At 41.2% G+C, this 72,089-nt stretch overlaps 4 protein-coding genes across 8 annotated transcripts; 2 read left to right on the top strand and 2 right to left on the bottom strand.

Moving 5' to 3' along the window:
- Positions 1–21,940: 21,940 nt before the first annotated feature.
- Positions 21,941–25,049, bottom strand: fzd2 (frizzled class receptor 2). The gene has a single exon (XM_061231508.1). It carries the CDS (start codon positions 24,808–24,810, stop codon positions 23,140–23,142), a length of 1,671 nt encoding a protein of 556 aa, XP_061087492.1. The 5' UTR covers positions 24,811–25,049; the 3' UTR covers positions 21,941–23,139.
- A 1,000-nt stretch (positions 25,050–26,049) lies between these two features.
- Positions 26,050–31,263, top strand: pus3 (pseudouridylate synthase 3). 2 transcript variants are annotated; one of them, XM_061231510.1, is made up of 7 exons: positions 26,050–26,229; positions 27,267–27,677; positions 28,656–28,927; positions 29,209–29,392; positions 29,525–29,634; positions 29,955–30,127; positions 30,747–31,263. In XM_061231510.1, the coding sequence occupies exons 2-7, from the start codon at positions 27,276–27,278 to the stop codon at positions 31,013–31,015; spliced, it is 1,410 nt and encodes a 469-aa protein (XP_061087494.1). In that variant the 5' UTR covers positions 26,050–26,229; positions 27,267–27,275; the 3' UTR covers positions 31,016–31,263. The 2 variants fall into 2 exon arrangements, with proteins under 2 accessions (XP_061087494.1, XP_061087493.1); XM_061231509.1 differs by having other exon boundaries at positions 27,249–27,677.
- Positions 31,264–36,121: 4,858 nt separating this feature from the next.
- ccdc43 (coiled-coil domain containing 43) lies at positions 36,122–40,015 on the bottom strand. The gene is made up of 5 exons (XM_061230661.1): positions 39,790–40,015; positions 39,178–39,268; positions 38,641–38,773; positions 37,944–37,999; positions 36,122–37,532 (listed from the first exon to the last, which is right to left on the bottom strand). Exons 1-5 carry the CDS (start codon positions 39,961–39,963, stop codon positions 37,345–37,347), a joined length of 642 nt encoding a protein of 213 aa, XP_061086645.1. The 5' UTR covers positions 39,964–40,015; the 3' UTR covers positions 36,122–37,344.
- On the top strand, positions 39,751–46,551 carry dcakd (dephospho-CoA kinase domain containing). Of its 4 annotated transcripts, none has more exons than XM_061230658.1 (5): positions 39,751–40,063; positions 41,342–41,454; positions 41,877–42,080; positions 42,170–42,257; positions 45,461–46,551. In XM_061230658.1, the coding sequence occupies exons 2-5, from the start codon at positions 41,343–41,345 to the stop codon at positions 45,744–45,746; spliced, it is 690 nt and encodes a 229-aa protein (XP_061086642.1). In that variant the 5' UTR covers positions 39,751–40,063; position 41,342; the 3' UTR covers positions 45,747–46,551. The 4 variants fall into 4 exon arrangements, with proteins under 4 accessions (XP_061086642.1, XP_061086641.1, XP_061086643.1 ...); XM_061230657.1 differs by having other exon boundaries at positions 41,339–41,454; XM_061230659.1 differs by lacking the exon at positions 39,751–40,063 and adding an exon at positions 40,195–40,220 and having other exon boundaries at positions 41,339–41,454.
- Positions 46,552–72,089: the final 25,538 nt, after the last annotated feature.

The following is a 72,089-nucleotide window of genomic DNA, read 5'->3' as shown; positions in this document are numbered from 1 at the left end:
AATTCAACAAACACTTCTAACTTCAAGAAAATGATCCTAAACGAACATGTACATTATAATATATAGTAATATATAAGGTAGTGTAGGCAGGTTCTGTTGGCCAGTGGGATTAACAAGAACAAGTCGCGTAGTCTACCACGTAGACTGCGGTTCATCTGTTCTCGCAAAACATAACAATATGGCAGCCGATTTGTGATAAACATTTTCTTATTCACTCTACAGTCCACTAAAATATTTGAGGCAAGAAATAAGCAATGCAGTTTCCTGGACTTCCTGGAGATACAGCTCCACGCTGGAGTGTCGCCAGGTCAGGCCGCAGCAGGGGGATCTCCTGGCGCCCGGAGGCTGACACGGAAGCGTGGTAGGCGGGGAGGAGCAGAACGCAGACTCCGCCGACTGGTTAGCCGAGGACGGCTAACTCTACCGGTCATACTTTTCGCCAACGTCCAGTCTCTGGCTAACAAGATGGATGATTTCATCAGTCAGTTGGCAACACAGCGGTACATCCAGGATTGCTCCATTCTATGTTTCTGTGAAACGTGGCTCGGACAAAGGACCCCCGACGAGGCCATAACACCGGCAGGCTACAGTGTGTACAGAGCCGACCGTAGCGCGGAGGAATGCGGTAAAACATGCGGGGGAGGAACAGCAATCTTCGTCAAACAGTCCTGGAGCACCGACAACACGGTAATATCACAGTCATGTTCTGAGGATGTGGAGTATATTACCATGAAGTGCAGGCCTTTTTACCTGCCCAGAGAACTGCAGTGTATCATTCTGAGCACAGTGTACATCCCCCCCTCGGCTAACGAGGACACAGCACTCAGAGAGCTGCACAACATGATCAGCAGACATGAGAACTCATATCCTGATGCTGCTTTAGTTATTCTGGGAGATTTCAACCACTGTGATCTCTGGAAAAGCATCCCCAAATTCCATCAGCTTGTTAATTTCCCCACTAGGGGAGACAACACCTTGGACAAATGCTACTGCAATATTAAAGGTGCTTATGCTGCTGTCTCCAAGCCGCATTTTGGTAAATGCGACCACCTTGCTATTCTGCTAAAGCCCACCTACATCAAGAAGCTCAAAGCAGGCCCAGTCACAGTGAGAACTGTGAAGATGTGGACTGAAGATGCACTAGCAGAACTGCAGGGGTGTTTGGAAGCCACAGATATGGACACTTTTAAGGTAGCCACAGACAACATACATGAGTACACAGATACTGTTAGCAGCTATATTGACCAGTGCACTTCAATCTGCATTCCCCTGACTATTTGTGTGTTTCCCAATCAGAAGCCCTGGTTCAATGCGGATGTACGCAGCAAGATCAGGAACCGGTGTGCAGCTTTCAAGTCAGGGGACATTATGGAGTACAGGCATTCCCGCTATGAGCTCCAAAAATCCATTCAGGCTGCCAAGAGGACATATACCCAAGGACTGGAGAGCTGCTATAGGGAAAACAACACAAGGAGCATGTGGCAGGGGATCCAGTCAATTACTAACTACAGAACAGATGCAAACAGAACTGTGATCTGGGATGCTGCTCTACCTGACAACCTCAACTGTTTCTACACCAGATTTTACCAACAAAACAGAGACATTCCCTTAAAGGCCACCTGTGATCCAGAGGAGAAAGCACTTCAGCTGACACACACACAGGTCCTCGGGGCTCTGAGGCGGGTGAACCCCCGCAAGGCAGTGGGACCCGACCGAGTGGCACCGAGAGTACTGAGGGCCTGTGCAGAGCAGCTGGCAGGGGTGTACACCGACATCTTTAACTCCTCTCTCTCACAGGAAACAGTCCCACGCACCTTTAAGTCCTCTGTCATTGTGCCGGTCCCTAAAAAACCAAACACAACCACAATGAATGACTTCAGACCTGTGGCACTCACTTCAGTTGCCATGAAGTGTCTGGAGAAGCTTGTGCTAGAACAAATAAAGTCTGTGGTTCCAGACACTGTTGACCCACTTCAGTTTGCCTACCGCTCGAACAGATCAGTGGACGACGCGGTGGCACTAGCACTTCACTCCATATTGCAACACCTGGACTCTCATGACACTTATGCTCGGCTTCTGTTCCTGGATTACAGCTCAGCCTTCAACACAATCAGGCCGCTGAAGCTGACCACAAAGCTGGCAGACCTGGGAGTACCCACACCCACCCGCAACTGTATCCTGGACTTTCTCACAGACAGGCCACAGGTGGTGAGGATGGGAAAGAAGGTCTCTGCTGAGCACACAGTGAGTACAGGAACCCCGCAGGGCTGCTGCCTCAGTCCTAAGCTATTTTCACTCTACACATAAGACTGTGCCTCCAATCAGGACAATAACACCATCATCAATTACGCGGATGACACGACGATCCTCGGCCTGATTAAAAGGGAGGACGAGTCATCATATAGAGACCTGGTCCACAGGATCATTGCCTATGGGGAGGACAATGATCTGGTTCTAAACCTGGACAAAACAAAATAACTCATTCTGGATTTCAGGAAAAAAGCCCCCTCTCTGCAGCCTCTCGTCATCAAGGGGACAGTGGTTGAGCAGACTGAGAGCTACAGGTTCCTGGGCCTTCAGATCAGTGAGAGCCTCAGCTGGGCACAACACACTGCAGCTACAATGAAAAAAGCTCAGCAGAGGTTATATTTCATCAGGCTGCTGAAGAAGGCCAGACTCGGACTCCAGCCCCTCACCCAAGTCTACAGAGGACTTGTGGAAAGTATCCTCACCAGTGGTATCACAGTGTGGTACGGAAACACCACTATGGCTGGGGGTGTAAAAACTGCAACGGGTCATAAAGACAGCAGAGAGAATCATCGGCTCTGGTCTCCCCTCCATGGACACTATATACACCCAGCGCTGCAGGAGGAGAGCACAGTGTATCCTCAAGGACAAACAGCACCCAGCACACACCCTGTTCAAATGGGTGGACTCAGGCTACAACCTGAGGCATCGCAGGCCTGTGAGCATCAAAACTCACAGGGCCCGCTTTCACAACAGCTTCTTCCCAGCCACTGTCAGGCTAGTGGCACAGGACATTAAGGAGGGATGGAAAAACCCTCACTCCCCACTGACATTATCTGCCCCCACTCATACAGAATGTGCAATATATCCATTCCTCAACATGTGCAATACACTGTAAATCGAGCAAAATATAACAATGTGCAATAAGAAATGTCTCCTTTTTATTTATTTATTTATTATTTTTTATTTTACTTACTCTTGTCTTATATAGGATTGTATTGTATTGTATTGTTTTGTATGTACATCTGCACTGTTTTTACTTGCACTAGCCTCACCTTTATTATTTATTATTTATGTGTATTTTTTACTTGCCTGACTGGAAGAGAACGCACAAGAATTCCAATGTACCTGTACTGTATTGTACCTGTGCAAATGGCAATAAAACTCTATTGTATTCTGAATCTTCATTCATATTTGATCTGCAACATCTAGTTTGAAAGTTTAATCCAAGCTCCATGAGATTCATACGACAGGCCGTAAATTTTGTTCATACCTAAGAAGAAATTGTAAATACAAGATAATTTGTGAATGCGGCGAATTCGTTCTCTTAAATCACTTGGACAAGCGATTTAAGGACAAATCTGTTGTATGAGTGCATGCTTCTTGCATGAGGCCCATTGTCAAAAGCCAAATGGTAGATTTAAGCAATAACTGATGACAGGCAGTGGTATATTGTAAATGTATCACAGCTAAAGGGCGTTGCTCGGCCAGAAGCCAGCAGAGGGTCGCAACCCCAGTTGTTCTTACATAAGAAAGTTGTTCTTGTTCAATGCTTGGGAGGTTTTTGATGGAATTGTCTTCCATGGCTGCAGAAAGAATCTCAAATCATTCAGAAATACACAATGGCCTCTAATTTAACACATTGTTCAAAAACTGTTTACAGGAAGCAAGTCACACTAAATACACTTGACCCCCTGGTTTATATAGCTTGCTGTTTCTAGTCTTTGATTATTTAAAATGTCTCATTTTCAGTTTAATTGGCTTCAGCTTTGGGCAAATATATTTGGGTACATGATATTGTCTAAATGTAGAGATAATGTAGTCACAAAGGAAGCTTGCAAAACCTTCCCATTCACTGTCCACACCATACTCTGGAGGCCTGAAGTGAAAGAAATGTACAATGTGAGCAGTATTACTCTTTTACAACAGAAATAGCAGTGGAAACAAATAGAAAACTATCCCTCTGGTTGAACAACATGATAAAATGTTTAAAAAATTTTATTACATTTATAAAATAATTCCTTTACAGAAGGAAACAGGTTTACAAATAAATAATTAAAGATACCACTTTCCACTATCATGTAAAAATTAAGTAATTAATGTAACAGTGATAGAACAGTGCTAAAAAGCCCTGGTGTGAGATACAAGTGCTTCTTGTTGCCTTGCACAGAGAGGCAAAGAGATGGTTTTGGGAGGCAAAAAGAAAAATCCATGGGTCAGTATTGGCAATTAATCAACTTAGCTGCATTTGGGGACACAGTGGGTCTCATTCATGAAACGTGAGCTGAACGGATTTCTGTGTAAAATGCGAGTAGAGGGAAATTTACGGGTTTTTGGCATTCATCAATATTTTAGTAGCTCCGATCTTTTCGTAGCTACTAACAAAATCTACACCTGCTGCTGACCACGCGTAGTGCTTGTGTAAATTCAAGAATGCACGTAAATAATGCTTGTCACTATTGGAAATTTACATTTTAATTCATATTGCGCTGTGTTATGTAAACAATACGCAGATGCCTTTGAAACACGTGATATGAACATGACAATTAAAAATATAATACATTTAGTTAAATTAGTTGGCAATTAGCAGGTTTAAGATCCAGATTAGGTTCATGATTGTGAATTATCTATGAAAATCAACTCAATAGATTACACATTCTTTGTGATGCATTTGCTTACATAAACCGGAAAAACTTTCATTTCGTTAATGTGCAACTGATCTGTGAAGCACATGCTGCTACTCAGGCCGTTGTGGAGCGCACAAACGGGGTCTTGAAGGCAAGATGGATCTGCCTGGACAATAAAGGTGGTACCCTTCTTTATGCACCCGTGAAGGTGTGCAAAATAATATTAGCCTGCTGTGTCCTGCACAATGTGGCCATTAAACAGGGCCTTCCCCTGCCTGAAGTCCCCAATGCAGAGGAACGACTGCCTCCGGAACCAGCTCTTGGGCCTCGAAATGCGGCTGCTATACAGACACGCCAGCGACTTGTAGAGCAATTTTAAGGTAAGTGTTGCTAAGACTGAATAAGCTGTGCACATTTTAGGCCGACAAGCTTTGCAAAAAGTTAGTTTCATTTGTATTTAGTTTTATATGTATATACAACATCCTGTTTCAGTAGGCTACCTCAGTTCATTTTCATGTCATGCTCTTTAAAATGCATACAAATAGGCTATATTTAATTATCAGAGTAAAAGAGAGTAGCTTGATTATCTTTTAGTAAAAACACAGACATCACACAATACTGACAACATAACACTTTATTTTTGAGGACGCAAAAGTGCCTTGCAGATTTCCTTCAAGCTGGTGTTAATTTCTTGGAGGGACGTGTTGATTTGGTTGACTGCTGTAAGTAGACTTTCTTGATTCCTCAGGACCTCATCCGTAAGGACAGCCGGATCACCTCTTCGGCCTCGGTACCTGGGTGCAGCAGGAGCAGCGGCGGCGGCAGCAGGTGGTGGAGCCACATCATGGGAGGAGCACTCGCCAGCTAGAAATATGACACGTTTGTTTTTTTTTCGTTTTATGTGTGGCTCTTTTTTCATTTGAAAGAAACATTAAATAAATCTTATTTGAAAAATGTTTAATTTACGTTGGCTGCAGACTGACTTATTTTTACATTACATTACGTTACATTACGTGGAATTTGCAGACGCTCTTATCCAGAGCGACGTACAACAAAGTGCAAATCAAACACAAGAACACGTGCAAAAGTGGACCTGAGAGGACAGTACAGTTCCGAGTCCTAGTGTAAACATACAGAAATTCAGAACCCTTGAAGAGTTGTTTGGAGCTGTACAGTATAAAACAGAGCTTTAGGCTATTAAGATTCAAATAATTTGAAGACGATGCATACAAAACTGAAGTGGGCTATACGCTATCCGTATCCTTTCTTGAAATGAATGTTAAATAGCTCTACATTCCGACACTGATATCCATTACGCACCATATCGCACAATATAACATTACTGGTTTCCCGTTTCCACTTCCATTCAATCCGAAGAGAAACCCCCACAAATGTTCTGTTTGTTTGGTGGGACTGTACGACCTAGGTCAAACTATACTAACCACTAAGCTATCAGTGATGGTTTTCAGAATGTATTATGATACAACAATTATCGCCTTACCATCTGGGTTTGATGTTGTCTCCAGTGGAGGCATGTCTGTGTCTCCGTCAGGTATAATTCCTGACAGAGAGGTCTCCCCAATAATGCCAGCGATGCGCTCGTCAGCAGGTGATATTTGTGCCTGTGAGCCTCCTCCTCCTGTGGCTGATGCATGTTTTTTTTGTGCGCTTATGCGTTTCTTTGCCTCCAGTTTCATGTCAAACCATTTACGTTTAACCTTGGATATGGTTCTATTGTCTACAGAGGCAACATTAACAGCATCTGTCACCTCCTTCCAGGCCTTCGCTTTGCCTGTCCCTGTCACAACACCACTACTGATAGAAGAAAATAAAATATTTTTTACCCAATAAAATATATTTCACCCAAGATGATTTCGATATCCGCTTCGGAAATTTTTTTTCTTTTTTTTCTCTCTCTGTCCTTGTTTGCGCCATGATGACTGACAGGTCGACTGGATGCGTCTACACCTCCTTATATGGCAATCATTGTCTATTCATGGGCGGGGATTTATGCTAATTGCTGATTACCGGGAGCGCGCTTTCACTTTACGATGGATTGGCATTCATGATCATACACATGTGTTTACGATCAGATCTGGCTTTCCCGCGGCGTTCATGAATCCGGAGTAGGTTTTTAGTAGCGTGGACGTTTATGTGCAAATCTGCACATAGACTTACTAACGTTTCATGAATGAGACCCAGTGTCTCTAAATCTATCACGTACTGTGAGCTCTCTGACAATGTACTTTTTGGAAAGATTCACAGAAAAAACCTCTGACAACAAAAACAAAACAAACAAAAATAAACACCTGAAATTTGCTAAATGGCATTGGAGTGTTGCCTTCATCTTCAGTGCCCTCTATGGGTGAATGTGACCTTCTTGTGTATCTACAGAATCACAAAAAGGTCTTACTCTTTTTCTCACTGAAAAGATTGACAATTACAGCAGTAGTGCTCTCCAAACTGAGCAACAGAAGCAAATTATGTTCAATCAAAACAATGATCAGGTGGTAATATGCCTCCATACTAATTTTTCAATAATAAATGTATCATTTGAAGAATTCAATTGTTCAATTGAATTATTTGAATCATTAATAAATACAATATTTTAATTCTGGTAAAAAAATGTATAATGTGAGTAGTGAGGTGTTCTTGACCATATCTTTATCGAGGATGCCAATACATCTGCGTGTAAAGACATACAAACTATTCAAATTATCAGTGTGAGTCATTCCACATCTTCTGTATGAACCTTAGATCTCACTTGACCTGAGGTGCTTTGAAAAGGGACTTCAATGTATAGCCCTACACTGAGTTTTTGTGCATGTTGTGAGCTACTTCCACCGATGCCACATGGAGTAGATCTACATTGAGAGCTGCCCAATATTAAACTACTGTGGTGGACACTGCCCACAATCCCCTGGGGCTGGGGTGTCAGTGACTACCAGCTGCTGACTCCCCCCTATTAAAGTTAGCCAGGGCAAGGCATACCCATCAAGGGTGATTAAGCTGTCTTCAAAAAACAGAAAGGAAAGTTAAATTAGGACAATTATGGCATCAATTAGGCTGAACTAGGAATTTACAACCACAATTGGCGGGAGAATTTTCCAAATCGATGGTCTCTCTAACACCCTCTCACGTTCGCACAAGGGCTAATTTGCCTGGACTGTGATGTTGTGTAAAATGGCGTATTAGGTAACATTTCTGATGATGCAGTATGCTTAATAATGTTTGGTTGTGCTCACTACCATAACTACCTCCATGCTGATGGTACAGTTCAGTATGGTTTCCTAAAAATACAAAACTAAATTAACCCCGGTTTATGCACTTATCTTCTCGTTGTAATTTTCTCTGGATAAGAGCATTTGCCAAATGCCTGTCGTGGGATGTAATGTAAAATCATAGCCAACTTTCATTTGCAAGTTATAGAAAAGAAAAATAGCCAGGGTTAGACTGTAATTTGATCAGTCCAATGCTGGTGAATGTCTTTCCATTGTTCCTTGGGTCCTGGGAGTGTTAATGGTACTTGACTACCCCACCATTTATGACAAAGAAGTAGTATTACTCAATAAAATGAAGTGTTGTTCATAGGCTATAAATAAGAAACACTGCAATTGCATAAGAATATTAATGAAATACCATGAATACTTATGTTTTTATCAAACAAAGATATCTCTGATGATTATATTTTTATTACATTAATAAATAACATTTTATTGATTACCTATTTCTATGTAAGTGCATTCTTTTATTTATTTTCCTAACTATATCTACAATACTGGGCAAACATCTTGCAAAGCAAAGATGCTTTCAAAAACAAAGAAATTTAAATATCAAACAATTAACTATAAAGAGCAGTTAAAACTTTAATAAGAAAGTCAGCTAGTAGATTTTAATAGAGAACTTGCCACGGTTGTTCTGCAGACTTTGGTTGTCTCACTTGCTTCTGGCTTCTTGAGATTACCCTTTTTAATTTTGCTTTATCAGATCTCCATTTGTCCCTCCCGAAGGTGAGGCCAGCACATTATTTACCCAGCTGTGTCCTCCCCACCAGGAGTTTTGCCAGTTGCTAATTGGCCATGGGATAGTTCCTGGTGTGGATCTCTGCAGCCATTTGCTCCTTATCAGCGGAAGGGGGATGTGGATCTCTGACAGCTGGGAGCAGCAGAGGGCCACTGACCCCCACCAACAACCCCTTCCAGTTCCATCTCTAAACAGCAGATTAAAAGACAAATGTGTTTATGAGTCAGTGCCCCTCCAGCCTGCCGAGGTGCCGGGAAAAATGTAGCACTTGGGCTGGACGATGACCCCTGACCTTGCCTGTAGGGGTGGCTCCTTTTCTCAGTATGCCTGTGGATAAACTATCAGACAAGATATCCCACAGGGGCTTGCTGTGAGCTCTGAGCTGGGATGCCACATGCATACTTAAGGAAGGGGAGCGGTCAAATAAGCTACCTACTATAAATCATTACACCACCCAGTGCTGGAAACCGGCTCCGTACTGTTTCCCGACAGATCCTCCCTCAATTTGCTTTCTAATAAATATCAAGAAATGGGAGGGGAAAGCTTGTGTCAAGCCAAACCAAAGATCCAGTGAATTCACTCTATATTCTATCTGCAGCATATGCAAAGTGTGTCCTGTCTTGCAGACGATAGGAAAAAGTCTCAGGAACAGGGCAGATCCGCTGCAAACTAGAGCAGTGGTCTCCAACCCTGGTCCTGGGGAGCTACAGGGTTTGCTGGTTTTCATTGTTACTCTGCGCTTAATTAAACAATTAGAGCAGTTGATTACACAGTTAACTCACCACACCTGGTTACCTGGGTCTCAACAGGATGGTGATTTTAAGGTGAAAACAAAACAAGGTTCTCTCCAGGACCAGGGTTGGAGACCACTGGGCTAGAGGAACCAAGTTTGGGGAATTCACCAGCAGGTGGCAGTGCATTTAGGAAGCTGGGTTTACATTCATGCAGTGTAGCCGAGAAAGCATTCACAGATTTATATCTATTACGCCTGTCACGTTTGTCTCCCCCGTTGGATAATCACTTCCCCTCCCTAAACCTCTGTTGGATGTTGACCGTCGCCACATCGTAAGTGACCTCGTCACCATAGTCAGCTCTCCTACTGAGGCGCATTTGCTCACACCATTCCTTCCTCTTTTAGATCAGGCTCCCCTTCACAACTTCCCTCCTTCCCCCCTTTCCCCAGCCTCCCCTCCCCCCACATCCCTTGCCACCTTCTCATTTCTTCTGTGCTGACGGTGTCATTCGGCCCACCTCCTCTCCCACGTTGGCCCACCAGACTCACACTTCCAGCCAAGACACACACAACCACACCATGGGACGGCCAACTACAGGCACCACAGCCACAATGCCAAAGAACCAGACTGGCATAGTGTCTGTAAAAATATTATTTGATTATGTGACAAGGAGATTAGAATTTTTTCTTCCAGTAGTCTGGGCATTCAGCATTTCAGATTTTGGATGTGTACAACTAGCCAGAAATAATAATGAAGTTGGGTCTGAATAGAACTAGGTGGGCCAAAACTACCTAGGTGGGCACTCACAATTGGCTGTTTCAGCCAAGGTAAATGGGTGGGACAGGATACTATTTAGGTGGAAGTGGCCCACTCAGGCCCACCTGTGCTTACATGGTTGGCGTACACTAAGAACAGCAATGACTTGGCTGAGATTAGTAGGAAACTGGTGAACTCAATATTTTGTAATAAGAAAACAATTGTATCTTTCTTAAAAATCTTTATTTTATTTAGTTTTCATTGTAGCTTCATTTGAATGTGGAGCTAAATGGGTAAAAAGGTAATCAAAATGTCTATGCTCTAAATGTCCCAAAAATAATTATAGCATTTCTGAAATAATAACTGGTAAAAATGTAATACTTAAGAGACATTCATTCAATAATTCAAGACAGACTGAAGTGTAATATTAACAATTTACTTACAGTGCCATGGATAATATCATTTTGTTCACAATTAACCCCTTAAGTATTGCTTGAAAACGACATACCCAAAATAAAAAAGTAACTTATTCCTGAACCCTTTTGACTACGGGCATAATTCTGGTCTCTTCTGAAGCTTTTTTCTCACTGAAAATATTCTCTGTTTTTGACTGGATATAAATTATTGTAGCTGTGGCTGGTGTGCTTAGAAACACAATGAAGCAAAGTCACAACACTGTGCAAACCCCCTTTCAAATTTGATATCACCAAAAAAATGAGCATTCTGCATTGTTTTTTCTAATCTATGTCTAGGCAGTTTTCCAAACCTATGCACTTTTGTAGAAGTATACAGTGGCAAAACAGACAAAAATACAAAACAGTGTGCCATTGTAGCATTATAAGCTATGCGGCTTAAAAACATGCAGAAAAATTGTATATTGCACCAACAGTTTTTAATGGCAGAAACTCTGGCTAAGTCATAGACAGATCATTAAGAAGAATTTCTCCATCTGGATATGATAAAGATATCTTGGATGAAGCAGATTTAACTTGGTTCCAAAAATAAAACACGCCATTTGGAAATGTCCAAAACGTGTATAAATGCACCTGGAATGGCCCAAGAACAGAAACGACATACAGATTTGCAAGAAAGACCAAGGGGTTTCATAAGTTGTGTAGCACATTTTGAAATTTATTAACTGTGGGTCAGGAGCACAACAGCACCAAATATCAATGCATTTGTAAGTGGCTCTTCCACTTTGGTGCATCTCCTCTAAATAATACAATACTAATTGCCTATTCGCTAGTGTTAATTAGTGTTAACTTTCTGTTTTATGAAGTGTATAAACATACACACATGCTGAAACAAAGTGCTGGGCTGAGATAAAAATAATCAAAAGCCTGCACACTTTTGTACTCCAATACACCTTTAATTGGTGATACACAGACATGAAAAATAAACAACGTTTCGGTCCTGTCTGGATCTTCCTCAGGTCTGAATGACAGACCCATATACAGTACATTTCATCTCCACCAGACCAGAAAGGGGTAAAACAGGTGGGGATACCATTGCATACCATTGAGTCCATTCCGTGGAAGGGTAAGTGTGTAAATAATCACAATCAGATCATAGTAAGATCTGTGTCTGCACAATTAATACAAATGGCAGGGATCATGCAAATAATGAAATGTATGAATACAAATTAAATCTGCAAGAATGGCCAATAATTACAATTCACAGGTAGTTATCATTCAACTTTCTGTTCTTATAACATATTTACACTACAGAGAAACTAGCCATAGAGCAGAAAATTAGACAGGGTTAACAAAGAAATCAGCTGAAGTCATAATGAAATGGGATGAAAATTATTTGTCAATTGCCAGCTATCTTTCTTGAGAGGTACATTTCTTGATGGCTGATTTCTAATTTAAAATAAAAAGTTCCTCTATAAAATACGTGCTCATTGCATTATTGTAGCTTTATTGTAGAGTTTATCATGTTTCAGTAACCATTCATCACACATTTTACCAAACTAAATATGTAGTAACTAAAATCATTCATGCCTATTAAATAACCTGATGTGAGTAGTTGTAAATGTGAAAATCAGAATATTTTCAGCTACAGTCCCCATACAAAATATGGTCGCTACAGCCCAAACCCCATCAAAAATATAGTAGCGTTTAAAGCCGGGCTGAGTAGCCAGTCTTCGCTTAATTAAACACAGCCTGGGTAGAGAAGAAAATCTACAATACTACCTACTTCTGATGCCCCTTGACATTTATCTAGCATTATCCAGCTTGTCTCTCTTGCACATACACACACGTGCACACATCTGCACGCACGCACACACACACACATGCAGATACACGTACATACACATACACACAAACACAGCTAGTGCGTTCTGAAGGCTGTGTGTGCGTGCGTGTGTGTGTGCATGTGTGTACGTGCGCGCGTGTGTGTGTGAGTGTGTACGTGCGTGTCTGCGCGTGACACACCTCCACTCTGAGGAGCTCCGGCAGCATTCTCAGGCAGAGCACAGATGGAAGCCATTACGCTGCACTGGGAAGGAGAAACTGCCTAGCAAATGTTGCATCGCACAACCCACCCCCTCTCAGTGCCCTGATTTCCCCAACCCCCCCCCTTTCCTCTCCAACACTACTGCCATCACCCTGCCTCCAAAAGTACATTTCCACTCCAGGTTCTGACCAAACAATGCACCAGTGTGCTCCCCCAAATCTCCCCCTCCACCCCACCCTCCCGTGAGCCATTCTCTGACAGCGGTGCCGGGGCCGGAGCTGTAAATTCCTCCAGAGGAGCCGTCGGGGAGCTTTCCGCCGAAATCCGGAGCCGAGGTGAAGCGGTGCAGGCGGGGGGTAGCCCGAGGTGTTCCCAACGCGCAGCCTCCAGTCACATTGAGAAACGTCAGCTCCCCGCCACCCAGCGCAGTCCGGTGGGCTGGAGAGCCGCTGCAGGGCGCGGCTCGTTCAGAATGCCTGGAAGCCCAACTGCTATCACAGCAGACCAGAGCCACTTCTGTTCCTGAGAGGCTGAGAAGTGGCCGCGACCCCAGAATTTGATTGCCCTGACCGCTGTTGTTTGTTTAGGAATGGGGAAGGGGAAGGGGGGGGGGGTGTTTTCACCTGGTGAGAGAGAATGCACTACGGCAAACAACCGGTCGCCTGGGGAAAGACGTGGCCAGTGAGAGCGGGGCCTTTGATGACAGATTGCGGATTGTGGGTCTGAGCTGCCTGGGTGGGTCATTAAAAGGGTGCGCCTGCTGGGGCCATGGTGAGGTTGGCGAGGACACTGAAGGAAGTGTGGAAATGACTAGGCCCAGGCCACAGGTTGAAAGCAGTAATCTGGGCTCTTTCCCTCCACCACCTCCACAACCCCCGGATCTGGAGAGCCTGAGCACTTCAATGAAGAGGTGCGGCCGGGGGCCTCTAAGACTCTGAATTTGACTGACGGCCCTTTGTCGCTCGTGTCTGAATGAAATGCAAAATGCATATGCATGGAATATGCAGTCATCGAGGTGCAAAGACATGTACTTGAAGTCTCGTGCATTCGGACGCGCAGTCTTGCAGAGAAGCAGTTACGCGCTTATACACTCGGATCCCCTAAGCACACTGCAAAAAACGATCTCTCGAGCTGCGTATTTACAGAAGAACCCCAAACACAAACACATCCAACCAAAGCTCTAAACAAGCTAACACCCTCAGCCTGAACAAAATCAATTCTGTCTAAACGCCTACTGCCGTACAGTTCCAAGAATCCACTTACTTAAATAAACTGCTAAGGCATTCGGTAAACTCACACTTTAATTGACATTGCTGATATTTTTCAAGTATATAAGAAGCCCTCTTTGTGCTACAGGATGTAGACATGCCTTGGATGTGGGGAAAGCCATTTACTGACACGTAAAGACAAAATAAATCTGAGAAACGCTTAGTTTGTGAGCTAGGGCCAATGGTGCCATGGCAGCATTTCGAAAAGGAAGAAAGCGGCCACGCGCAAAGTTGGCAACAGCACACCGAGCGCACCTCGTTGCTGGGCTACCCGCGCACCGCGGGGTTTTTCCACCGCACGCACATTAGCGTGCCCGTGCCAGGTTGCGGCCTTACAGTGCCCTTGTTTGTACTGGGCGGTAAGCTTGTGTGCACAACGCGAGCAAGTGCCAACACTCCAGCACCCCCCGTACTGAATCAAGCCCGTCATTATCCTGACTGGGAGCTTCGGGGTCTGAAAATATTTACCCAGCAGCTGTCGGAGACTCTCCAGGCAACAGCTGGAGTGGCTCAGGGGCTCCTGTTTCAGCCACGGTCAGGGACGGGTTTCACACAGGGCTTCTGTGGAGAGGCGAAAAGACAAGCTGCCTCATTCACTCACCCACAAAATGGAGTGTGTACCCTCAGACAGTGACCTCAACATGGTCAGTATAAGGCTGATGAGATCCAGTATCTTGACCAAACAAAACAAAGGCCTTAACTCAATGAATGAATGATTACAGCTATACCTCTCATTATGTTATAGTGTCCAAGAACGTGTAACTTAGATCAATAGGCCTGTGGGTAGGGTTATCTGGCACCATTTTATTCACAATCTCATTGAATTGTTTTTCTATAATTCATAAATCATCACCATCAAACAACCATAGCATCTATACAATATTAAAAGTAACTCCTGAATAGAAAAAAATACTAAAAATGTTACTTCATATGCAGGTATCACAGTGGCAATTTGCCTCACAGCAAGAAGAGTTCAAATGCTGGCTGGGGGAATTTCTGTAGGGGCTTTCCATGTTTTCCATGTTGCCGTGTTTACATGGTTTTCCTCTGGGTAGCCAGGTTTAATGCCTCAGTCTAAAGAAATACAGGTTATTTATAATGTCTCAATTGTCCTTGGAGGATGAATGTGTGAGTGAATGGTTTGTGGGCCCTGTGATGGATCGGTGACATGTTCACGGCCTTGTTTTTTCTTTGTCACTGTAAATCTTTGAATAACTTTGTTCAACTTTATATGACTGGGTTGTAGCTAGGAAACAAAATATACTATACTATATCATAAGTGATGCAGTCATGACAGCAATATCTAGCTAATGACGCTGCCTTTTACTAGGCAACACAAACAGTTATGGCAGCGGAGAGGAGGGTAGATGGACACAAAGTAAATGACACAGCAGTGTTATCAGCTCAGCATTAGAGGTCAGGTAGGGGTAGAGCACACCTTAATACAGACACTGTGCACCAATGATGAGCAGAGTAAACTTCGGTATAGATACTGAACAGGCACTGTATAGGCATGGACACCACACCTTTCGGCACTGCCAAACAACGCACGCAGTGTTAATATTAATATTACCCAGACAACAGTTTAATACCTGCAAATGGATTAGCTCTTGTTAGATAAGTGTTAGCTATGTTCCTGCCTTCCCCACCCAAATGAAATAGTCCTCCCCACAAGTATATATTTAGAATGAAACAATTAGACAAAGAAAATTCAGATATATACACAGGATTCAAATGCTGGATCTATTAGTAAGTCCTAATTATGATTGCATTATATGCAACTATTTCCCAATAGTGGATATTGCACTTTCCTGAAGTCCAGCAACACACTCCCCCCATTATATTAAATCTTCTTAGATACCGGGGGTGTCTCGGTGGCGCAGCCTGTAGAGCACTGACCGCATACTCATTGCGAGCCGCGACGTCAACGGTTCGAATCCGACCGTCTGACAATTTGTCACGTCTTTCCCTCTCTCTCACCCCCATTCTTCCTGTCTCTATATACTGTCCAATAAAGCTGAAAAAGGCCTAGAAAATATCTTAATAAAATCTTCTTATATATTACACAGTCAGTCGTAGGTTTTGAACCTACCGAGATTGGAGCATAGTAAATTACAATTACATTCAAAGTATGGCCACTTGCCCATGCGGTTATCAATATTTCACAGTATTTAGACATGGCATTCCCCAGTCCCCGCAAGATAAAAATAAGCTATCCGCTGACATGTAAGAGTTAGACAAGGCTAATGACTGGGATAGTTTGCAGATACTTGGTGAGGTATAAAGAAGTAAATAAATAAACAATTGCTAGATAAAACTACAGAGAGGTCAAAGTTCCATGTTGGGAGTTAACTTGGGTTTGCAGTGCCACTCACAGATTGACAGTTGCCATGCCAAATGCAAGGGTCAACACAAACACGACTTCGATCCACTCTCACAGCTTCCTGTCAAATACAGTTTTCTTGGGGTGCCAAACCATGTGAAAACTTGTTCAAGTACTTTATACCTTCAAAGTAGTACTACTAATAACTAAATGGTGCATGTACAGAATACTTTCTTTCATTTAGACACAATGACTACAAGACTTTCTTCAAGGTCTTTCAGAATGTAATGTTGAATCCAGATCAGTGCTGAATGACACCTCAATCAAATCTAATTAAGGGATCAGACTAAATACCATGAAGAAAACACACACAAAGGAACAGAGAGGGTGAGCAGGCAAACTCTTGGCCACGTGAGTCAATAATCCTACCCAGTCCTAATTTTTCATAGTTTGAGATCCTGTTACTACATACATCCAGCCGCTGGGGACACGTGTAAAATAACACCACGCTGAGAAAAGACCATCAATCATTTTTTTCCCCACATCTGCTCACAAAAAAATGAAGATTGAGAATAGGGTGGGACTTCAGCATTATCGCGATAAACACTTGCTGCAAACTACTAGTTGACATACATCTCAGTACTTAACAGACACTTGTACCCTGAGCAAATTCAACAGATTACAGTTTTATGTAGAAACTATGTTTTGCTGAAGGAATTCAGCATGAGAATCTTGCTCACAGGTACAACAGGAGTGCTCCAACTGGGATCTGAACAGACCAGTCTAGTCCACTTACCACTACAGTACACTGTCAACCCAGTGATCATTTAACTTGTCAATCACAAGGTTGATTGACAAGATTTGCCCCCATGTGACAAAATGACATGTGCTAATTAGGGCTATATATCAAGGTCAACTTAACATAGGACTACAGCTAAAGTATAAAAATACATTTTATTCTCTCATTACATTTACATTAATGGCATTTGGCAGACGCTCTTATCCAGAGCGGCGTACAGTTGCTTGTACTAAGCAGGAGACAATCCTGCCCTGGAGCAATGCAGGGTTAAGGGCCTTGCTCAAGGGCCCAACGGCTGTGCGGATCTTATTGTGGCTACACCGGGATTCAGACCACCGTCCTTACGGGTCCCAGTCATTTACCTTAACCACTACGCTACAGGTCTCTCCTCTACTCCATGAATCACACAAAATGGCTATTGAATTTTTGAGGTAGTGCCTCTTGTTTGGAGAAATGAACAGTGTGATAACTTTGCTCTCCCCTATGCAAGATGGGAAATTGTACAAACACATACAGTATGTACTAAAAGTATACTTTTTTTAAAAGTATATTTTTTATTTTGGTTGCAACCAGAGAACAATGATGTCTATACATACATATATTTATTTATTACTCAAGTATCAAGACACAAATGTAAAATATAATTTTTTCCACTCATCACTGATTGTCTGTCTCCATTATTCATCACAGAGTCAGCCAGCTATTCACAAACAACAATATGGGCCTCGGTGGCAACTGTAATTGGGTGCATTAACTAAAGCCTTAAGAATTTTTAATGAACTAATAATTACACATGCCTGGAGCAACTAACCAAATACAGCACTGACATTATGCGAGTCCTGGTGGCTGAGGATGAATATTCAGAGGCACTGTATGCGATTAGGACACGTGACAGTGATACGGAGCCCTTCCCTGCAGGTGCAGCTAATGGTGCCCATGCGATGTGTCTGCTGGCCGCCCACCAGGCCCTGGCATGGCTTCCGTCCTGGATCCCTGCCCACCCTCTTGGCCTCCCTCAGGAAGCAATTCTTGTTGAGGAGAGAAGGGACCGGAACAGATTGGATTTCCTGCCTGACTCCCTGGCAGATGAGAGCGAGTGGGAGAGAGAGTGGGAGAGGGGGGCGAGGGGAGGGGGTGAGGAAGAGAAACGCGAGCATTGTTCCAATGAACACGCAAAGATTTACTGCTATTTGCAGCAGTGTCAAAGAGTAAACTGACCCCCTCCCCTCCCCTCCGACTGCTGTGACCCCTTTTACAGTGATTGAATTCCATAGCCTCTAGTAAAGAGAGATCGTTTCTCAGACTTTGAGTAGGCCTTCATGGGTGTGCTGGGAAAATCACGGAAGTGGGCATGTCTTGTTTGGTCAGATGTGATTTCCCTATGGGCATCACACGGTGATGGCTAATTCTGTCTCGACACATCCATTGTTGCCGGTGTTGTCTCATGCATTTTTTGTGAAAAGAAGACTTGAGAACTTAAGCACTTCTGCTTCCCTTAACTGAATAAGGCCCAAGACAAATGGCATCGTTTTGGCATGTGATTCACTCCTGATTAGCTCAAGATTACATCGAGCGCATTTTTCCTGCTCCCTCTCGGCTTGTCCCATCTTGCCCCAAGGATAGGTAAAGACGGGAGCAGCTCCGTTTATGATCAAGAAATCAGCCTGTAGGCAACCCAGGAGATTCAAAACACCCAAGAGCTGCAGACAGTACTTGGCAGAAAGCGTTCGCATTTAAAATGCTAACAGTTACCATCTGTATTTTTTGCGATTTGACTTTAAAATCTTGCAGTGTCCAGATGACTCCATCTTTTTAAATAAAACGTGTAATGCAGTCACAGTTTTCAAGAACATCCATTATGAAAACGTCCCAGTGTTGCTCTTTTGGAATTCAGACTGGATAATGAGTGCCATAGGGGTGCCAGGGATATCTAGAGGCCTTTGACATGGTTCGTTTACTGCCTTTTTTAAGAGTGATTTCAGTATGGTCATGAGAAGCGACTGTGAATTCACCATTCAGTGAACGGCAAGATTGAGCCCAGATAAAACAAATAAAACAACATTTTATTTCTTTTCTTCTTTTTTTTTTGAAGACCTTTAAATACTTAAAGCAGGTGGCCTGAGCTGGCAAATAGCATGCAACACACACACAGGCGCACACATATACATACTGCAAAAATATTAAAAGAGAATATCAGCTTGTGTAAAATTAACAAGTAAAATTTTCTGATGCCATTGGTAAATCTTGAAAACTGTCTTAATTGGCAATATGTTTGTTTTTGTTATTTGTTTTGTTTTTTTGCAAAAGTAAAATAAATCTAAATATAACACTAAAATTGGTTTTTTGTGTTTTTTGCAGTGCTAACGCACACATACACATACACATACCCACACACGCACGCACACCTCAGGATAACGGAATGCAAGGTCTGTTTCAGTTTAGTTTGATGACTCAAAAGCCAAAGCAAACCTTGCTTCATGTCTTTACAGATTCACAATTTGGCAGTGTCTCTTCACTGGCCCCTTTCTCTGCTCTTGTTTTACTTGGAGAACAAAAATTTAACCGTGGCAAAAAAAAAGAAGAAAAATCCCAAATGCCTTCCATTCCACCCCCACCCGGTAGACCGAGACCCCCTTCCCTTTGCCCCTTCCTCCCTCCCATCCCCCCCAGCCCACACCGCCCCTCGCCCCTTTCGTCTCTCTCTGCTTCAGTGAAAAACCAAACAAGCCTGCCATTAAGTTGACTGAAGCACAGGAAGCAGGCCTCCGGGCCAGGCAGCCATGTTTACAAGGAGCTAGTCAGGTTTCACCATCCTTTGAAGTAAGCGCTCATAGGAGACGGTCTGTCACAGGGCCAGCCAGCTCCACTGACTCACCGCACCCCCACCTTTCATCTGGGCATAGGGAGAGCAAGGGGAGAGAGCTAGACGTGGGAGTTAGGGGTGAAGAGTGATGGTGGGACGGGAAAATGTATGAGCACTCCCAAAATTCACCCTATTCTACGATTCCAGGCACAACTAGTATGCTATATGAACCGCAGCCATCTTATAACCAGCATACATTTCCCCCCCACAAACCCCTACTACCCAAAGCCTATTTCCACTCCATTACCACACACCGTGTAGTGATGTCATCCTCTTTTTTTGGTTGGGGGGGGGGGGGGGGGGGGGCAGTGTAGCCTAATACTTGAGTGGAGCGATACAAATGCAAAGCCTTGTCAGTTCTAATCAGAAAAAGGCTTTCAAGGAAGCAGGCCCACCACCACCCCTCCCCCTCCTCCAGCTTTTGAAGTTTTATCTTAGGTACGCATGGGCCTCAGTCTCTCTTGTAGGAGTCTTGTGAGCAGTTCTGGGGGGTAACTAAAGGGGAAGGGAGGGGGGCATGCACTGACAAATTCATTTGCACAAGCTTCAGAGCAGGGGGGCTCTTGAGAAAGCAAGGCCATTTCTGATTTCAATGCTGCCACAGAGAGCGACAGGACACAGTGCAGCCTGAAACCAATCACTAAGGAAACCCACTTAGACCCCTAGAGGGATAAAACGATCCATTGTGTCACTGGACTTTCAAACAGACACCATAGGCCTATCTTATATATACGGTTAAGGGATCCCCATTTAAAACAAAATAACCACCCAACCCCCCTCCTCCAACCATGATAAAACAGTAGCAGCAATTGAAAGTAATTTTATTGAGGTAAATGCCACGGTTTAAAATGCATTGGAAATGCTGGTCCAATTGTCCATATTTCTACTTCCACTTGGTAAGCCTCTTATTCAGACTTCTTACCCAGTAAACCAACATGTTGACCACCTTCTGATGAGCATAGACAGACAGAATACAGCATGCATTGTTCTCAGAACACATGTAGCTTAAAGGACCTTTGGGCAGTCAATCACTAGACTGAGAGGAGTGTGTGTGAGCAAGTTTGGCAGAGTTTGAAAGAGCAAGACTGTGCGCCAATTTGGGCCATCTCCAACAAACATCATCCGCTTTTTCTCACGCACATGTACAGATGAGCCTTACATACATCCAATTCTTACAATCCATGTTCCCTTATATCCCTCCGAGTCACGTTTCTAAGCGAGGAGGGGCGATTCCTACTTTTTGTGTGACACGTGTTAGCATCACATAGCACTCTTTTGGCAAACCTTCAGCTGCTCAGGAATGTGGACCCAAACTCTGAGCTTCACTTTGCCCAGGTAAAAGTTAACTGACAAAACGATGACAGAGTCTGAAAAAAACAGAGACAGACAGGAGCAGAGAAAAGCATGCACATATAAAAAATTCCCACAGAACCTAAATGAAGTTAAGAAGAGAATGGGCCATTGTATCAAAGCAAGCCTGTGAAATTACCATTACATTAAAGAGGAAATGTGATCCACCTTGAACACGAATAGAGGAATTTAGAAACAGAGCGCATGGATAGTGTTGCAGACGGCCGGGCGAAAGCTAAAAAACATCCAAGCACCTGGTTACAGGGTCCTCACCCTGACTACTGAATGCATCAAGGCGTAAGATAACGGGGGAGGAATTCCTTGTCACTCAAGGGACAGTTTAGAATACATGTTGATATATTCAACCATTTTTCTGTAGTTTAGTAGGGATCCTGCCCTTGATTAAATACAATAGCATTATTAAAATGACCTTTGTTGAAATTATGGGGGAAAAGTGATAAAAGGACAGAATAATTATTGAGGTACTGGCCAAGTGACTACACTTAAAATTTAATATATTGCAGTAGCATATAACATGGACATTTTAAATAAGCATGAGGCACAGAATACATGCATAGACAGGGAAATATGACAAAGGGATTTCAGAAATTGTGACACTGGTATAAACAGGAAGACTATTCCAGACTGGCATGGTCTATTATGGGATGTACAAAGGCCAGATGTAAATGTAAAAACAGAAAACAAAAATAAGTAATAAGTAAGTAATGGAAATTGAAGTTTGCTGAGCCAAACAGTTCTCTCTGATCCCTATAACTGTGGCCCAAAAACAATGGCTCACCAAAAGTATGTGCCTTCCATTAATTTTCATTTCCTCTTGTCATATGAACTATGTTTACCTATTAAAATTGCCTATTTCACACCAGTATTTAATTCAGAGAACCAGTTCCTTATTAAATTATCACTTTATGGTAAGGATAAAATAATCAAATGTTCTTTAATTACTGTGACTCTCACTAGTTCTCGTACCAAAGTATCAGAGAAGCATTCTGATCCCTGGAAACACCAAATAAATTGCCATGGAAGAAAATGATAATTCACATTCCTTGGTACAGCCTCAGAAGCAGCACTTTTTGCTTGCTGCTTTGACTTCAATTCTTCTGGGGAAAGAGCCAAACAGGAAAAACATAGAAAATGTCTTTTAATCTTGCACATCAGGAAAAAATGGTCCTGTCCAAAAGATGGGAGTTCAACCGTGCCGCATCGTTGACTTGTAACAAAATCAGCATTAATAAAAGCCTAATGGCTCTGTTAAAAAGGACACGTTTGTCAGGTTAGATGGCTATCGGAGGAAATGTATATCTCCCTTCTTTAAATACAAATATATAATTATATTCATGTATGTTTTGTACAAATGCTATTTACAGTGCATTTAATTACAACCCAAAACAAGTTAACAGACCTACAAAACAGTCTTTTGGTCTCCTCCCAGCCTCTTTTTTTAACGGTCTCCTGCTGGCCTCTGGCTCTGAGAGCTTTTACTGTTGGTTAATTAAAAACAGAGGGGCAATAATGTGGGGAGAGCTGAGGGCTTCTGTGCACGAGCTGCACATTTGTTTAAACACACACTTTAGGCAAGTCCCACCAGTGGCACGCGCTTTCCCCCCTAAATTCACTTTAAAAGTTCTGCAGACTATCACAGACGGATGGCTGCCATTTGTCCCAGCGAAGCTACACCGTCGTCTCACCGTGTTTACTGTTTGTAAGTCTGGTGTAGAACTTACGCCACGACTGCAAGGTCTTACCAGACCAGATCCAGAACCCGGAAGTGATGCCGACTATGAGAGTGTTGAGGTATTTAATCATGTAAACGGTGAAGTCGGGGGTCATGCGCGGAGTGTACTGATTCGGACAGGGGAAGTCCAGCCCTTTGCAGTTCTGGCTAATCCAGCTACGCTCCCAGTGCTCGCGGAAAGCCTGCTCGTAGAAGAAGCAGGCGATGACGATGGTGGCGGGCACCGTGTACAGGACGCTGAAGACGCCGATCCGCACCATCAGCCTTTCCAGCTTCTCCGTCTTGGTTCCGTCGTGCTTCATGATGGTCCGGATGCGGAACAGGGACACAAAGCCGGCCAGGAGGAATGATGTGCCGATGAACAAGTAGACAAAGAGGGGCGCCAGAACAAAGCCCCGCAAGGGGTCCAGGTTGTTGAGGCCCACGAAGCAGACGCCGCTCAGCATGTCTCCGTCTATCTGACCCATGGCGAGGATGCTGATGGTTTTGACCGCTGGCACGGCCCACGCCGCCAGATGGAAGTACTGCGAGTTGGACTCGATGGCCTCGTGACCCCACTTCATGCCCGCCGCGAGGAACCAAGTAAGCGAGAGTATGACCCACCATATGGAGCTGGCCATGCTGAAGAAATAGAGCATCATGAACAGAATGGTGCAGCCCTCTTTCTTCGTGCCCTGCACAACCGTTTTGTATCCGTTGGGGGTGAAACTCTCGTTGCAGACCACCTTGTCACCCAAGATGAAGCCGGCGATGTACGCTATGGAAACCATGGTGTAACAGCCGGACATGAAGATAATGGGCCTCTCGGGGTACTTGAAACGCTGCATGTCCACCAGGTAGGTTGTTACGGTGAACAGAGTTGAGGCACAGCAGAGCGAGGACCATATCAGAATCCATATCCGTGCGAACTTGATTTCCTTCTGATTGAAAAACATGTGACCCCCACCGCTCCTGGTAGGCTCGCATGGGGCAGCGCAGTCAGACTCGCCCAGAAATTTATAGTTTAAGTAAGGGGGCACCATCAGCACTGCTGGGCAACGGAAAGGTCTGTCCGGTGTGGAGTATATGTGAATCCCAGGCGTTCCTGCAGGGGCTGGAATATGCATTGGTGGGGTGGTCACAGTGGGCACACCGCTTTCTGAATCATTTTGTCCCACACAAAGATGCCCATCTCCTAGGACAGGGAAGTTCTCGCACCTTAGCCTTTCCGGCCACTGGAAACCAAACTTATTCATGAGGGCCTCACAGCCCTGCTTAGCCCGTTCACAGATAGAACGACATGGGGGAATAGCTATTTCCAAGACAGTACAAACTGGAGCATACATAGAACACAAGAAAAATTTAAGATCTGGTGAGCACTGTACCTTCACCAAAGGGTAAAACTGATGCACCTCCAAACCAGCATCCTCTTGATTATAATGCCCAACCAAATTGGGCATGATGGTCTGATTGTAAGCAATATCTGTGCATAACGGAATGGAAATCGGCTGACAGAAACCATGGTCCGGGATTGCTATTCCATTATCACCGTGGTACTGCGCCGACACCAGCATCAGGCAGGACGGCAGCAATAGCGCGAGAAGGGCACGCATCCCAAGTAAATCCATTTCTCCTCAAATCTTTTGTTCCCGTGTCTTCTCGCCTGTTAGTCGAAAGAAATAAAACCGGCAAGCACTGCAAAGTTCGTATTGGAATCCCGTGGCATTAGCATGCGTCCGGACAAATTAAAAACTTCTTAAATCAATCAAAGCTGCAGGAGTAGCACTCCACATACAACTGTTGCTTTCCTGAAAGGGACTGCATGACTTTTTCCTTTGTGCGACTTACAGCGTCCAATCAGACCGTTTCAAATTCCCCTTGCCCCGCCAAAGACTTTCTCTGGAGTCAGAGAACGAGAAGCGGGGGGAGTAAAGGGAGTCTTGAAACCGCCTTTCCGCCCCAAAGCCCCTTCCCAAAAGGTACTCCTGGCCAATCGTATCACATAAATGGTACCAACACGGGACAGGATCGGTCAACCACAATATAATGAGATCAGTTTCCTTAAACTCCAACTTTTTCTTCTTTTAAAGAGACATGGACCGTTACGCTTTGTCTTGGAGGCACGTGCACCCGGAATAAAAATAAATAAATAAATAAATTCTAGCTGATCCAAGAAAACACAGTAAGAAGTAATAAACATCTTAGGTTATCGAACAAAATTTATAGTGCAAAAGAACGCACCAACTGTGCATTATGAATCAGATTTTACAGTCATATATATTCAGACTGAAGTAGCTAGACCTGTTGCGATTTTTGTTATTTATGCGCGCACACATGTAAACGCACGCACACACAAGAACAAGACTATGCACGATTCCCTCTAGCGAGGAGTGGGGAGTGTTCGTGCAACATCATGTCGCCAGAATCATTGAAAGGATGACCACTTTATTATGCCATGAGAGACACAATAGTTGCATTATTATGAGGAAGCATCCCAGCCATGACTTAGTCATTTCGTTCATGGCTGCAAAAAACCGTAGGAATCTCTGCCAGACAATCATTATGAAATTTCATGTTTAGCCCACAAAACTATATTTTTTAAAATAAATTTGCACGAAATGTATTGCCACCGAATTTGCTTGTTGTTGCTAATTTAGCATCTATTAACCTCTTATCACCATTCAGCCTTATTGCTTTGTCAATTCTTGATAAATAAAATAAAAAGAAGGTATCTCCCAGTGCACTATTGTATATATGGCATAATTCGGAACGAAAACTCTCTGGTGAATAATTACAATATATCGCCACCCTGTGGTTAAATATAGCAGCTGTAGTCTGTCAAGATGAAAAACTTCAACTCCCACAAATCCTCTAATCGACGTCTAATTTCGTTGCAGGAAAACGCATGTTGGTGAGAACATTCAATGTAGAAGAGTAGCATGTGGCTTAAAAGCAAAGTAATACTAGAGTCTGCTGTTATCTCGCTAAGCATGGAAGATCACGGAATTTTCGTCCAATTTTAGCGTTGGAACTAAGAAACAGATAAGGTAACTTAACATTAGCTTCTAGCACAAATACGTGTATGGTTGCCGACTTAAGCACCAGCATACTATCAAGCTTGTTAGTTAGCTAGATATTTAGTTTATAACTGAATCTAGCTAACGTTAGTGTGCTAAATATTGTCGGTATTTTGCCCGGCACTGGTTCATTGTTGATACTCGTATGACGTATGCATTTTATTCCAGATAATTATTATTATTATATATTTTTTAAACCCGCCACCACCCCCCTCTTCTGAGGAGGTATTTAATCTCACTGTCCCACTGTCACCCAATTTTACAAGGATTTATGAATTTGCCTTTGGAGATAGATAGTCAGAATAGAATTTATGTATGAAGACAGACACACAAAGCAAACAATATGAACTGCGATTGTCTACATTTTGTTTGTGTTTGTTTAGAGCAGATGAAATGCAGTGATGAAGGGATTTCGAATTTTGTAAAATTGTTTCTTTTTAGTTAGGGTGATTGGCAGACAGGTGAGTATGGTGAAAGTTTAATATGTCTGAATAGGGACAAGAATTTCTAAAATTGACGGGTTTGGTTTGTAGCAGAGGTGGTCTGTTTTTTCCATAGATGTGTATTCGGTTAGAAGATATAGCCATTGTGTGTATGTTTGCTTGGTCTCTGCCTTTCAAGTTTAAGAGAATAGTTTTTAGTCAGGGAAATTAGTAGAATCCCTGGGTTATGATTGGGGATATTGGTCATAAATCATAAATGATCAATCTTCCCAATCACAACCCCCCACAACTTCAGTACTAATTAATGCTTTTAAAAAGATTTGTATGTTTTATAGCCTGTGATTTAGTGACGAAGTTATGATTAACATTAGTCTAGATTAAATTTATCAAGATGGTAACAGGCAATAACAGTGAGGATACATTTGTGACAAGAATAAAACTGAAAGTATTTGTGCTGTCAGGTAAAGCTGATCAAGCAGTGTTCAGAGACTGAATCTTCTCTGGATTCTTCTAAATTCATGGTCTGATTGTTTGATCTGTACACAGTCCCTGTATTCTGTCCAGCCCAGCAACATGTCGGAAGCCTTGAGGGAGCAAGTGAAAAAACTGGAGGCAGAGGTGGTGAGGCTGAAGGCCCAGCTGAGAGAGAAGGAAGGGCCCGATGCTGAATTCAAGATGGCTGAACCTGATATCAAGGAAAGGGACTGTCAAGGGAACGAAGGAAGGAAGAAAGGGAAGAAAGGGGGCCAGGGACGGGTTTTTGATTTTTCCATCCACCCCAGGCGGCACGTGGCCCTGCGCCTGGCATACCTGGGCTGGGGCTACCAGGGCTTCGCCGTTCAGGAAAATACAGACAATACGGTGGAGGCCCGGCTGTTCGAAGCTCTGCTGAAGACCCGACTGATACAGGACCGCCAGAACTCCAACTACCACCGCTGTGGCCGCACGGACAAGGGAGTCAGTGCCTTCTCCCAGGTCAGCACCTCTCACTGCCTGCACATGGTGATAATTGCTTTATGCCTATTTACATATGAAAATATAGGTTTGAAGCTAAGCAGTGACACCAGCAAGAAGACAGTTATAGAACTGACCCAAGTTCTGAGGAGGATCCAGAAATGAAATTCACATGAACTACAGCATTTGTGTCGGGTCAAACCTCATAGCATTTTATCAGTTTATGAAACGACAGTTCTTAACAGTCAGACCTGGGTCCAGATCATAACATAAACTTACCGTGTTCCGAACAGAACATGGGGAAGTGGGTGCTTCCACCACAAGTTAACGTCTGTTCAGTGGTAGTTGTGGTTTATGATTATGGTTGCTTATCTCAGACGCTAAAACACTTTGATTGATGTGAATTGGACAAATAACTATAGAGAAAACAACAAATAGCTGCAAGTCTGTGTTTGAAGGTTAGCTCAAGATGGTCCACCGTATCAGCCTGCCCAGTTCGTAGTCCCTCGTTAGCAACAGCTTTCATACCACAATGTCACAGTGGAGTACTATTACCATGTCACTGTATGTGAAATGTATGTGACTTATACTAAGTTTTTATGAAAACAAAAGGAATTATATTTTACACAAAGCTATCAAAGCTGATCTTATTGTTACTTGTCATGAAAGTTGCACTGTTCTGAACATGGTGAGCTAACTTGTTGTTTGGAACAAGGTTTACTTTATTTGTTTTAGATTCGAATACTTTTCTGTATTTGAGTGAGCTTGCCTGGTGTATTGGAACTATTTAAATAATCTTAAAAGCTCAAATCCTGCCCATTTGCAGGCTCAAATGCACCAGAGAAGATTACTACACCACAGACAATACTATTTGAACCTTGGTCTGTTAACAATACACCTATGCCAGAGTTTATTATGAGATTATATTTCAGTACTCAGTAAGTTGCTGTCTTTTGACCCTGTCTACTCTGGTGTAACTGTGTGTTTGTGCATTTTAAGGTGATCTCCATCGATTTGCGTTCCACTCAGTTTGGTGGGGGGCCGGGTGTTACCCTCCCAGCTCAGGCTGAAGGGAAAGGCAAGCTAGACGCCGCAGAGCTGCCCTACGCTAAAATGCTGAATCGTGTACTGCCCCAGGACATGAGGGTTTTAGACTGGGCCGCTGCGGAAACGGGCTTCAGTGCTCGCTTTGACTGTCAGTCCAGGACGTACCGCTACTACTTCCCCCGTGGAGGCCTGGACGTGGAGCTGATGGGCGAAGCTGCCAAACGGTAAGGGGGCAGCTCCAACACAGGCATCATCAACTCCTGCCTTTAACCGTTTCTGTGTATCTGTGCCTCAGTCATCCTCGCTGAAGTATGATAAGTAGGCTGATATTGTCAATCTAGCTTCAAACTAATTAGGAGCAAAGCACAGTGCAAACATGGTTGTCTTTTCGTGTCTTCAGCTGTATGGCTTGAAAAAAGAACCGAAAATGGATGGATAGCTTGCCTCCAGAGTGACTGGCTGATTGAGCCGGTGTAATCTCCTCATTTCGTCTGATGCTCTACAGATACGAAGGCACCCATGACTTTAGGAACTTGTGCAAGATGGATGTTGGCAACGGGGTCCTGCAGTTCCAGCGGACCATCCTGTCTGCCACCATTCAGCCAGCTCAGCCCCACAAGTCATTGTCCCCTGATCCCTATGACCTCTTTGTGTTTGAAATAAAGGGACTGGCTTTTCTGTATCACCAGGTTAGAAAACTTAACTGCTTGTTGGAAGATTACAAATTGAACACTATACACTAGTCTGCTTTACCAGAAATGGCTTTTCTTCTGCACAACACAACATCTTATCCAATAGTTTCTGTCTACTGTGGTCTAAAGGTACGCTGCATGATGGCTGTCCTGCTCCTCATTGGACAGAAGCTGGAAACTCCAGAGTTGATTGATCAGTTATTGGATGTTCAGAACAATCCCAGGAAACCTCAGTACAGGTGAGAGCTGCGTGGTTGGCCAGAGATGCCTTCCTCCTTAAAAAATATGAACCTGGCATTAATTTCACCTAAGTGCTATTAACATTAACACAATTCATGGTATTCATTCATGCCAGTACACCTATTTATCATTTATCAAAGTCAGCATTCATGCGACAGCTTTTTATTTTTTCACAACCTAACAAACTGTACTTGTTACTGTGTCCACGCAAGCATGAGCTGCGGTTGAACTGTATAGAAGAGATGCACCCAATGACCTGTGTGCTCCGGTGAAAGTGTTAACTGCACTGTAAAGTTGTGCACTGTGCTGTATCCATCAGCATGGCAGTGGACTACCCCCTGGTGCTGTATGACTGCCATTTCGAGGGGCTGCAGTGGCAAAGTGACCCAGAGGAGGCCAGGCAAGTTCTGGCCACACTACAACACCACTGGACACAGACAGCGGTCAAGACCCAGGTCCTCCGTGGGATGATTCAAGGCCTGCTGAACTCAGGTCTGTCCTGTCTGAAGCTTGCATAGTATAGACGCTGTTATGGCTGCACTACTTAATTTCCTGAAAAAGAAAAGCAGACAATGTAGCATAAGAAGTCGAGTATTTCCCATTGTCATATAGTAAATGTGCTTATTGCTTTCAACATTAAGTGGGTTCGGATGTCATGAGTATATCACGATGTGTGAAACAGTGAAAACCATAGTTCATTACACAGTGACACATTTGTTATTATTTTGGTTCTGTACTCTAGCGCTTTGAGTTTGAACGGATACAGTTACAATGAGGTTGAAGTGCAGACTGCTTTAATTTGAGGGTGTTTTCATCCATATTGGATTAGCCTTTTAGAAATTATAGAACATTTTGTACATCATCTCCCAATTTTTGGCCTTAGCCACTTGCCTACAGGCTGCCCCACGAGCCAGTTCTTTCGGCTTATCAGCAATATCTTGAGCAGTGTGCTACATGATAACCCATGCAATGATACGTGAACAATATTGCTTTGAAAAGTTAGCAAAAGAAAATAATGTGAGTATGGAGCATGCGCCAACACTGGCTAAGCAGTAAAAAAAACTTCCACTTTTAACTGTGCGTGTGGGGCCATGTCTGTTCTTTCTCACAGGTGAGTCTTGCTCTTCTCTTCCTTGCTGGCTACTGGAAGGAACCAGACAGCGTAACTACCGCCCCCTCCTTGAACGGCCTCGCTGTGAGAGCTTAGAGTCCAGAATAGAACACTTTGTAAAGAGAGGCAGACTTGAGCGTGAAGAGGGCGGGGATGGGGATGGACCAGTGCACAGGGGCAAGAGGTCAAAGCACCAACACAGCCCCTCGAGTCATCCCAGCAACTCCTCTTCCTCCGACCACACCAGTCAAGGACTTGATTTGATGTGACATCAAGTCATTTAATTCCTTTGTAATGTAATTTCTTTTATTTTGTTTTATATTAAACAATTTGACTTGAGATTCAGTTGAGCTATCTGAATGCACATAATTCTGTCTATATAAACATGAATTTATGGAGATTTGGTTTGCCAGATTGTTGGCGGCAAGTGAAGCCAATAGTGCACTGTAGGTGACTAATGCTTCACAAGCTAGGAGACTAATTTGATTGTCGCAGTAATAAAAATGATCCACTCAAAGGTTGTCACTGAAATTCAATTGAAAAGCTATCCAAAAAGCTAGAGCAAGAGGTTAATGGCCAGGAAGACCGACTCATGAGCATCATCCATCACAGTATTTTATGAAGCGTAGGATACCGAGGTGAGCTGGCACAGCTGGTGGTGGACTCTAAAAGGGGAATTCCACCTAAAAATGAAAATATGGTATGTTTCCACTTACCCAGAGTATTATCAATCCGTCCAGCTAGATTTTATGAGTTTTCTACATATCCGATTCCGCTGTAGCTCACCCTGATACAATATGCCCATGTATTTGTGCTGCTCAATGTGCCAAAAATGTATATTTGCATGACTAGATATGTCACAGTTGCTCACAAACATCCACAGAGCTTAATTTGTGCAGTTTCATCAAGAACTACTTCTACTGAAGTATGCCAACTGTATATCCATGCAGTCTCAACCAAAGCACACCAGTGTTAGTCTGTAGTGTTAATACCAGGAATTAAGTTTTTTGACCCATGGATTCTCAATACTTTTTTCAAAAGGGTTTGTGAAAAGGTCTAGTCATAAAATAAGGTCTAAAATAACCATAAATTAGTTCACCATTTTGTTCTGACAAAGTTACATGTGTTAATATCAACCATGCACTTCAAAGCTGTTATGTGCTTTAATAAAGTTGCCAACAGGCCTCTATTTAAACTACAACAAACGGTCACATTCTGCCAACATCACGTCGCCACCATTCAAGTTTTAATACTAGTCCGCCCGGATGAGACTTTGCTCATATACTGTACACCAGTGGAGGCTCCTCCATAGAGGTGGAGGAAGCCTGGCCTCCCCAATAATTTGAGAGAAGAGAGAGATTAAAAAAAAACAATAAATATATTTATTTTATTTATTTTAACAAAAAACATATTTTTTATTTTTTATATTCATATTATTTTAGTTTTGTTCATAAATCTAAATTTTCCCATGGCTAAAACCCAATATTGCAATTGTAAAGCAACAGGCCAGATTTCCCTATCAGTTTGTATTAAGGGAGGCCAGGCGTCCCCTAGGAAATTAGCTTTTCATAGAAGTCAATGTAATGCATTTTTTTTCATGCCAATATGTGATTGGCCAGATCACTGAAAATGGGTGGGCAACGGAGGCCTGGCCTCACCATGCATTGTGTCCAGGGCTGAAAGATTGACATTTTGTTCGTCCAATCACATGCTACTGGTTCATTTGGAATCAACTATCCTTTCCTTTCCTATTCAACACAGAAGCCATTTTGAGAATTCGCTAGTCACTTCAGTCAAACAAACACTCGCCATAGTGGCCTATCAACTTGTGCTTTTCAGGAAATTTAGAGAACACCCCTGGCTATCATCCCTGGAGTTTATAGCTCATTTGGCCAAACACTTTTGCTTAAAACTACCTCGGAAGTCGGCGAGATTCTAGCGCAATTTGAGATCTTGGGCTGGAGATATGCAGATTCCAGATACTAGGGAGTGAGAATGACATTCAATAGGTCATGTTAGACACCATTTGGGATTTATTGAACAGTTTTATTTTTAATGTAGTCCATTTCGTTTTATTACAAGTCAATTTAATAATCTTCCATATCAAATTACTGAATTGTTGCTCTGTGAGGAAATTCACTCTAAATACGAATAGAGTGCTGCCCTCTAGTGGATAACGTTAACGTTAGATAAAGCCAACTGGAACCATATTTTTACATATTTTATATTAAATATATTGAATAAAACTACATATGATAAAGAAAGTGTTATCTTATCTTTTTTATATGCTAAACTTGATTAAATTGGTGATTACATGTTGAAGCTGTAGAAGAATGAAAAATGTAAGCTAAACAAAATTGTTTTTAACTACATAATTAAAATTCCTGCCTTTTACACATGTTCACTTGGCATTTATATTACATCCAAATGTCATTTCTCAGCTTAATTATCAGGCAGGCTCATAGACTTACAGCAATGTCATTTCTTCAGGAAGGCACAAGGCTAAGCTCTGCACAATGAATTTCATCAGCCAGAACTTTCTGACTGTAGCTTACACTCCAAATAGTATGCCTTTGGCCAGCACAAAGACAGATAAGAGAACAGGGAACATTCCATCGCGAGTGAAGTGAGCAAGCGGAAAAAAATGGCCTCCTCAATTCTGGAAGTCACCAGCCTCCACTGCTGTACACAGTTCTCGTGCTTTGGTAGAAGTAGTTCTCGATGAGACAGCCCAAATTGAGCTGGGTGGATGTTCGTGAGCTGTCAAGTCTACCTCTCTGCTTTCTCCCTATCCGACTAGAGCAAAAGGGCGAGCCCGTCCTCTCCTTAAAGGAGTAACATGGTGGTTGAATGTGACACTTGCCAGTTGTCTTTAGGCAACAATGAAACAAATGTGCATCATATTTGTATTATTCAGTCATTTAAATGTATTTAAAAACGTATATTTCGAAGCCTAAATTTCCTACTATAAAAGCTCACCCGGGCATGGTAATGAGAACTGTCAATTAGCTATGATGTGCCCCGACTTACCTGTAGGCCAACAGCGCAAACTGTCATAAGTTATAGGGGAGGGATAAGGGGAGTGGTTATCCGCATGTGACGTATTTAAAATACGTCACAAAACTAAAGAACGTACATATTTAATATTTTCATTGTGTTTCTTCAATGCCCTCTTGTGCAAATTGCATATAAAAACCTAGAAAGTGTGACCAACCACCATGTTACTCCTTTAAGGAAAAGAGATATGATGCCAAGTGAAAGTGAAATTTGCCCAACAGTCAACCCCAACATCTAAATCATAATTACAATCAGAAGCGGAATTAGCAGGGGTGCTGAGAGTGAGCAGCCATGGGGGCCCCCTAACGACCAAAACATAGACATAACTCAGGCCAAATTCATAAGGAATTAATGAATGTTGACAAGTAGCATTGTGCATCATTTGCCTTAAAAAACAGATAAATATTTTGTTATATATCTCCAGAGTGGACGTTGATATGCGTCTCATCTTTAATCGTATCTTGGTGAAATGATACTCAAAAGACTTCTCATGGACGCTGAGTAAATCAGTAAATTATCAGTTTTATGGAGGAATGGCACTTTGAGCCTCTGTATTTGGAGTATTGGTGTATTTTTGTATTAGTGGCAAGAAATGTGCTTAACTCAATGTGAAATGTTGGGTCTTGGATCCCACAAAAATAAGCAAGTAAATGGAAGAAACTGACAGTACATGCTCAGGAACAATTCAGCCTTTGAGCATGAGCATATTGTGTGCACACTGCACACAAAGGTTTCAGTAACTGCCTTCTTCAGTTACGTGTGCCAGACTGTTTCAAAGAAAGTATTCAAAAAAGGAATGTGCTGAATGTGCACACCATTCTCCATGTGCTTTTTGATTGACTGCTTTTTGCATCGTCTTGGAATCAATGGTTTTCTTAAGAATCATACACTAAACTTCTGTCATATTTAAGCCATTGTTTCACATGCACATTCTTTCTATTAAGCCTGTAAATGACCTTATTGAGCAGTATCATGCTGTGGATAATGCCAGACAGTAAAGACACAGTGACAGACAATGTCCACCCATGGGGTTAAAGGAATACACAACTTACCCAGACTTAATTGAGCTCTTCGGGAGCTTGGTAAGCTTAGCAATCACAACAGGCCAGGGAAGCCCTTCACAGCTGATGATCAAACCCCAAAATGCCTGTCACATAGATCAGAAACGCTCCTCAGGAGGCAGGCGTAGATGTGTTGATGACTACTCTCGGCAGAAGACTTCACAAAAAGAATCTACGGAAGCTACACTGCAAGATGCAAACCACTCTTTAGCTGCATCAAAAGGATGGCCAGGTTAAAGTTTACAGTACTAAAAAGAGCCTGCAGACCTCTGGAAAAAGTCTTGTGGACAGATGAGACCAAGGTTGCTATGTATGGGAAGAGAAAAGTGTGGAGGCTAAAAGGAACCACTCAAGAACCAAAGTACCCCCCTCATCTGTGAAACATGGTGCCTTTACACTTTACCTGTAACTGTTGATAGCAGAAGAATGAATTCTGAAGTGTACAGAACAATATTATCGGCTAAAGTTCACTCAAATGCTTCCAAACTCATCCCAAAGACCAATGCTCTTTCTATATTCCAGTTTGTTTTTTGGTAAGCCTAATGTTTTGCCTATGTCTTTTGACTTTTTTATTTTTATTTTTAAGCCTCATTATGGCTTCTTTGGCATTCATTGCCACAACTCTGGTCCTCATGTTGACTATTGGCAATAACAAACACAAGGCAAACAAAAGGCTAGAATCAAAACTAGATACTGAAAGCGTTCTTATACACGCACTAAGGAAGCAATTGAATAGAACTGACGAATCAGAAATAGCTGGGTAGCCAACTGACCAATTACTTTTGGTCATTGGTGGGATTATGTATAAAAAGGGATGCAATTCCTTCACAGATTACCTGATATGGATGGAAGGACCCTCAAATTCAAGGCGAGTCTGGCCTTTATACTTGTAATTAAACGCTTCATTTCAAATCCAATACAGAGCCAAATGTACCTCAGTCCAAATACTTAAGAATGTACAGTTTACTTATGTGGAGACCATCTGACCTTGCTGCTTTCCCAGCCCTTGTTGAATCAATTGGTCATTGAAATGTAACCCATTGTCAGCTCCCCAATAAGTGTATTACTTAACCTCAATTGTGATTTCACCTGCAGTGTTCACCAAAATTACAAATATAAAGCATACATAACATTTTTATTGCAAAGAGACAATGGTAGTTCACTGATAACTTGACAATGGCAAGGGAGAGACCAAGCAACAATTGTTTTGCATGTGGCAAATGTATCCATTAACAAAAAAAGATGAAAAACCCTTGAAACCATAAAATTGGAAAGACTTTATTCATTTGAAATCTTGAAATGTTCACCGTAGCAATAAGTTTCTGCGTAACCTCAAATGCTCGTTTGCTACTCATCTTTCAATGCAAGATAATGCAGACCTCCCCACTGAAAGTATGGGCCTCCTACTGAGCCTGAGAACATATTAATATTTGGACACTTCGCTCTTAATCATACAAATCTTTATTGAACTTACAGAAATAAAGGACTCTCTTCAGCAAAATTGGCACATGATATCAAAACCTAATAAAATAAATGTAGCATACTGAAACCAATCAGGTGTGTTCTGCTTTGGCTGTGTGAAAATGTTGTTCCGTAATATCCTGGTTGGCATGGATATGTGTAGAAGCATGGCTCTTTGATGCAACCTCTCCTGAAGCAAATTTAATTGAATAAATGTTTTCATTCAGCCTAATTTGCTGATTGGATCCATGTTTCCATGCAAACCAAATAGGATATACATTTCTTTGGGCTGCACTGTATGTATGCAAGATGCATCTTGCAGTCAGGTGTCCACACATGAAGCAACAGTTAAAGACATATAGCTGTGTTTACATCAACATATAATGACATTACTTTGAGCTAAACCTATGGTGATCTCAACTCTAAAAAGGGCATGAAGAACATAGGCTAGTGGTGCTCTACACAGGCAACAGACAAGCACACTTATTCTGATAGACAGACAAAGCAAGCAAGCATTTGGCAAAGCATATTTGTTCAGTAGAGCATTTGCTTTCAACAAATGAGCCAATGAGAAAACTCTACACCAATTCTAAATCAAAAAGCACCACCCCATGATTTGAACTTCAAATCTTACATGAATAAAAATACTTGGGATTTATTTCATTTGATTTCATTTCAGATTGGTTATGAGTGGCATAAGGAGCAAGGTACTGGGGTATTCCCCAAAACAGCCTCCTCAATTATGAGACTTTGAACATTTACTTCAAATATCATAGATTTAGGGCACAAAACACAAGCTAAACTGAGACTTTTAGAAAAATTAGATGGTGTATGTCTGTCTCAAATGGGAAAACAATGAAAACCAAGCCAATAGGCAGGGGGAGGAGTGTAGGAGACCTCCTACTGTAAGTTCATTTTTCAGTGTCTTGTATAGGAAACTTGTTGAAAAACTAACGCAGAGTTGAAATTTTCGACACTTGTCCAAAGTAACAGAGCCTTGTGTCCAAGAATGCCAGTTTTTATCTTCTTCGTTCCCCTTTCTGTGTGCGTTTTTTCTCCTTGTCCTTCCTGTCCTGCTTGGCCAGTTTGTCTTTCTCTCGCTGCATCTTGTCCTGTTCCTTCTTCTTCTGAGCTGACTCACGAGCCTGCTCCCTCTGCTGCTTCTTCTTAGTCAAAACATCTTCCACATTAGTGTTCTTAAACAAGGCTGAAGGCTTTCGTAAAGGCACATCACAAGAAGAGTGGAAATACAGGTTGTCTTAATATAACCACATTATTGCTACTACGTTGTTGATTTGTTCCGAATTACTATTGCCGTTCAGATTTTCATTTATATATTGGCAAAGATGTTATTGTCTAGTAAAGCTCTGTATTTATTTTTGCATTTATACTGCCGCTCATCCTACCTCAATGTATGCACGATGTTGGATGCCTCCTAAATAAATAAATGCAATGTAATGTAAAGAAATTGTATTATTATTATTTGTTTGAAAATGTGAATGACAGGATCAGATTGGACTGGTCTTTATATCAAGTACTTTCCAATTATTGGGTCCTTTCATTAAGCGTGGATCACGATGTGATGGGATGTGTAATGACAGTGCTGGTGGAAGGATACACTTTTCACTGTCGACGAAACAAGCTGCTCCAGCGTCTTCCTCCTCTACAATTTCAGTGGCAAAGTCAAGGAAGCTGGAAGGATTCATGTTCCATTTTAAGCACACTCATTTCCACGAATACAACATGCACTACAACCAGGTCTAACAGCATGGCCTACTCTAGCCAGCTGATGTTCCGTTTGTTGGGTACATCCTCTCACAGCCTTGCTCTTTTGCTGCCCTAGTCCTCCAGTGGTGGAATGACCTTCACCAAGGCATAATTACTGACTGTTGTAAGCAGAAACCCCCCTTTTCACCCCACCTTTCAGGTTGTATTTTTTTCCAAATGTAATACTGCTCTCCCCTTAGTTTTTAGGCCTTCTGGCATACATCTCTACAATAGTATGCTTTTCACTACAACTTATCACTAGCTCTAGTGGTCGTTTTCTAGCCCAGTCAAATGTGTCAAAAGCAAGTTTGAGCTAAATCTGCTCAATGGCTGAACAGTAAATAAAAACAAAGATACAGGGATAACAACACACCCGCAAACTGCACTAAAAATGTTTTTTTCCTGATCAAGACATGGGCTCTGATAACAATTTGCATATTTAGCATTTCAACATCATAAACCGGAAATGCAATCACAGTGCAATGCTCCTACACACAACACACAGCATCACAGGTGTCATAAACAAAGTTATGAAAGCCAAAGGATATTCCTCGCCTTCACTGACATTGGCATACTGGGCGAGGAGGGCCTCCTTCTTCTTCTTCGCCTCCTCTGACACCTCCTTCTGCTTCACGACGATCTGAGCCTGTTTTTCAATCAAGCTGGCAATAGCTTGCACTTCTGCTAGACACAAAATTACACAGATGATCAATAAATTACCAAGAAGGAAACTGGAAACTCAAAGCTGGAAATGCATTTGTGCATCTCACCCCAAAAAAAAAAAAAAAATGTAATTTAATAAATCCAAATCAACCGTTCCTAAGTTAAAATAACTTTTTAAATGACCCCATCACCAAGATGTGTAATCTGCAAGAAGTTACAATTTCTTCCATTTTACATTTTCTTCATTCATGGACAAAGACAAGATTTTGCTTGTATTGAGTACTAATACAAGCAACCTAAAATGCAAATGCATAACTTAGCAAAGATCAAAATGGACTTAATGTCGTTTCTGAGCGAATTTTAAATTCCTCTATTCTACGCATCTCATAAATCATCGTATTTGTAGATCTGACATTACATACCATCAGATTGGGTTATGTTTTCTGAAGAAAAAGAGGTTTCGGTCCAGTGTTTGATTATTTCTCGGCACGCATCTTCCAGTGCATCGCCCTCCTTCAAATAAAGACATTATCGTTTAGGCTCATTTAATCACCATGTTATCAATGTAACGTTTCTGCCATAATTATTCGTTAACGCTATAACAGGCCCTAGTCTGTGATCTCAGTTCAGTTCAGTTCACCTAGATTGCTACCTGTAGCTTGCTAGCTACAATCGGCAATGCACCGAATAGCCGATAGCTCGTTGAAGAAATTGAAGAGTAAACTCAGGAGAATTCTGGAGAACTTCTATTTTAGCATGCTAGTTTAAAGTAGTTTTAACTTAGTTATCTAAAGTTAAAAAATATTATATTAACAAGTTGGGTAGAATAGAAAAGTTATCTTGCAGCCAGATAACCAATCATACGGAAGTTAAATATGTATGAACAATATTGACTTGTTAACAAGAATTACGAACTAATGTTAGCTAACGCTTGCAAAAACAGACTGACTTGCGACGGCTATTTCTGACGGACTGTGACAGACGGGCCGGCATTCTCTTACACGCCATGTAGGCTATCTGGAAACAACACTAACCAGAAACGCTGAAAGAATGCTTTGCAATGCATCGATCTTTTCATCTTCAGTCTCTTCTTCCTGTAGGACTCCGAGTATATACGCTCCGTAAACATCTTTATCTACCTCAAGCGAGTCTAACCGATCGTTCAGCCAGCTTTCAAACATTTCAGCACCTGTTTCAGGCGCAGCCATGTTGGTTTCCCGGGGTCCGACTGCCACTGGACCTGGACCATAGCTGTCTGCACAAAGTGCCCGTATTATTTTCGACAAGGAGGCGAGTAACTTAGACTAAGTAAGTATCGGGAAAGTAGCTTGCTAGCAACTTTGATAGCTTCAAAAGTCAATTTCAGCCATACCCAGATCTCTCATTTGAACGAATCGTATTAGCGCTAGGCTAGCTAAATGTCTGCGGTATAAACTTTAGCTAGCTTCAATGCAACATAAATCAGGTTCAGTCCTATTTTTCTATGGTTATGCTCGTAAGCTAATTTACGCTAACGTTAGCTTGCCACTCAGCTAACATTTTGGGGGCGTATCTGGCTAGCTGTCATGCTAACATCGTAAGTTTGTTTAAAGTTAGCCTGACATTAGCTAGTCATATGGCAAGCTAATAGCTATCTAATTTAACGTCACTTCGTTCAACGTTTCTAATATTGTTAGCTAGCTATTAGCCAGAAAGCTAACAGTGCATTCGAGTTTGAGGGAATACAAATCACTCATCATTAAGTTAGCTAACTATTCAGTTTCGATTTTGGGTGATATAACTTAACTAGCTAGCTAATTTCATAAATTCAACGTGGATATCATATCGGCCCTCCCTTGCGAACTAACTTCGATATAGTTAGCTCGCTAGTGATCTCTAACTAGCGATGTCAACTTAAACAAAGTATCCAAGTACAATAATTAGCTAACGTTAGTCATATTTAGCTAGTAGCGTTGTAATATAAATGACGGGACACAGCTAAGGTTAGCTAGTCAATATACGTGCAGTTTAATTTCCAAATCTGAAATATAACCGCCCCATTACCGCATTTGTATCTATGAAGTCACACCTGTCCGCCAGAATGTGCGTTTTTTCAGAGTTCTTCGCTATCTAAGGCTTATTTCTACAGCTTTCCACTGTTGCCTTTGCTTGTTGGGATTAGGCCGGGGTGTGAGTTACTGTGAAGCATATTGTGACACATTCATTGTAAAATGCGTCAAATAAATAAACGGTAGCGTTAATTGATTACTCCAAAGCACATCTACCTGTAATATGAAAACTCACATAATCACGTTTCACATTTGGATACAGTAAATACATTTGAACGGCATACTTATGTTTTCGACATTTGCTTTTGATGCTATAGCAGCGAATTCCCTTTTCCACCGCAAGGGTGCGCCAGACATGCATACAATTGTTCGGCTGGTTAGGCTTCACTTCAACCCCCTGCCCTGTTTTTGTGAACCACTATATAGAATATATAGATCTGCGTGCATGAGCCACGGAACCGTGTACGTGCTTGCGAGCAGACTAACTGAAAATAACATTTCGCCTCCAGACTAAATGAGTTATAAATGTTATTAGCAGGATGTTCCTGGTGGGGCTGACTGGAGGAATAGCATCAGGAAAGAGTACAGTGTCCTCTGCACTCCGGGACCTAGGCTGTCCCATTATCGACGCCGATGTGGTGGCTAGGCAAGGTATGGAATAATTTGTGACATGAAAATGTACAATATAGTAATTTGGTATTTGCGATGAGCAAAGTTACCATGTAAGTGCCACCATCAATGTGCTGAATATCAACCTGCAGTGCTGCTCTCTCCAAAGTTGTCTTTTTTTCTGTCTCATGTTGCCCCATTTCATATTGCCACTCAGTTCTCTTGGCATCAAAGTATCAGAGCAAACATTTCACACCAAAAAGAATTTACACTAAGTGTTGGGGCGAAATAGAATGTTTAGATTTTTCCTCGAATGCCACTATGTAAAGTTCTTCACTTCAATTTGACTCTAGACGAACTTGGCGAAGCATGGAAAAATATTTGAATCCAAAACAATTATGTAATTGACCCAGATCTGACCCTTACCCCTTCATATTCTACATACATCCTACTCCCCTTACCAGTGGTGGAGCCAAACAGCCCAGCGTACTGCAAGATAGTGCAGCATTTTGGCTCAGAGATCCTCCTGGAGAACGGGGAGATCGATCGGCAGAAGCTGGGCCAGATTGTCTTCTCCTGCACTGAGAAGCGCAAGCTGCTTAACTCCATCACGCACCCTGAGATCCACAAGGCCATGCTCAGGCAGATACTTTTCTACTTTTTCAGAGGTGAGAAGTTCTACAATTGTCTTACAGTTCCCTTGATGTTATTTCTGTTCCGAGTGTGATTTCCCTCCCTCCTCTTCTGTCATATACAGGGTACCGCTATGTGGTCCTTGACGTGCCGCTTCTGTTCGAGACACGCCGACTCACTCGCTTCCTCAACCACACTGTGGTTGTGTACTGGTGAGTTTCACTTGCATTATCAATCACACTTGAGGTGGGGTACAGCTGAGTTTCACTTGCTGTCTCAATTACTCTTGTGGGGTACAGGTGAGTTTCACTTTCCATCTCAATCACACTTGTGGTGGGGTAATTGAGTCCTCAGTTACAATTGTGTTGGTGTAGCTTCCTCCTGTAACACCATGATGGTTTACTGGTGAGAGTCTCCATCTCTGAAAATTTAGATGAATTTTGTCCCATTTGGATCCTGCATATATTCCATTGTACGTGGGAGTACATAGATCAGGGTTGCACAATGTGCAACCAAGGGTGGATTTATTTGAACTTCTGCTCTCTTGTTCTTAATAATTTAATTAGCCCATTGTTTTATTTAACATTTTCAATTAAGTCATGATCAACAGCTGTGGACCTAACATGTATCCTTGATGAAAACCTTTAACTGTGGTCCAGTGTAGGAGTGATTCAACACTGGTGTATACGGTTGTGTAGAAAATTTAGTCGATGTAACTAATTGAGCAAAAACAAGCTTGTATATGGGCAATTCCACAGTAATGTCAACCTAAGCATGAAAAACTAAACGTACTTACTTCCAAAATAAACGTATTATGTCCCAAACAGTTGATTGTGCCCATTTTTAAATCTGATGAAATGTAGGCTAACAACAAGAAAATGCTTAAAAAAGGATTTATTCGTCCCATTACCATTGAAATAAATGGTATTTGCCGGCCATCTTGGAAACACTTACGAAACCATTTCAGATGGTTTTCTCAATGTCCAAACTGATATTCAGAACCATTTCAGATGACAACAAATGTGTTATGATAAAATTTGATTGGGAAGTAGATGGTCAAACAATGGATTACATGGGTATCAAACTTTCTGCATTAGACATTAAAATTCACTGAGTTTTTAGAAAGTGTATAGTCTCCCCAAAATACTTGTGTTTTTGTGTCACATCCGTAGCGCAAGTTATATGTTACTTTTTTTCTCGGTTAACAATATTTAAAAAAATAAATACAATTTGGGCCCTTCCCACTCTGCCAAGTGGGTGCTATGATTTACACCCGAATTGCCACAAGTTCTGTGCCTTTGACAAAGCCTCTACAACATGATCTAGGCCTAAACAAAACAGGATCTTGGTCTTTGTTGTCAGAGGTCTCACCTGCCCAGGGCTGGGCCTGTGTGGGTTTGTTTTTTTAATTCATTCCTTTTTTCACTGTACAATTTTCAAACATTATGGTAACAGGATATACCGTTTGAAAGCGTTAAAACTCATGGTTCCATCTATGTAACCTATTGCCATTGCTTTAGGGACAGCAGTACCTTATTTTGTAACGTGAGTGGCAAAATAAGTGCAGGGGGCCTTGCCTTTTCTACACTTTTTTCATCCACATACTACAAGAAATCCGGTAATTTTAGTGTCTTTCACAACAAGGGCCCAGTGAACTAAATGCAATAATAGTTAAGAATTCTAAAAATGTGCTAACTCAGAGAAACGTTGATAGAATGTCCTTTTTTTAATATATTTTTTTTATCTGTAGGAATGATCATTGTTATCCATTTTGCTGTTGCACATTTCTACAAAAGTCCTTATCCATAGAAATGCTATTATCTACGTTTTGTATAGGCACTCTGGAACTCTGTGAGCTAACATACAAGCTGATCTCTGACCAGTAACTGTAATGCAGTTTCTAAATATAGGCGTTCTCCTCATCCGTACGCAATCGACTGCAGTGTAACTTATGTCCAGCAAAGAACCAACTACGTGTATGTTACTGAAGTGAAGGGTCTTTTCAGTCATTACGTTTCCAATGTTGTGTAGTTTGTTAGGCTTGCAAAATACCACAGCATTTTATCGCCTGCATAACAAAACCGTTCTTGAGATAAAAAAGGTTGATGTTTTACAAAAAAATAAACATTTTGCGATGCCTACATAAATAGAGAGGACTTCCTTCTAATCTTTCATCTGAGTGAATATTCCTGAGGAAGACAGTGAAAAAACCTTTGACTCCACAACAGAGGGCAATTTTAGTGATGTTACCCAATTTTATATAGGGCGAGCATCTAAATACGTTCTCAAAATATTGTATCATTATTCATTATTTTGAATAATACCATGTGAAAATGTGTTTGACTTGTTGGGTATTTGACAAAAACTTAAATCAATGGACCTCCATTAATATATTAGTATACAAGATGTTATTATTGTCATTATTTTACTTATTTATTATGATCTTCTTGGCCTGGTGCTGTCGGAGGATAGCTGCAAGGAGAGGGAGAATGAGACGGAGGGGTAGGGTGACAGGTGGGGGCAAGTGCAAACACTTTTCCTCAGGATTAAAAGAGTTGTATATAAATTAGTAAGTAAAATGCTGAACACCTCATAAGATAAATATATAATATAATTTAGTTTCCATGTGTCCTTTCGTACTCTCCAAATGTCCGTTTTGGAAAACAGCGTAGACATAGCTTAGAAAAAAACATGCAGAATGCTAACTTTGGTGATCTACAATTTGAATGGGGATTTGTCGAGTGTTGTGGCTGTGGCTCCATTGTGTTTCTAACTGCATCAGCCATCATCAGAATGAAAGCTTTCTTTTTCACAGTGTTTGGGCTTCTGTAACTTTGCTTTAGTAATATTTAGAGTAGTTGGAAAACAAACCCCAATGGGGTTACCTTTCACAAGAGACCAGGATTATGCATGTAGTCAAAAGGGTTCAAGAATTGTAAACATTTTATTTTGGGTATGTCACTTTGAAGCTTGTGTCAAGAAAAGGGGCGATACTTAAGGGATTAAACTCATTCAAGGCTCAGTTTTAAGTAAACAATGTAGCTGTAAAACTTTGTATTTTTGTGCAATTATTAAGGAATGTAAGTAATCATTAAAATATTATTAAAAGCAAGGTAGTATTACCAGCTTATATGAAGGGTGACTGTACCCATCCAGGAAAGAGCATGCCTTCTTTGGGTGTGATGCCCAGTAGTGCATGGGTGTTGCAAGGAAAATGGGGGAAAAAAATCAGAATTTTCATATTGAGTTCTGCCCAATGACAAGGATCAATGCCATTTTCCTGCCACTATTATGGTATTCTTATGTTCTTCATATAGATGGCAGAGTTCCTCAGTGATTATCTTTGCTGGTTTTATGACCAGATTGATGGCTAGTATAGGATGTGGGCCCCAGTTTGTCCTCCTTGTCATTTCAGTGACCCTGCCACACAGCTCTCACGTTTGATGCAGAGGGATAGGATTACCCAGGAACAGGCTGAGCAACGCATTGCTTCCCAGATGCCCCTGAACGAAAAACGTGGGCTGGCCAATCATGTCATAGAGAATTCAGGCAGCCGTGAGGACACCCACAGGCAGGTCCTCAGACTGCATACTAAGTTGGAGGACTCGATGGAATTTCTACTAGTAAGAAGCCTGGCAGTTGCCACAGCAGCTGGGTTGGGTGGGCTACTTCTCTACACTGTGAAGCTTCTGATGTTGTAGCACTGGTGTATAAGTGTATTTAACCAGATGTCATCAAATGGAGGGCAGCCTGTAGCCTAGTGGCAAAGATACATGACTGGGACCCGGAAGGTTTGTGGTTCAAGCTCCAGTATAGCCATGATAAGATCTGCACAGCTGTTGGGCCCTTGAGCAAGGCTCTTAACCCTGCATTGGTCCAGGGGGGATTGTCCCCTGCTTAGTCTAATCAACTGTCAGTCGCGGATAAATGTGTCAGCTAAATAACAGTTTATTACACGCTGAAATGCACCTAGTGAAAATAACAACACACTGAAATGCACCTAGTGGAAATCTTCATTATGAAACAATTATGTACAGATTTCACTTTTTTGATTTATGTGGATTTTTATGGAATGTTTTTATTCAGTGTCCTTCTTACACTATATAAATGTGAATATAATATGCTTATTACTGTTATCTGCCCACTGTCAATGGGTTGATTTTATTTTATTTTTTTAAACAAAGCACTGTGTGAGCAACGGAGATGCAATACAAATAATTTACATAAGTGTTTGTTGTAACACTATCAGAAGTCTGAAAATGTCTCAAAAACAGATCAAAGGGCTGTGTAAAACACCAAAAAAAAAAAAACTTTTTTTCATGTTTTAACAAATCAACATGAGCACATGCAGGACATTTTCCATACTATCCACTTGTGGTTCTGAACAAATGGTATTTTCTCTTTGAACACTAGATGGGAGTAGAACATTGTTTAACATGTGATTTTGTTAATTGTCTAACAGAGAGCCTAAAATAAAATTCACATTGGACTGGTTTATTGGGAAAATTTGGACTATGGTCAGTTTTTATTTTTACTGATGAGCTTACATTTTTTAAAATGGGAATGAGATATCTATGTCAAATAACTGCTAAAGTGTTCCAGACAACCAGTTTTTTTGGTAGAGACATTTTAGTCATGTGTGAACCCACATCTTGGTGACTTTTACACACCAATGGCAGGATTATTTATGAAAAAGTAAATTAATTTCCACGTAAAATCCAAACTGTCGTTATTTCTTGGGATATTTCTCTTCGCAACGTGTAAGCTTGCAATACTTTTTATCATACCTGTGTTTATTTGTGTGCTTATTCAGTGATACTAATTTGCAAGTAATTAAATAAGTAATTATTCATTTATATAGCACGTTTTAAAACCAGGGTTACAAAGTGCTTCACAGTAAAACCAAAATGTTGACGGATTACATCACATACATAACATCACAAACAGGAGACAAGCTCAAGAACGAGGAAAAGCAAGAGACTAAAAGTGAGTCTTAAGAAATGTTTTTTATTTTTTAAAGTGACTGTCGAGTCAGATAATCTCATGTCAAAGGAAGACTATTCAAAAGTTTTGTGGCACAAACAGCGAATGCATAGTGGCCCTTTAATTTTAACCTTGTCCTAGGGATAACTAGGAGCCCTTGGTTAGAGGACCTATGAGACCTTGCTGCTATATGGCGACAGCAGTTCATGAATATAATCAGGGGCTTCACCATGTAATGCTTGCTAATTAATTTAACAGATGTCAGTCCACTGCCATTAATTGTGAACATGCAGCAGACAATAGAAATACCAATCACATTTAAACAGTATGTTACATAAAATGTATTCTGGCATAGTACACAAGTGACTTCTTTGTAAATTCTGGTATGCATGCTGTAGAACTGAGGAAATTAGATAATATGAATTATTACACTGGACATTCACTCACTTCTCACTCTCGATTCTCATTAAATAAATCAAGTTGATTCAAGTTAATGTAATGTTCAGATTATTTTTGCAAAATATTGTTGAGACATAAGGGTCCTTGCGTAGTTAGGGAGGGCTATAGTGGACAGAGTGCTCCCTGCCTTGTAGCACAGTAGCATCTTTTCCGGTTGGTCGAATGCTTGCATCTGCTTCTTTTAGTTGCAGCCTTATCACCCTGCACACGTCTCATGTCTGTCTGCCAAAGCTATGCCTGTGTGGGCTAGGTTAGTACTTGGGTGGGAGACCGCTTTGGAAAAGGAATTTGGTGCTGGAATAGTAATTATTCAGCCGTAGGGGGCACTCTTTCTTCTGGACCGATTCTTTTTGAAAAGGAGCACTGTGCTTTCGAAGGCGCAATCCTTTGGCTGAGATGTTAAACCAAGGTCATGACTGGACTCGCAAGTATTCACCCTTCCTACATCTTCCCCCTGCTGCTTTGAATCCCCACATCATCATCCCAGTGGACCTACCTGGTTAAATGATGGTAAGCCCAAAATCCAGTCCGATGTTGCAGTGGCTGTGAAGCTCAGCTGGTGGGACTGAAGATCAAAAAGAAAAAGTAGAGCATGTCGCTGACTACATGCATTTTGGGGGAAGTGTGTGATAATTTAGTTTCTCCAGAATTGACGGATAATGCTGCATCAGTGGTACAGGCCAGAAAACATGTTTTCATGTTGCAAGTACTATGTAATGTGTGAACACGATTTGGGTTATTATTTAGTTGGCAGTGTATTCATTTAGTCTTGAAAGAAGTGGGCATAGCTCACGGGGTATAATAAAGTAGGCATTAGTTGATGCAGTTGTCTGGTGAGCAAACTAAAGATTGGCAAAAATATATATTTATCTAATATGGGACCAACAATAATTGATAATACACAACTCTCTGAACACACAACGCATCATAACTATAAGTGGATAGGCAACAAAATATATGGGGTGGCCATATAGTGGTGAAGGTCCATGTCTGGGACCCGCAAGGTCAGTGGTTCGATCCCCAGTGTAGCCACAATAAGATCCGCACAGCCATTGGCCCCTTGAGCAAGGCCCGTAACCCTGCATTGCTCCAGGGAAGGATTGTCTCCTGCTTAGTCTAATCAATGTTAAGTCACTTTGGATAAAAGCACCAGCCAAATGACATGTAATGCAACAGAAGTAGAAGTAAAATTAATAAATACCTAATAAACCACTGAGTTTATAATGTATACAAATATGAGTAATTATGTAATACAGTCATGCTTGAAAATATGTGAATCCTTTTGGAATAGTCTGTTTTTCTCATATTTCAGACACATTTATATCCGAATATGTATTTTATATGAAGATATAAAAAAACATTTTGTTCTGAAATATGCGAAGTATATCTATAGTTATTTTACTTTACAAGGCCAGAAGCCTTTACAGACCGTCCTTTGGCCTACCAGGCCTACTATGTGTGGGACCCTGAAATTACATTATGAAGCTAACACATGCTGCAACAAAGCATCAGAAGCCATTGAAAATATGACTAGACTATGACTAGACTGTATGTTTTTGTGATTTGTAACCCCTTCTTCTATTCTTGGCTACATATAGCTTGGAAAATATATTTTGAATCTCAATGCCACTCTCTGGTAAAATAAAAGGTTTCTAAAATAATAATAATACTAATTTAGCAATTTGGTTGAACTATCCTTTTAATCTTTAAGATTTAGGAAGGTAAGACAAAAACCATTTGTAATATAGGCTGACAGACACCATATATTAACTAAAATCTATATTGTTTGTGCTTACCACAAAATTATACATCCTGTGATCATATGTGAAGTCATTTTAACAGAATGCACTGTAATTTACATCACTTCACAATAAACAGACATGAAAAAATAAAAAATATAGGCCTATTTATTTTGCTCTTCAATAGAAATTGCGATATTTTTGTTATTTATTTACACCAAATTTTATTTCGTCATTAATTTATATCAAATGTAATACAATTTCAATCATTAGAAATACAGCAGTCATTTTTGTCAGCTCATACTCTTTAAACTTAAAAATGTTTGTTTTTCTTTAAAAAATATGTAAACAAACTGAACTGAATTACTGATTTTCAAAAGGTTACATTTCTCCTGCAATGTTTTCATATTGCATTTCATCTTTTTTGCTGAATGATCCACAGACATTTCTCCTTGCACTTGTTCAACACACAAACTCTTTGGCAATCCTCTGAACATCAAGCTGGTCTGTTCTTTTCTGGTGTATGTGAAGGACTAGCATGTGATTTAGTCACCAAGCACTTTATTACACCTACTTATTAATGTCATTACCTAATCAGCCAATTGTGTGGCAGCGGTGCAATGCATACAGTCATGTAGATACGGGTCAGGAGCTTCAGTTAATGTTCACATCAACCATCAGTATTGGGGAAAAAGGTGTTCTAAGTGACTTGGGGGGAATGATTGTTGGTAGCAGACAGGGTGGTTTGAGTATCTCAGAAACTGCTGGTCTCCTGGGATTTTCACACATACTAGTCTCTACAGTTTGCAAAGAATGGTGCAAAAAACAAACAAAAAATCCAGTGAGCAGCAGTTCTGCAGACAGAAACACCTTGTTAATGAGAGACGTCAGAGGAGAATGGCCAGACTGGACTAAGCTGACAGGAAGCTGACAGTAACGCAAATAATCAGACATTACAAGAGTAGTATGCAGAAGAGCATTTCTGAACACACAAGGCATCATAACTGTAAGTGGATAGGCTACAGCAGTAGAATAAAGTCACAATAAATAAATAGATAAATAAAGTCTAAATAAAAACTTAATAAACTGCTTGGTGAGTGTACAACTGCGAAGGTAAGTCTTCAATCTTCTCCAGCCTGAAAAACTCCTCTAGGCCTCTGCTGAGGAGCTTGGCAAGACCATCAGTATTTTCAGGGGGGACATTACCTCAGTGGACAGTGCTGAGGCACCTCCCACCTTCCTCATTGCTTCAACTATGGTCAGAACATTGGTTTTTCAAGGCAAGAGGCCTGGAAACATGCAGAATTGTATTTTCAATCGCTCCATGTCAATATCTGTGCGGTAATGCTTTTCCACAATGGCCAACTCTTCAATGCATTCCTCCCATTGTGCACTTTTGAACAGAAGCTGCTCCACAGATGCCACTACTGAGGTCCCAAGTTTTTCAAACCGTCTATCCATAGCTTCAACCAATACAACAATTAGGATGCCAATGCTTCACGTTGAGTAGTTCCTCAACTGTTGAAGCTTCAGGCTGGATATGATCTTCCCTGACATCAAAGGTTCTTGGCATCTTCCTTGGATGGGGCAAGTGTTGTTCTTCTATATCCAGTTTCACTGCCATTTCATTGCCTTCTTTCCAGAGGGAAAGGCATGAATTCTCAGTTCTCAGGTAAGATAATGCACATCTTATTTATGTCAGTTATGGTTTTTGATTCTGAGACTCTTACTTCAGAGCTTTGCAAATACTTACTGACTTCCTCAACTTGCAAATTCCCATGACAGTTTTGAACTCATTAAGCTGTTTAACAAGTGCTGCCTCTCAGCCATCATCTGACTTGGTTGGTGGAACTTACTGTAGTTTTCCAATGACAGGCCTAGTCTCAGAAGCACAATCTTGATTGCACTGGTAAAAGTTGCAGCATCTACTTTGGCAGTTGTGTACAACCCAACAAAATGTTCACGCACATCATTTTCATCTACATGTCATAACACAATGGACACTTGTTCCTTGTTGGAGATGTCTGAACTTTCATCCACGATCAATGAACAGTACTCGTCTTCTTTGACTTGCTTTGGTATATCCGACAGTGTAATGTTGCCTATAATGTCTAGCATTTCATTTTCAATGTCATGGCCTAACCACTTCTGCCTCTTATTAAGCCAGTCTGACAGCTTTTTAGAGTCAGTGGCACGGAGATTGAGTAACTGATGTAAGTAACTGTCCTTGTCCTTGTCTAGCTAAGAGACGCAGTGATTCAGTGATGCTTCATAAGGCTTTCTGTGAGGCTTTTGCCTCCTGTGCAGTTTTATTTGAAAGCAGACGAAGAACTGATTCACTGGAAGAGTAGCTGTTCAGTTTTAGCACTGCTTCTTCTCCTGGGAACTAAATCGAACCGTGGCTTCACTCCGATTCTTTACACCATGAGACACAAAGGCATCATCCTTGTACTTAGAAAATGTGAGGAGTTTCAAATGGTCAGACAAACTGCTTGTGTGGCAGAAAGCTTTGTCAAGAGCGCTTTCATATTCCAACAAAGGGTAAGTTGGGACCATCTCGACTTAAAGCATCTTTCCTTTGTTCTGAATTTTGATTTAGGGAATGTTTGTTGAGGTTGATTTGGAGTTCATTGGAATGTCAAACTGCCTTCACTGAAGTGCCATAAAATACACTCACTGAGCACTTTATTAGTTATTTATTAGACTTTCTTTTTAGACTTCAACTACTGTAGCCTATCCATTTAGGGCTATGATGGGTTGTTTGTTCAGAGATGCTCTTCTGCATACCACTGTTCTTCCTGTCAGCTTAGTCCAGTCTGGCCATTCTCCTCTGATGTCTCTCATTAACAAGGCTTTTCTGTCTGTAGGACTGCTGCTCACTGGGGTTTTTTGCACCATTCTTTGCAAACTGTAGAGACTAGTGTGTGTGATCAGCAGTTTCTGAGATACTCAAATCACCCTGTCTGCCACCAATAATCATGCTATGGTCAAAGTCACTTAGATCACATTTTTTCCCCATTCTGATGGTTGATGTAAACATTAACTCAAGCTCCTGACCTGTACCTACATGATTGTATGCATTGCACTGCTGCCACACAATTGGCTGATTAGATAATCGCATGAATAAGTAGGTGTAATATAGTAAAAATGTTCCTAATAAAGTGCTTGGTGAGTGTACAATGCTGAATCTATTTCAATTTCCTATTTGAAAAATCTAATACAAAATATACTTGATTCTACTTGTTTTTAAGCTTCCAAATCAGCATTATGGACCTTCTGCAAACAGAACAAAACACCAGCTACTGTATATAATGTGATTGATTGCCAATAATAGAGAACTTGTATCAATCACACTAGTATATTGGCAGGTTAAACTAACTGACATTATGCTCCTCTATTTGTTTCACTATGTCTTCCCCTGTCAGGTCTGTCTCCTCTAATGCTACTGCTTCTGCCTGGTCCTTCTCTGAGGCTGTCTGATGAAACGCAAAAAACCCCCAAAAAAAACAAGGTATAGTGTGAGTGACAAGCCTTGTACATAGTGTGCACTGTGCATAGCCTACATTTCTCAGTAGGCCTATACACTAACTTATAGCAAAATATTATCACATAAATCACAAAACAGCTCCCACGTGGGTGTAAAGCAAAACCCCTAACCTCTAACCGCTGTTAAACTGATTATCTATGCTATTTTGAGACTCATGGGCTGTGTAACGGTTAGATTATGTCTTCACATTTTGATTAACCTGACTATTTAATCATAATTGACCATTACAATTGAAAATATGATGAGGGTCATCAAATAGTCATTCTGCATGAATCAAGTACCTCTTATGTCAGTAATATGTCAGACCAACTTTATCGATCTTGAGCAAAACATTCTTCCTCTAAGACTGGAGTTTTGCAAAATATTAGGAACTGCTTTCCAAAATATAAAACAGCTAGTTGTGAAGCAGAACCTCCATCCGCTGTTCTGAACATGATTATTACTATATTCTGACTCTGAATATCTTTTTTTTTGTTTGTTTGGTTGCTCACTGCCCTTTCCCACTCCACTCAAGGGAGTTCATTTGTAGGACAGGTGCAAAATTCCAGTCTTAAGGGAAGAATATAATTCCTGAAGGTTCCTGAAACCTTGTTCCCACTCTCATAATACAAGCCCTTGATTAATGAAATATTATTATTTGGTGACCCCCATTTTATTTTGGATACTAATTGTCAATTATGACTAATAGTCAAGTTCACCAAATGGTTAAGTCATAATCTATATAGTTACACATCCTATGTGTGTCAGAAAATAGTGTAGATTAAGAACACAGGATGGAGATTTTGCTTCACAACTATGTCAATGCTGTTTTATGGAAAAAGGTGTGTTCCTAATATTTTGCAAAGTCAGTGTATGTGACACTAAGGGCGGAATTCAAATCTCAATATCGCTTGCACGTTCCGCTTCATAGAACACTTGCGGTCGGGTCGAGTATGTTAAATCAAGTGGAAACTCCACAGCATTTTCATCAAAGCAGGTGTACTATCAAGCGGAACGTGCAGGCGATATTGAGGTTTAAGTTCTGTCCTCAGTGTCACATACACCGACATAGCAAAATATTAGGAACACTGATTGTCATTGTGTTTCTGGTCACTGTATAAGCCACTTTGGAATTTATTGATTTAAACACAAACACAACGCACAAATCTGTTGGTGCCCCGAAACCAGCCCTTGCAGGTTGTGAGAAACTGTTGTATCTCACCACAGATGCAAAGGTCAGATAATACCATTTCAGTTTGATGATTTTATTGGTACAGTTGAAGGAACAGGCTTTCAGTCCACTTGCCCTGAAATGTATTGTACAACATATTTTCATTGTTTCGCTTCAAACTGTCAAAAGGTGAGTGAATCAAACTTTAAACTTCCAATTAGGCATCAAGGTTCTCAGTAAATTACATGGCTATGACAGCTCAGCATAATGTCATGTGCAAACTTCAAGTTGTTTCAAATTATTGCTGACACAACAAGCTCCAAAAATAAAATGACTCAAAGACATTCTAAAAATGTATTAGTATTTGCTATTTCTTTCCAAATTGACACAATTTGCTGTTGTCATACTGTGTCTCATTACCTACATATCCATACCCGTTACCATGTCTAGTGTGTGTGTGTTATGTTTATCTCTACAGTTACCGTATTTTGTCATACAATACTGATCACATTTAGCCAATTATTTAAGAGCAGGAAATGCTTGTGAATGTCTTATATTCCCCCACCCAACTACAGATATTTAGTGGGCCACATTAGAGAGCTTAGAGCTTGGTGCCTAGATATGAAAGTAATAAAATAGTAACAAGCACCTTTTTGGCCATTCTAAAGGCTGTGTGAGAATGTATTATATCGAGTCTTCCCCTTCAACAAAGTAGTATAGCATCATGACAAAAACCGACTCTACCGGAGCAGCAGGAGCGTGTCTCCTCCCCTGCCAGCTATGTGCATTGCAGGGCTTTACAGTGGGAAAAGTTGACAAAATATTAACGTGTGAAGATGCATTCTTGCTGCAGGACTTGGCGTGCAACTCCTGTTACAGCAGCACTCTGTGTTCTGAGCAGAGGCACCTGCTTGATGTTGCCTTAAAGGCAGAACTTACAGGAAAACTGAGTGAAATTGAATGAAGAGGAGGCAACCCAGAAATCATACATCTGCTCTCTGTGTTTTATCATCTGCTCTCTTGGAAATATTTTGCGACATGGAAACAGTCTGCCAGGTTTGGGGGTGAAAGTTTCAAGTTTTTTTTAAAGCATTGAGTAAGTTTGTGAATGCTGCACTTTCTACAGCCTTTTTTTTATTTTTATTTACTCTGTATTTGCTAGTGACTGTTAGATTGTTTTAATGACTTTGCCTACAAGTGGATCAGCACATACCATATGTAATCGTGTGACCGTTTCCAAGTATGTAATTGTTAATCTATTGTTTGTGTATGTATATGTAGATTTTGCTCTTTGTTATAATGTCTTGTCAGTGCATGCATGGATGTGTTGGCATGACAACGCATTAGGGCATTTTTAGTCCTCTCCTTGGCAGACAGATCCAGGGATGGACTGTAATGTCATTCCCCCGCAGTGCTGTGTAGCTGTGGGTTTGCCGTGCTATTTTTATCGAGAGACTGCAGATTGATGCAAAGTGATGAAGCCCAGGAGGCAATGAGTGGGTGGGCATCCAGAAGACCCACACCCCCCTGCCCTACAGTGTCCTCTTTGTCAAGAGACCACTCAAAGTGATAGGAACTCAACCAGTCCGTGGAAAGAACTTTAGCAGTGGTCAATTTGGAGCATTGAAAAAACAGGCCTGAGTGTTTAGAGTAGTTTTTCTTCCAAGTCAGCCTGGGTGACAGGCACCTATTTGTCAAGGGTGATGGTGTCACCACTGAGGAGCGGATAACAAAAATGTTTTATATCTGCCTTAAGACTGAGTTTGAGAAGTCAACGGCCATGTTACCACACAAGTTATCCATTGCCCCAAAAATAACTGATTTTAGACGGAATATTGCTGAAGTTTTTTGTCATTTCTCTTCCTACAGTAAATATGCATGACTTTTTTCAAAGATATCTGGAATCTATATACCATTCTCTGCTCTTCCTCACAGTGTTGTCCTCTGTAACTTTGAGTACAAGACATTGTGTTTGTTAGCTAACAAGGCAAGCTTTTGCCTTGAAGCATGAATGAGTGGAAGCTCATTAAAAATATCAAGGCAGTGGGCATGAGCCCAAAACACACAGGATGATATGAAAAGTACATAACAGTCAGATAGGTCTGTCAGTCAGAGGTGAAAAGTAAAATGTGGTATTCACTGTTATACAGTACATTAGTTTATAGTTGCAAGGTGAAGTGTAATGTTCTGAGTTTGTTCTGTCTGTTTTTAGTGTTATTATTGTTTATTCTTGTAAAGCACTATTCTTACTAACTACTACTAATCTAGATATTGTATAGTACTAATCCGGTTAATACACTTGCTGTTTGTCTAACTAACAAACTAACAGTCACTTTAATTGGGTAGTTTAGGTTTATCACATAACTAACTCACTAATGTAATCTCCTAGCTTTCCGTGCTGTTCTATAACTCGGCCTTCCTATGCTATCCCTGATTACTAGCTTAGTTTCAGTGAAGTGTTTGCACCTGTCTCTTACTATCACTACATCTTCACTCTATGCAAATGTCTACTCCTTAATCCTGAGCCGTATGTTTTACATGTGTGTTTACATGCATCCACGTGTTTTCGTCTCCCCCTGTTATTGTATCATTACCCTATTATGATTCCCACCTGTTGTCTATTTGTTTAGCTCATCTTTCTCCTGAATCCCGTCTAGACTATCACCTTCTCTCAAGTATTTAAACCTCAGTCTCCGCTGTAACCTTTGTCAATCATTTTCAGTGCCGAGTTCCTTGGACTCTTGATTATTGAGATTCCGTACGACACCCCTTTGATTTGTTTTCCAACTTTGCCTTGCCCTCTTGTTTTGGTTGCCCATCTGTTTCTTTGGTTTTTTATTATTTGCTTGGTTTTTTCAACTCTGAATTTTGCTTCTTTTGTACCTTTACTTGTTTTATTTGACCACTCTTTTGCTTTCTGTTTTGGGCAATGATACTCTTGGCTTTGAATTTGAAAATAAAGTTTTTTGGATTATCCCTTGGTCTGCATTTGGGTCCTCAGTGTCGTACATAACAGAAGTAATTGAGTATTGGGTGTTACACACCAGATAGAAGCAAAATAGTGTAAGTACCTTCACCAAAAATACTTTTAACTTGCCTAATTAGGGAGTAATAAGTAGTGAATGTGATGCACACCACTATATTGGGAAAGTAGCGTTTAGCTAATGGTGCCTGTACTCTGTGCGTCATTGGCCGTCTTTTACGACTGCTCTATGATAAGAGCAGAGATTCAATCCTATGATTACAGTAGCTATGTTATGTGACATCCACACACAGAATTTTAGGATGGTGGAGCAAAAACCTGGAGACTAATCATGCTGTTGTTTTCCTTCCTGGAAAAAGTCATTCTAAGCACCGTTTCTTTTCTCGCTTTCCTTTTGGATATTACATTACATTACATTATTGGCATTTGGCAGACGCTCTTATCCAGAGCGACATACAGTTGATTAGACTAAGCAGGAGACAATCCTCCCCTGGAGCAATGCATGGTTAAGGGCCTTGCTCAAGGGCCCAACGGCTGTGCGGATTTTATTGTGGCTACACCAAGATTAGAACCACTGACCTTGCGTGTCCCAGTCATTTACCTTAACCACTACGCTACAGGCCGCCTATTAGCTATATTGTTACTGACGGGTGTCTCAACTTAGACTATTTATCCAGAATGCAAAACATTTTGAATATGGTAGCATTTTATCGGTGCACTTAATTAGCCTAGGCTACTTTATCCAAAATATGCAAGTCATATTTTAGTATCGACAGGCCCTAAATATCTGACACTGCCAGGCTTCCGTCGGAGGCTAAGATTCACTAAATCAACCGTCTGCGGGTATGTCACACTGAAAGATCCAAGACAGCCAATTTTGCCTCACGGAAAAAGATTTCTTCTAAGATTTGGAAATTTTGTCTGTGACCGCAGAATCACGCCAAAATCGCACAGCGTATACTTCCCTAACTTTACAGTATAAGTCCTGTTTGGAATTAGCCAAAGGAAACTGACAGGTCTTGTGTGTTACAAGATTGCTGCAGCCTGTTTCTAAAATCTGTTTTGGTAAATTGTTTTGTCCATAATTTCTTGGTCTCCAAAAATTTGTCAGGTGGGCATTTGTCTTCCTGTGTGTTGACAGCTTGGCAGCAGCCCTTTGGCCATGCTACCATCAGTACTTATCTGGTCCCCTCTTGATGGCAGGGAGACAGTTGGGAAATATCCTGCTTTGTCAATCGAGCACTGGACGTGCCAGCGGAGATGGCTCCAGCCACAACCCCAGCGCACTCCTTCCTGATTCGCCTGTACTTTGTATTCAGGGTCACGGATCCCATTTCAGGGACAATATTTCAAGCGGCCAACAGAAGGAAGATTAAATTGAAGACTTGGCTTGATTTCTGGTAGGGGGAGGTGGGTGGTGGGGAGATGGTAAGAAGGACAGTGCAGGCAGTGGCTGGAGGGCAGGTGTTGATGATTTACCTGACATGTCAAAGTGAAATGAAACAGTGGCCCATGCATTAATCACCAACGCCCTCATCTTCTCTAAATGTCAGCCCTATCTGTAAAAGATTAGCATTAGCACAATGGTTTCTCCCATCATCTTTATTGTTGGTTTTTCTGTTTGTTTATTTGTTTATTTGCATATTTGTTCATGGCAGTACATATGCTGCATAATGTACTGGCATAAATTATGGAAACACTGTGCTTAACGAAGCAGTTTAGTCCTCTTAAAGGTTTTATCTGTGCCCTTTCTTTTGTTTTTGTTTCTCAGTCCATTTTCATCTTTAAAATGTATTTGAAACATTTATTTGCTTGACCACGAGTATGTGACCATTGGTAATTTGAAACAAAGTACACAAGAAAAAAACCTTTTCTTTTCATTAATATTATCACTTGCAAAATTCTATTTGATTAAAAAATGTCTGACAGTAAAATACATTAGACTGCTCAATTATGTAGGAATGAACTAATACACCTACTGTACATGTAGAAAGGTGTACTGTAATGCTTATTACTTGCTTGGCACAAACACAAATGCCTTTATTTTTGAAAATTAATAAATATTGCAACAAATTTTTCTTATAAATGCTGTGTTTCCATAATTTGTGCCAGTACTGTGTGAAGTAATTTTTTGCATGCAATTTGGCTTGTAAACTTTCCCTGTTCTTCAGAAGTCATATGGAATGCTGGGTATGACCTTTGGCTGATATCTGTCCCTTTTCACCATGTGCCCCGGGGCTCGTTGTACACATGTTGATAGAACACCAGAACACGGGTTGTGGAGCTGTCTGTTGTCGGCAGCTGACAAATCGGCAGCTGAGTGATGCTAGATTTTTATTGCGTGTGAGAAATATTGCGAGTAAAGAAAGCAGTGTTGGGGGCAGAGGTGAGCTGCAGTCATGCTGTTTGCAAAGTGTTGGTTCAAATATTTGTAGAACTCTTGACAGAGGTAACTGCAAAGGTCAGAGCCGGTCAGAAGGCTGGTGTTGTCACCTGGAGACTCTGTCTCAGGAGAGCTGTTGAAGCATTTTAATACTCCCAATCCGAAATTCTCACATGGAAATTATTACACTGTACCCATGGTTTTCTCTATGTGTCTGTACTAGAATAGAATGAGGTGTATGGATCAGAAATCAAACCTCATTGTTGTTTAGCAAGGAGGAATGTGTGTGGAAGAACAGGAGAGGTGTGAGAAAACACCAGTCATGTCAGTCAACCTGACATCAAATTGTCTCTCGGCATGGAATGGATGTTGTGTCCTTTAAGATGTAATAAAAGTTGCACAGATTACGTTAATGGAAGTGACTTGTTACAATTAGTTCTGGAAGCAGGCAGAGTCTAAGCCTTTTTTTCTATTTTTTACCCTTAATCCCAGAATTTGCTAAATAAGTAATCATTCTAGGTGGTAAAATTAAGGTTTGGTAACTAACAAATGTGAGCAATAAATAAAATGCTAATTCAGCTTTCTTGTTAAGTGCCAAGCAGGAAAAGATAAATAGAAAAGAAAAACACTTTCACACAAAGATCCATCACTCTCCTTGGTGGTTTTATGTGTTCAGCAGCAAAATACTTTAAGCTGGACAACATGTGTTTTGCCTTTATGAAATATGCTCCAAGGGCACAAGGGATTTCTCTATTTGGGATATTATACTGGTGTACGGAAATGCTTGTTTTCAGCACAGTACACGTTTTCCCTATGGGCACACTTGACTAATCTGGTGAATATACTACTTTTATTTTTGTAGTTAGGGAAGTCATCATTCAAAGCATCATCATTTTCTCGACAATACTACGTGTTTGCAATTCGTAGCACTGACTGGAGTCCCAGTATGATTAAAACATTGAACATTTCCTAAAACCATCAGTCTACCAATTATCATGCTTGCCCATGCAACTTTGTAGAATAGGCACGTGCTACCATGGCTTTTCCCATTCTGTTGGGGCGGAGTATGATTGGCTTTGAGGCTGTCAGGCCCTTGCAGATACCTACAGGGACGCATCAAGCATCGTGACCCAAATAGAGACGCACAGAGAGCAGGGCTGCTTCTCCCAGCTGCCCCTGTGGCACCACGGACGAGTGGCAGACAGACACAGTGGCACACGCCGCCTCTCCTCCTGGCCCTCGGGGGCCCGGCTCGCAACCGGGAAAGGAGCAGGAGGAGGGAAGCGGATCGCCGTCAGGAACAGCACGCCAGGCCGGCTTAGCGTCAACAGCTGTCGCCGTGCCCAGCTGGTCACTTCTGCCGAGCGGATCCGTGTCACAGGAACGGGGGGCGGTTGCGAGCCGCTGCGGTCAGAGAGCTCAGGGAGACGATGCCGAAACCTGTGGGAAGCCTCACCGCAGGACTTCCCACATAACCTCCAGTAAGTTCCCCCCGTCTGAACTTCCGCTGGGCCTAAATTTAGATATTAAAGGCCTATTTTCAAAGGGGCCCTGTTTATTCTTTTAATGCCTCACATGTTACTGGTATTAGCAGACAAATTACTGTGGACCGCCACAGCTATCGATCCATTCTCCCCTGGCCTCCAACATAAAGTGGTGGCTGGGCAGGGATACTTGCTAATTGCTTCTCAATGTTGGCAATTGAAGCACAAGCTCCTTTCTCTCATTATTTGGAGAGATACATAGCTTTTTGGACTACTGTACTGTGCAAATTTTTAGGCACCGCAGATTTCTTAATATAATAGTGGGCTCCAGAATTATAAATATGATAAATATGCACAAAAATACTGTCAACTAACAATACCATTATTGACATAAACTTTATTTTCCAACATAAATTAGTGTGCTTTATTAATGATTCAATTTTTTTTTTTTTCACAATTATTGGCACCCCTGGTTTAATAAGTTCTGCAAACACTGCTAGCAAAGAGGACAGCTATATCTGACAGTAGGTATGAGGTGCTTCTCATTGTATGCATTCCACTTTGCTACCGAACGTGTCAATTGTTTATATGGCCACAAATCCTACAAAGTCTAATCTGATCATAGCAAATACCAAACATGTTTTTTTTTATTGTGCTCAGTACGGGCTTTGTGCCACATTTCTAAAGTTTGTTGGTGTGGAGGTGGCGTTTTAGAGTTCTATTGCAATGTGGTGGCCCCAAGATGCAACCATACTCTGCAATTCTTAAACCAGGCTCCTTGGTTCTTTATGGCTTCCTTCACCATCTTTCCTACCATCTGTGGGAACAATGTACACTCATTTCCTCTTTCTGGGAAGTTTGCAACCGTTCCAAGTGTTGTTTTTTAAATTATTGGCCTTATCGGGCTCAGGGCTATTACCAGACTTGTGATGGTCAACTGCTATCAGTCTTTTCTGAATGGGCTTTCCCCATGCTGATGGATGACAAAGGGATTTTGCATGCTGTTACCTCATTTTTATACTCTTGTATTTACAATAATTGCAAATGTATTGGAATAAAAGTATATACATTCACAAAGCACTTTATTAGGAATATGTTTACTTTATTACACCTACTTATTCATGTGAATATCTAATCAGCCAATTGTATGGAAGCAGTGCAATGCATACAATCATGTAGATACGGGTCAGGAGCTTCAATAAATACGTAATAAATACGTACACTCACTGAGTGTATATTGTATATATTGATTGCATATTTTTAGACTTCTACTGCTGTAGCCTATCCACTTCTGCATACCACTGTTGTAATGTGTGGTTATTTGCGTTACAGTCACCTTCCTGTCAGCTTTAACCAGTCTGGCCATTCTCCACTGATGTCTGCAGAACTGCTACTCACTGGATTTTTTTTTTTTTTTTTTGCACCATTCTTTGCGAACTCTAGAGACTAGTATGTGTGAAAATCCCAGGAGATCAGCAGTTTCTGAGATACTCAAACCACCCTGTCTGCCACCAACAATCATTCCACGGTCAAAGTCACTTAGATCAAATGATTTAGAAAGTTCCTGACCTGTATCTACATGATTGTATGCATTGCACTGCTGCCACACAATTGGCTGATTAGATAAGCGCATGAATATGTAGGTGTAATGAAGTAAGAATGTTCCTAATAAACTGCTTGGTGAGTGTATTCGGTCTGAGATGTTTCTTTTTTTGGTTTCCGCATTAGTGTTTCAGTAGTAAAGATCAAATTAGACATTTCCAAGCATTAATTTCCCCAAAAAAACTTTTGCAGATAAATTGTTGTATTCTGTTAAATAATGTAACAGTAATTGACTACTTTTCAGATACTTCAGAAACGTATGCTGATGCTGCCTGGGATATCCTGGAGAGTGAAACAGCCAAAGTCTGCTACTAAATTCTCTAATATGCTTGGAACAACCTACACTGTCTTGCAGTTTTATAAGAGGCTATCACACCAGTCTCAAAGATGATGTGGTAGTGCACCCCCTCATAGTCATGGAGCTTAGGGCTTAGGAACCAGAGAGTAAACAATCAATATACACATTCTTTCACAGTAATCCAACCTTCCCAGAAGGTTGTAGTGTTACATTATACTGGACCTATTTGGTCTTTACACCAAATTTACTGCCTAAAATAATGCAAACAGGGCCTTACATGTAATCTGAATTCTGCCTGCTACCATTATCTAAGGATGGGGAAGAAGGGCACATATGCTCTGTCTGATTCAGACTGCAATTCAGTGTGCTGAATGTATAAAAGGCTTTTAAAAGACAGGCAATTTGTTTATCTGTTTTGGGGGAATTGCTTTGGAGCACCTTTAGCAAATGTTGGAGCTGCTTTTCAGACATCACTGTGTACTTTGAAGTTGTACTATATGAATGTATTCATCTTCCCCAATTCCTGTCAGTCTTAAGGTTTTGGTCATAAGTCATAGTGTTATGTCGTAGTGTCTTCCCGAGGCTACAGATTTTGGTGATTGACTCTACTGTCTTGAAAAGGCTAAGAAGCTCATTCCTCCATTTAGAGAGACAGGGAAGATGCAATAAAATAGCAAAAAAACTGCACTGTGCAAAACTCAGGAGCTAAATTATGAAATGAAAGGTTCTAAAATGTTCCAGTAAATAGTTCATAACTAAATCAAATTAATATTTGGTATCAAATGCAAGAACCTATGTCTTCTTGAGGAAAAAAGGGGAATGCATTGGGACTCACATTTATTCAAAGTTAAAGACAAACTGAAACCATTTATATTTTACATTAGCATGTACCAGTGTTGTATGTTGATCAAATGTCTGCCAATTTTCAGTTCCCCTCCAATCAACATCAGTCAAATCACCCCACCCTTTGAAAATTCCCCTCGAAAGGTTTGTTGCACTCACATATGTGTCGCATCACGAGGTTAGTCCTGCTCTAACTTCCGTTTCAGCTGGTCATTAAGTATAAATTCAATTTCAATCTTTTTGTGGTTTTAGATAGTAATTGTATTCATCTTATATTATACTGTAAGATATAATTTCAGGAGTATACATAAAAGACAAGTCGGAAAGGAGACTGCAAATGACATAATGCTCTCTTAAATCAGTATTTAAAGGATTATGTTGTTTCCTCTTCTGTTGCCATCTGCTCTGTGTAATTGTCTTGAGATTAAAGCACAACAGTGCAACCTTTAACAAAATTATCTGGAAATTGCTGCAATTGAAAATGTATTTTTATGTAGATGATTGACCCCCGTTTCTGTACGAAAAGTACATGACAGACAATAAGTCTCAGAGCCACAGATGTGTCTTGTTTATTAATTAATCAAATAACATCCAGGTCAGGCACAGTTAATTAAAGTAAGTTAAGTTAAGTAAAGTAATTGGAGTAGAGAAGATACCTTGGGTATTCTTTCAGTGTGGGTGAACGCCACTACAACAACAATTAGAAAAAAATGTTACACAACCATACCGTCTGGGAAGCAATTGGCTATTTGAAAAGGTTTTGCAACAAATATCCCTCAGTAAAGGAAGCCTTTGGTGATTCCTCTAACTTATTGGATGCAGGGACTTAATCAAAACAATATCTTCCCCACCTCTATTCGGACTGTACTAGTTTTACATGGGATTGTTTTCCCAGGGCAAATTACAGTAGGTAAAAGCTGTCTGTAAAAATCACTGAGATTCGGACGGGAACTACAATTAAGGACATTCTCTGGTAATGAGGTACATTACTTTGCCTCCCCGTGTTTAACTAATCCCATCCAAATAGGGCTTTAGCTGACAATTGACAATTAAAAGTGAATGTCAAAACATGTGAGCAGTTGCACATCATACAGTATAACCACTAATTGCAATCTGGTGGCCCAACCGTCTAAGAGACTTTCCGTTGGAGTGTTCATTTTAATCATGCTCTTGATATTATTCAGTACACTCCAAAATGATTCACACATTTGATAAAGAAAATCCATGGGACTGATATAAAACAAAGGGTTACAGTACAAAAAGATTGTAACAGCTGTCTGTATCTTTATACTTACTGCATAAGCCATCTCGCGCATATCGTTATATTCAATCAATTCCATAGTGCAGGTAGAAGACATTTTTCAGTATGTAGTCTTGAACCTAGGCTTTTTGTTGCATTTGCAAATGGCAACATACTGCTCCCTCTTGACTGACACGCCCCCAGCATCGGCTCTCCTCCCACTTCTACGCATGGTGAGTCATGACATTACTAAATGGCTCAGGCGTGCCAAAATAGCTTGACTAATTTACCTTTTTGCTAGTGTGACAGTTCACAACATGCTATGCTCTGGCAGGAAAATTGAGACCAAAATCTCCAAATCTGCAATCAGATGCCACTTCTATGCCAATAGAACTTTTTTTATATACACTTTTTGGATGAAATGCATCATTTGAGAAATGCATTGTTTTGGTTGATTCCATTTATTCATAATTATTATTGTTCAAATATGTCAAGGGTGTGAATAATGTTGGATGGGACTGCATATTGTTTCAACATTAGGATGAGAGAAGTCTGTCACGTTTCAGGTCTGTCTCGCCATGTTTTATGTTTATTCGTGTTGTCTTAGTCACGTAGTGTCTTATCATGTATTATGTTAGTCTAGGTTCGTCATGTTGTTTAGTTTATTTCTTGTTACGATTTATTTTCTCGTCATGTCTAGTTATGTTTCGTTACGATTATATTACCTGGTTATGTTGAGTGATTATCGTCTTAGTTTCGCTTTGTGTTATGTTTCGATGCATGTTTATTGTTACGTTAACTGGTCGTTGTTATGTTTTTCCGCAAACCTTGCGTTCCGCCTTTTCTCTCTCTCTCTCTCTCTCTCTCTCTCGTTCTGTCCTTCACTCCCCTAATGTTTCTATTTGTCTATTTACTAAAACTACTAACGCTAGATCAGGATTGGGTAGAAACTAACAAAACTAATCATGTGTTCATGTTACCTTACGTTTCTCGTGCATGTCATTTACTAATTTACTAATGCTAGGGCAGGATAGGTTTATTACTAACGATTACTAATCTCCTTGTTAAACTTGTCATCCATCGCACCTGTTTTCCATTTCCTTGCTACGCTCTAACTAATTGTCTACACCTGTCTACACCTGCATTTATAGCCCAGTCGCGCAACTGTTCACTGCGAAATTGTCTGCCTCTGTTTACCACGCAACTCTTGAGCATTATTTACTGTTAGATTACACGTTACGATCCACGCCTGTTTACCGACCATCGATTATTGATTTCTGTTTTGTGACCTTCGTTTTGTTTCTTGACTACGTCCCCGCCTACCGTTTTTGTACTTTTGCCCCGCTGATTGTTTCATGGTTTCGACTCCCGCTTCGTCCACGACTACGCCTCTGCCTGCCGTCCGTCTGTTCATCTGCCCCGCTGACAGCTCTCCTGCTACCGGACCTCCCTGCACGTCTACCGACTACGAGTTTGCCTCTTCCCTCGGCACCGTGCTTTTTGTTTGTTTACTTTTTGTTTGGCTGGATCTACGTGTATGGACTTTGCTTGTGTTGACTACTCTCCTGGGATTCGTCCCGAATAAAGCCCTGAGGGGTCTTTATATTACTATTGTTTCTGAGTCGTGCATTTTGGGTCCAACCCCCACGCACCCGTCTCAAAGTCTTCCTATTTTTCAAATCAAATGAAAATGAATTGCACAAAACGCAGATCAATAATATAGTATGACAAAAAATGAGTTAATTACTTTGTTCATTACTTAGAGTTTTTATTCAATTTTATTCAATTTCCCATGTTGTATGCCAGCTTGTTTGGGCTTTGTGTTGTAACCACAGCAACTGTGATAGAATATCTCATAAGCAAATGGCATTCCCCACAATGCCAACTGACATTTTGCATTGAGGCTGGGTATCTAAACCTAAAGTCTTGAAAGTCTCAGTTTTTAATGTTGGATTAAGATTACCCTAATGTCTGCCATAGGGTAAATATAGAATTATATTCTGTATGATTTTCAAATGGAACATACATGGAACAATTCCATATTTTAAAGAATGGGTGGCAACCCTATGCATAATTTAATTAAATAAAACTGTTCTTGCAATCCTTAAAGATTAGAAAAACATTAGAAAATTGCATACAGTAATGTAGCTACATGCAACTGATAGCTGTCAATTTATCAAGCAGCAGATGCCTGGAAAACATTATCTGTACCAATAAATGCAAGCTCTTTTTATTATAACTGCATTAGAATTTGTATTTTATTTGGAGCATGAAACACATCTCACATTCACTCAGCCTTTTGAACACGATGTCACTTGAAGCTGTGAGTATTGAGCATAATTTGGATATGAAGTGCTGGGATATTACAAAACCAGTGGTTTAGAGAACTACCACATTCACTTTGCAGACAAATATGTGTGCCTGTAAACCACTGAAGCACTGCCACTGACTGTGAGCATCCGCAGTAACATATGGGCATGCTACAGAATGCAGTTCAAGAGCGTCACTGTCTCTTGTTGGGGCGGACGCAGAACACAGCACCCTGAACATGGGCATGTCAGCTTTTAGCAATTTTGTGTCGCCTAACTTAAGCCTAACGTTATGTAGCCTATCGTTATGCAGGACAGTGGGTTTCACAAGCAACAGCACCTCAATGACATCTTGGTCATAAACTAGGCAATAACTTCTTATGGAAAAGCTACACTCACTGAGCACTTTATAAGGAATATTTTTACTTTATTACACACGATTATCTAATCAGCCACTTGTGTGGCAGCAGTGCAATGCAAACAATCATGTAGATATGGATCAGGAGCTTCAGTAAATCTTCACATCAACCATTAGAATGGGGAAGAAATTTGATCCAAGCGACTTTGACCATGGAATGATTGTTGGTGTCCGACAGGGTGGTTTCAGTATCTTAGAAACTGCTGATCTCCTGGGATTTTCACGCGCATTAGTCTGTAAGTGCAAGTAATTGTGTAAAAACTTCAGTGAAATCCAGTGAACACAGTTCTGCAGACAGAAATGCCTTGTTAATGAGAGACGTCAGAGGAGAATGGCCAGACTGGTCAAAGCTGACAGGAAGATGAAAGTAATACAAATAAGCACACTTTACAACAGTGGTATGCAGAAGAGCATCTCTGAACACACAACGCATCATAACTCTTAGTGGATAGGCTACAGCAGTAGAAATAAGTCTAATAAATACATAATAAAGTGCTTGGTGAGGGTATATATTAGGCCTAGCCTATGCACGCCTATAATGACCTTGCTATTGTCATGGCTGGGAGGACAGAGGAACCAGAAACAGACACAGGGGTGTGGAAAAAATGGCAGGTTTTAATCCAAGCAGGCGATGGGTCAAAACCGGGAAGGCAATCCAAAATCAGGGCAGAGGTACAGAATCCACAAAACAAGCAAAGAGTCCAGGGCAGGCAGGAGTCAAACACAGAAATCCAGGAAACAAAATAAAATAAATAGAATGCCACAAGGGCAAGGGCTCGGGAAAGAAGGGCTCGGGAATAAGGGGGCTAGAACAGGGGTAAAGGAGTAAAAGGGCTCGGGACTCGAAAAAGCAGGATATGACGAACTAGTAGGGTGCAACTGAAAAGGAGAGGTATAAATACACGGGGGAATGAGACAAACTAGACAGGTGCGAACACTTCGCTGAAACTAAGCAAGTAATCAGTGATAGAATGGGAGGCGGAGTTACAGAACAGAAACTGGAGATGTGTTAGTTACGTGATTAAATTACAAATACCCAAAACTAGTGAATATTAGTTTGTTAGTTTGACAAACATATTAGTGTGTTAATATAATTAGTACTGTACAAATTCTATGTTAGTTGGGATTAGTATATTAGTGCTATCTACAAACATGAAATGGAGAGAAAGTAGGAAGTAAGAATAGTAAGACAGAAGGAATCGTGGGAAACCGGAAAATTCCAAAACCACCCGAATAGTGAAGCACTCGGGAGTTCAGACGCAGACATCACAGGGGAAGACGAGTGCAAAGACTGATAAACAGAACACCAGACATGATTATGAAAAATAATGAATTACAAGAATAATGATAATAAACAGACCGATAACAGGAACGTAACAGCTATTGAATTCTTAGTTTTCACATAACATGTCCGTGTTTTGTTGTGAAAGTCGGTACGTAAATAAAAAGAAAAAGTTTGCCTTTAATATTTCTGTAGATTTGGGGAGAAGGGGCAGGTTGCCGTCCATCTGGACTAGTTCCAATGTTAACATTGCAGGGGACACGTGAAGCTTTCTGGGATATTGGGTGGACACTTCCTCTGTGTACCTCATGTAAATGACGCCTAGGTGGCTTACGTGCAGGCATTAGCCCAGCCATGCATTAGCACAGCCATGCATTCGCCCAGCCATGCATTAGCACAGCCATGCATTAGCACAGCCATGAATTAGCCCAGCCATGCATTAGCACAGCCATGCTTTATGTGACACAGCCTAAGACTGATGCATTCAGACTTGAAAAGCAAGTAAAATAGGAAATTTATAATGCATATTACTGTGTATTGTACCTTTTCAAACAACACCATACCCTGCAATACATAATTTTCCAGCGCTGCAAGAGTTCTTTCATATTTTACTGCTTAACGCTTTACTGTTCCCATAATAATATATATAATTCTTTGTACCATAGGTGGAGCACGCACCTATCATTTGAGCTGTTTCTCATTTGTGGACTAATTTATTATAACACCAGCTATTCATTAACGTAATTTGGGATGTCTGTGAAAGGAAAACATGCATTAGACACACTGCCAGTGTGACAATGAAATCAATAAGAAATCACATTTTTATTTGGGGCCTAAGTGTATCCATCGTTCATATATTTCATGCACTTTATTGTGTTCTCCCATATTTTTTATACCCTCGTAATATTGTGATGGCCCTCATAATATTTTATGCCATGATAATAGATAATATCTTGTGAAGGGTATGCAGATGTAAGAAAGCATTATATTGTATTGGAAGCCTCGTCCGTCGCTTAGTAAAAAGAAATAATGAGAATATGTAGTCGTACAGACATGGATTTAGTCCTTTAAACGAGTCCAGTTTTCATTGCCATCCTTCTGGATTGATTCTGATCACTTCACAATCCCTTTAGACGCCCACTGTCCTCCGCTCCTCGCTGCAGCTTTACACTTGAATGCAGCACAGACAGTGCATTGCTTTCATGAATGCGCCAGATAAGCCAGAATCTCACATTCTCGCGAAGAGAGACCTTGATGCCATTTCACAGAGCGAAGTGCCAAAGACCCTCGCGGTCACCTCTGTCCTGTTGTTTTGTTCATGCGAACAATGGCTGCTTTTCACACTTTTCACCCCGAAAATGCTCTGCATCACGGTCCATCATATTGCTGCCTTCGCTGTCTTTACAGCGCGGGCTTGCCTGTCTGGAGAGATTGGGATCTCGTAGCACGCGCTCCCATCCCTCGTAGCCTCATCCCTTCAGCTCTAGCTCTGCCCTCCCCCCCCCTGCCTCGAGCCGAGTGGAGATGCACGCATACGGAGAAGAAGATAGAGATCTACGCTAAGCGCCCACATGCACGCCGCCTCATCCAAAGGCTGTATTTATTGCTCTTTTAAAAGAGTTCTCTCTGAAATTTGTCATATATCCTCGTGCGATATCCTCCCATTTTCACCATGAGCGATTTGGCTTTGAAGCTGCGACAAAAGCTATTTTTTCCAAAGCCTTAAAAGCTCAATTTGCGCTTTCCCTGTCTTCTGACAGCTTCGTTTCATCCATTTTTTGTTCACATTGCAGTACCTCTGGTTTACTATAATTCCTAGGTAATTTCTAGCTGTAAGATAATTATTACTCCCAATGAAATCCACAAAAATTCAAACTCTAGCATCTAAAGTGCTTCACAAACCTGATTCATAGACCGAGAGTGCATAATGAACAACTTTCATAAAGTGAGGCATATGCTTGCATCTATCCTGGTGGCCTTCCAGCAGAGCCTGGGGAATTACCTTGGCAGTACCAATGTGTTTTTTCCCCCTCCCCTCTGTGTAGTGATTTCCGTAACGCTCAGCTAATTTCTCTCGGTGAAAGAGAGCTTGTTTGTGCCGCCGGTAAGGTCCTCGGCCTGGATCTCACTCTGTGACTCAAAGCCCTCTCCCTAATTAGTCAGAATTAAGACAAATGCCTGGACCTCACACGATCAATTGGTATTGAGCGAACCTACACTCACCCCGACTGGGAGGCCCCACACAGCCGGCAGATCATTTATATCAATTGCTCTGCTTCTTTTTCCCTTTTTCCCTCCCCTCTGTGGTCTCAAACAAAGGGAGAATGTGCCCTGTTTTCCGATGTCTGAAGTAGAATAGGTGCTACTGTGTCTTCCATTGCGCGGTAGTATTAGTGTTTCCTCTAGAGCTGCCAATGCATGAATCTGAATTATGACATGATGTGGCAGATACCGAGAACCTTTCCTGTGTGTGACTGCTTTTCACCTTAAAGATAAGATGCTTTCAGCCCTGTCCTATCTTTCTCTTCATATTTTCAGCATGTCACCCATCTGGCCAGCTGCAGAACAGAGTGTTTGTAGTTTCAGCTTGGCTCATACGGTCAAAAACAAATGCAGTCCACAGCTACTTCCTTCCACCTTCCCTTCATATTGACTTTCCAGTACATTGTCCATGCTGCATCAAGCTTTGGGATGGCTCAGGAAATAAAATATTAAAACTCATTTTTCTAGAGCGAAGATACAGACTGTCGTCAAAGCAGGCAGTCAGTATGAAATGACTGTCACTGATATGACTGACACTGGAATAAAAAATTATGGCCAATCCAAGTCTACCCTTATCTGAAATGGGTGCACTGGTATAAGGATGGTGACAGAGATAGAGAAAATGTAGATAGAGAAAATACAGGAAAAACCCAGTAGCACAGCAAGGTGTGTGTATTCACAAGGTAATCAAGGTTACGGTAGAATCGGCTGGCCTGTTCCTGATCTTACACGGTTCCCAAACAAGCCCTTTACTTTGATCTGTGTGCACTGTGTGCTGACACCGCCCTGAAGGAAAAGAAATCCAGGTGAACTAAGGAAAGAGACTTGTGTTCTGCTGCAAAGGGCAACACGAGGCAGCCTGGACAAGTGTGTGTGATACTACTGTTTGTGTGGCACCATCGTCAGACACCACCCAGAAGGAAAGCAAATTCAGATGAATTAAGGAAAGTGGCATGTATTCTGCTTAAAAAAAGGTTCTGGGTACCTGTCAGAGCCCAGAATTGGTGTCTGCTTTGGGCCCAGACACTGGCGGAATTTTGTGGAACCTAGGCCTGATCCTTA

Source organism: Conger conger, chromosome 2, assembly GCF_963514075.1.
Source record: "Conger conger chromosome 2, fConCon1.1, whole genome shotgun sequence".
Classification (NCBI taxonomy): domain Eukaryota; kingdom Metazoa; phylum Chordata; class Actinopteri; order Anguilliformes; family Congridae; genus Conger; species Conger conger.
This window is presented reverse-complemented; position numbering and strand designations above follow the sequence as displayed.

Excerpts from the sequence above, each read along its gene's own strand:
- ccdc43 (XM_061230661.1), bottom strand. The coding sequence starts at position 39,963 with ATGGCTGCGCCTGAAACAGGTGCTGAAATGTTTGAAAGCTGGCTGAAC. Across the intron at positions 38,774-39,177 it reads AAACATAACCCAATCTGATG|AAGTGCAAGCTATTGCCAGC; the intron begins GTATGTAATGTC and ends TGTGTCTAGCAG. Across the intron at positions 38,000-38,640 it reads AATGTCAGTGAAGGCGAGGA|TGAAATTGTAGAGGAGGAAG; the intron begins ATATCCTTTGGC and ends TGACTTTGCCAC.
- dcakd (XM_061230656.1), top strand. Across the intron at positions 41,455-41,876 it reads CGATGTGGTGGCTAGGCAAG|TGGTGGAGCCAAACAGCCCA; the intron begins GTATGGAATAAT and ends TCCCCTTACCAG. Across the intron at positions 42,258-45,460 it reads CACACTGTGGTTGTGTACTG|TGACCCTGCCACACAGCTCT; the intron begins GTGAGTTTCACT and ends TTGTCATTTCAG.
- pus3 (XM_061231510.1), top strand. The coding sequence starts at position 27,276 with ATGTCGGAAGCCTTGAGGGAGCAAGTGAAAAAACTGGAGGCAGAGGTG. Across the intron at positions 28,928-29,208 it reads ATGGGCGAAGCTGCCAAACG|ATACGAAGGCACCCATGACT; the intron begins GTAAGGGGGCAG and ends GATGCTCTACAG. Across the intron at positions 29,393-29,524 it reads TGGCTTTTCTGTATCACCAG|GTACGCTGCATGATGGCTGT; the intron begins GTTAGAAAACTT and ends TGTGGTCTAAAG.
- fzd2 (XM_061231508.1), bottom strand. The coding sequence starts at position 24,810 with ATGGATTTACTTGGGATGCGTGCCCTTCTCGCGCTATTGCTGCCGTCC.